The following is a 72,089-nucleotide window of genomic DNA, read 5'->3' on the forward strand; positions in this document are numbered from 1 at the left end:
CTGGCAGTAATAGGAGTGATCAACACAGGGGCATATCTGCTCATGCAGGTATGCCCTTGCATGTAATATTCAGCACCCTGCCTTAGGGCTGTCCGGCACCGTAACCTTTCTCAGCCATTTTTTTCTTCTTCATTTTTCCCTGTTGTGCCACTGTTATTGTGCCCCTGTTATTGTGCCCATCTGTGTCTTGCTCTAACTCCACCACGGTTTTTATTTTCTCGTGCCTCCCTGTTCCTTTCTCCGCTACTACCCCTGCGGCTCCTCCCCCCCCACAGATTTCCCCCGCTCCTTCCTCCCAGCCTCTCCTCCCTCCCACTTCCCCTACTTAATGGCAGCCGCTGCGGGGGACCGCAAGTATGACCTCTGACCCCTCGGTCTAGGTCCACTCTCTCCCCGCAGCTCCGCTGTGCCGTCTCTTTCCACTAGACCCCGACCCCCTACTTGGGTATACTATATAGGAAGTCAAGGTGACACTTATTGGCTTACAGGGCTTACATTTATCATCTCAAATGCTATTTTGTGGTAGTGTGGATGAGTGGTTTAGGCTTATCAGAGGGTAGTCTTAAGCATGTATTGAACACACACAGTCAATAAATGAAAAAAACACTCAACCTTAAATTCAAGACCAATTTTAGAAATATAACAGGTGTTTTTTTATTCATTTAACACCAAAAACTTCATAATTGGGTAAGTTGTTTTGAGTTTATCAATGTTTGCAGAAAATCAAAATCCCCCTTATGGGTTTTTACGCTGTAGTTCAATCGTATGGAGAAAGAAGCATATTCCGCATACAGGTACTTGCAAATAAATCTCGGGGTTGTAGGTAAGTGAGTTTCTGATGCACTTTGAATTGATGTGCCTTGGGTCCCTGCCAATCAGTTTCCCAGGGCCTGTGTTCTTTCCCACAACTGTACCTTTGTACCCCCAGTTGGCACCTCTCTGGCCACATGTAAGTCTCTTGTAAAAGGGTACCTTTGGTACCAAGGGCACTGTGACTTGGGAAGGCCTCTTAGGGCTGCAGCACATATTGTGCCACCCTTAGAGGTCCTGTACCTTAAACACACCCACAGTGACAATGTAGGCTGCGTGTTTTGGTGCAGAGAAAATTGAAGAGTCAACATGGCACACATACCTGTGTGCCATGCCTACAACCTGCTGTATGACCAACAATCACTACAATCACCCTCTCCCTGTGAACTGCTTAGCCGCTGTCTCCCAGGCTATCATCCCTTCTTGGACTGCAATAATCAACGCCTCCCTCTTGCAGGGATCGATACCTGACTCTCTCAAAGCCGGCCAGGTTGTCCCTACGCTAGATCCTGCTTCTCCTGACAACTACAGACCTATCTCTAACATCCCACTCCTAGCTAAAGTGCTGGAAAAATATGTACAACTGCAGTTGAGCCATCACATCACCAACTTCCACCTACAAGACGACTTGCAATCCGGATTCAGACCTGGGCACAGCACGGAAACCACACTCCTCCACATCGTGGATGATGCCCTTCAAGCCCTTGACCAAGGCAAAACCTGTCTCCTGATCCTCCTGGACCTATCCTCGGCCTTTGACACAGTTAACCACGAAATTCTCCTTAATCGCCTCAATCTTAGGATGGGCCTTGATGGCACTGTTCTTGCTTGGTTTAGGTCCTTCCTCCAGAATCGCTCACAGAGAGTACTGATCAATGGTAACCTGCCTGCTGCCTCTACAATCACGGTCGGAGTCCCTCAAGGTTCAACCTTATCCCCTACCCTCTTCAATATTTACCTTGAACCGCTGTCAGAGGTGCTGCTCACCTCCAATATCTCCTATTATATGTATGCCGATGACACACAGCTCTACATCGGAATCTCTTCTCCAGAGGACATTCACTCCCTGAATGAAGACTTGAAGTTGACTGTTCACTGGCTCACATCCAACCAGCTTAAACTCAACGCTAAATAAATTGAATTCCTCCTAATTGCACCACCTAACGCTAATACAGACATTCAAGAATGGATCAAGGCTATCACAGTGCTAAAATGCTCTCCTAACATTGTGAACTCTGCTAAATCCCTTGGAATTACCTTGGACAGCAACCTGAACATGCGTGGCCATATCAACGCAATGGCCAAAACTGCCAGATTTCACTTGAACTACCTCAGAAACCTCAAACCATTCCTCGACACCCCAGATCTAAAATTGGCAATTCAGGCTCTAGTCATCTCTAGGCTAGAATATGGTTGCTCCACCTTCGCAGGCCTGCCCAAGAGCTCTCTGGCACCCTTGAAAGCCTGCCTCAACGCCGCCGCCAGACTTCTAACCGGTTCCAAGAAGTACGACCATACCTCACCCCACCTCAAAGCTCTGAACTAGCTTCCTCTTGATGCCAGAATCCAATTCAAGCTGGCTTGCATCACCCACAAGGCCCTTTACTCCAAGTCCCCTGCTTTTCTCACCCAGAAACTCTGGATATCTGGAGGAGCCAGAATCTCCCGGTTCGCCAGAGACCTTTTGCTCCAACCTGCACGTTTCAGGAAAAAAAGAATTTATAATCGGGCCTTCTCTGGTGCTGCCCCAAGAATGTGGGACTCACTCCCACCCACCATCAGAAGAATACCATCTCTAGCTTACTTCAAAAAAGAGGCCAAAACTTTCCTAATGGGCAAATTCCTCTCCTAACGCTCATATTACAATCACCTCCGCAACCTGGCTTCGCCTATTGTTACGGCATTAGCCCGGGGCCTTCTCTCCTTATGTTACCCACCCAGCACTTCCTAACAAACCCCCCCGGGTATTGAGACTGCTTCTCTATCTTAATATATCGATTTGATCCTGCCCAAAATGTATCCAGATAATATGATTGTTTGTTCTACCATATGCTGTATCCACATGTCCCTATCACTTTGACTTTTTTCCCCTCAATGTCCTTGTATCCTACCTGCTACTACTGTAAAGCACTCTGATACCCTCACGGGTCTGGTTCGCGCTCTATAAAGCACTAAAATAAAATAAAATAAAATAAAATAAACTGGTGTCTGAGTTCAGGGGCCTGAGACTATGGAATGCTACTGCAAAATTCATTACTGACTCGAATATTTCAGGAAGACTAGAGCTTGCTTTTTAACTATAGGAAATTCATGTGCTTGCAGCTGCTAAGCATGTGTTGATGATTCCAACAATGACAAACAGACATACACCTTGACTTCTGGTAACAGAACATTGGCCTTCCTGCTTCTCTGCTGCTTCCTGATCCCTTCTAAACAATAAAATGCCTCTTGCAGGCAGCCCAGGGGGAGGGTGTAACCTCTTGCAGTCACTTCCCCAAGTCACATGGCAGGCCACTAGCACAGGTCTGCCTTTTCACAAGCCAGTCCTTTGACCTTCAGGTGAGAATGATTGATTCCTGTTCCAGGGTGTTGAAGATAAAGAGACCATGTCTGATCAGGGATAAGGAAGGCCGGCAGGTGGCCTGGAATTAGGTTTTGCCACATTCTGTCTGCACACACATCACTCATTCACCCACGCGTCAAGGCCATGGGCTCGGCTCTATAAAAGAGAAGGAACGGCAAGCAGGTAAATATCTCTAGGCAGTCATGGCTTTCCTGTGGGTTCTTTCTTGCCTGGCCTTTATTGGCAGTGCATTTGCAGAAGGTGAGTGTGGTGGATCCAATACCATTTTTCTAATTTCGGGCTCGATGCTTGCATCAAACATTGAAGCTCAAAACTTAATGGGAAGTCTGCAGTGTGAGTGTGTCCAGTGCAGTAGGCTTACTTTGTCTTGTGTTAGAAGTGGGGTGACTCTTTCAACCGACCACTCTCTGTGTTAGACACAGCGCCCTTCCATCTTTCTCCTCACACATCTAAAGAGTAGTCATTCAGTCTGAACCATACCTCAGTTTTGAGGTGCTTTACCTCAATGTGACCCCCCCCGCAAAAAAGGTCATTACAATAATCTGATCCCCTCATAATCTACATCATGAGTGCAGTCCTCACTTTACGAATACAACCGTTTTATATTGTGCTTTTATGAGTTTTTATCTCGAATAAAGCAAATTTGACTGACTGACACCCTATCCCTTCATCAGGGGTGTCAAAAGCCTATTCACAAAAGCATTTTGGAATACATAAAGTAGCACTCCGATAGAATACTTTTACATACTCTACAGGAATTGGGCCCAAAACTTCTAACATGGTAATAATCGGGGAGCATTCCTGTACAATTCGTACAAATAGAAAGGACAGCACCCTCTTGGTACTTTCACTAATAGGGAGTTGGGTGACTCAGGACAGATTCAGAAGGAGGGGAGTACAAGAGGGCTCCGGTGGTACTACTTCGCGTACTCATACATGCCTTTGTGACGCACCCATGGTATGCTTCTCGTTGCAGAATGTGGGATCCCCGCCGTGCCGCCTGTGGTGAAAGACTATGACCGCATCATCAACGGACAGGATGCAGTGCCGCATTCCTGGCCTTGGCAGGTGTCTCTCCAGGTAACCGAAATGAAAGAAATTCCCTTGACCCAACAGTTCAAATATCCATATACAGTAGTTGACAATAAAATATTGAATACTATATTCAATGTATATATTACAAAAACGTTTTATTAAAAAAAATCATATTCTCATTTTATTCCAGAAAACCGCATATAGCATCACAATTATAACACAATAAAAAGTTTGTTTTTTTATAAAAACATACAGTACATGTCAACCGGGGGGAATTGATTAACAACAGTTTACAATTATGACCAGCATAATAGAGACAAACACATATGTAAGACACAGCCTTTTGTCATTTACAAATGCACATCACATTGGACTCAAAAACACAGCTAGTAATACATTGATCCAATCAGTATTTAACCCGTCTATGTTAGTCCTTGGATGGTGCCTTCAAAAGCGTCGACTCGTTTCGATGGCTTCAAGTTAATCATACAATCTTTATCAAGACACAGTCAGCCAGATTCATCATGGTCCCGATTTGCGAGTCCTTAATAGCGATTATTAAGGAATCGCTATTAAGGACTCTGAAATCGGGATTCATGTAGAAATTGCAAAATAAATTGCGATTCCTACAGCCTCCTTATTTGCGATTAGCAAATTGCTAATCGCAAATAAGGAATAACTCCCCATAAAGGCCCATAGGAATGAATGGGGAGTCATTCCTTATTTGCGATTAGCAATTTGCTAATCGCAAATAAGATTGCGAATTTAAGGGTGCCAGGGGTGTCCAAAGGACACCCTGTAGCACCCCTGAAATGGAAATGTAGCCTGATGTTGCGCATACACATGTCCAAAGGACATGTGTGTGTGTAACATACCACTTAGAAAAATGCACTAAAGTACATTTTTCTAAGTTTCCGCTATTTACCACGAAGTCAGACTTCGCGGTAAATAGCGGCCAGAATTTGCGAATTTGCAAATTTTAAAAGTTTCATGAATTGCATTTAAGGAATCTCAAATAAAGATTCCTTAAATGCGAAATCTGTAATAGCGAATTTTGCATTTGGGATGATGAATCCCAAATGCAAAAATTGCGCTTGCAAAGGGCCAGATTCTCAGAATCAGGCCCTTTGCGAGCGCAATTTCCCTTGATGAATCTGGCTGAATGATTCTGTGTCTCTCTTATGTCAATCCTATTTCCTCTCCCCTTATTTTCGTTTTTGATGATAGCCCCCGTGTCTAATATTGTGGGAGTTGTTTTTAGATACCACAGCACCGCAAGGCTTATATTCCTCTTCTTTCACGTGCAGCTATAGTTCAACGGTATTTCACCGAGGTTATGAGTTTCGGGTTCAATGGTGTATGTCCAGGTAACCCATGGCAACGGCTACTTTCTTGGGATGGGAGTAGGCGATATAGAACAAAAACATACCTGAGGAGGATCTGAGACTGTTTTTCTGCAGTGAGCAGAAACTTTAAATTAGCCTAAAACATACGTCGGCTGGTAAAAGTCGGTGGCTTCAAAGGGTTCCCTAACCCCTTGAATGGTGATGCCCGCTAAACGAGTCATTGTTATGTGTTATGAATACGTCCTACTTTGACTACATTATTACATCGTTGTCTACAACTCACCACATTGCTTTCTTTTGGGGGGGGGGGGGGGGGGGTTACATAGCTTGAACTAGACCCGAATCTATCAGAGGGCTTTACATGAGCGCCAGTTGCATTACAGACGGACACATTCATTTTTGCGCGGCATATGGAGATGAAGGCCCACATGCATCATTGTTGATATTTGCGATTCCTAAATTGCAAAAATTAAGGAATCGCAATTTAGAAATCGCAAATACCTATGCATTAAAAATTCGCATATATTTTTGCGATTTCTTATTTTTCCTTATTTGCGATTCCCAATTTTGCGAATCGCAAATAAGGAATCCCTTTACATTGATTCCTATGGGCCTAGACGCCCATAGGAATCAATGGGAAGGCATTCTCATTTTGCGATTCGCAACTAAGGAATCGCAAAATGAGAATGCAATTTCTAGGGTGCAGGGGAGGGTCCAAAGGACCCCCCCCGCACCCCTGAAATGTAACATACAGTCCATTTTTCACACATACATGCCCAAGGGCATGTGTGAGTGTAAAATGAAAGTGTCAAAAATGCACTTTTGTGCATTTTTGAAACTTTTCTAAAATTACCATGAAGGTTGACTTCATGCTAATTTAACACTTCTAATCTGCGAATTCGCACATTTTTTCAGATGATGCATTGCATTTAAGAAATCGCAATCGAAATTTGAGAAATCGCAAATAAATTGCGATTTCTTAAATTGCGAAAAAGACAAAAAGGTTAATGCATCCCAAAACAAAGAATTGCATTCGCAAACGGCAGAATTTTGCGATTCGCACCGTTTGCGAACGCAAATCAGTTTGATGCATGTGGGCTGAAGTGATTTGCCTAGAATCACCGGATGTTGAGCGTCCCTGCCGAGACTCGAACCCGGTTCCTAAGCTCCACGGTCGACCGCTCTAGCCGTTAGGCCACATCCTCTGAGGTTATTGCTGGGTCTGTAGCATAGCGACTTGAGGCCCACTGGAGCACACCACTGAGAGAGCTCCCCATGGGTGGGAAAGTGAGCTGAACAGTTTGCTATTTCTCTGCCAGTCGGATCGGCCTTCAGCCAGTCCTGACTGGAGCTATTCCGATGGCAGTCACCATCTGCTCATGGTCCTCGCCTCGCCACAGAAGCCCCCGCACCGGACACCCGGTTTGTTTTAATGGTGACACAAAGACCTCTATCGAGAGCGTTCCATTTGTAGACAGGCAGCAGCCGCCTGGCAGCTGTTAGACAGAGACACCAGAGCTGTCGCTGAAAGACAGGTCTGCCAACAAGCAGTGTGACAGAGCTGTTTACTCCGGATTGTTTTATAAATTGTATTGTATTGTATTGTAATTGCATTTATATAGCGCTTACTACCACTGACGAGACCTCAAAGCGCTTTTTATAAATGGCGCCTTGACCCGTGAGCTACTTTTCATCGGCCCTCTTTAGAAAATGGAGGATTTTGGAGGGAAAACCAATTGGCCCACTTCTTCTGCTCCACTACAGGCTGTCTGCACAATGCCTGCAACCCACTTCTCCCTACTTCGCACACTATGGCGCATATTATAAAGGAACAGGGTTAAAATTATCGCTGCTTTAGAGGCAGGAAACTGCCGCTAAAACGGCGATAATGGGCTTGATAATATGCCGTAGAGAATTCCAATAGAAGCCCAGGTTAGCACCAGAACATGGGTTTCTATGGGAATTCTCAAGGGCATATTATCAAGCCCATTATCGCCGCTTTAGCTGCAGTTTCCTGCCGATAAAGCGGCGATAATTTTAACGCCGTTACTTGATACTATGCCCCTATGTTCCCCGGCTTTCATAGTCACTCACTTCTCTATGCTTCACGACAATTTATTTATCTGTAATATTTAAAACTGGACCCTGCCATATTATATTCTGCAAGGAACTGAGGGGCATATTATCAAGACCGGCGATAATGGGCTTGATAACATGTCCTTGTGAATTCCATAGCAGCCCAGGTTCTGGTGTTAACCTGGGCTTCTATGGGAATTCACAAGGGCATATTAGCAAGCCCATTATCGCCGCTTTAGCGGCAGTTTCCTTTCGCTAAAGTGGCGATAATTTTATCGCCGGTCTTGATAATATGCCCCCGAGGGCCTGGTGACAGGTGCTCCTCAAAATTGCGATCCCTGCGCAAACACCTGTTTGAGTACGGATTACAATTATAAGTGATGCGATGTTTATCGCGCCGGGTAATTAGCGGGTGCAATACACTTTACAGCTTCTATTAAAGTTCTGCTGGAAATTTAACAGGGGGAAAAGGCTGGAACAGGTGGTAATAATCATCAGTTTGGAAAGAACGAAATAGAACTGCAAAAAAACATGAAAACGCACCAGTACACGTTAAGCTAAATTAAAAGAGTATTGACTTACCTAAATAGTTATAGCTGTGACCTTTATCGAGACATTGGAATATAAGCAAATGCGGCCATATTTGGGGTTTTGCCTTTCACACGGAGCCAGAAGGGCCATAACTATGATACGTTTAGGCATCCTACCTGTATCTACCTTTACCTCCAGATGGTCACTAGCAGATTCCCCGACATGTAACCTCTGCCAAGGAGGTGATCAGGACATTGTGCATATTTTATTTGTCTGTCCCCATCCAAATGTAGTTAAAGCACGGGCAAGATATCTTGACCCGATATATCGGAAATGTAAAATTACTACAGTAAATAATTTGTTATCATTAGGTAAACAACCACCTGATGAATGGGTCTGTTATAATCTCTACAAATTTCTAAAGTCTTTTTTAATACTATACTAATTTTTATGATTTTCTTCATGTAAATTGTTTTTAAGTTTGTGGTCCTCAGTTGAGTACCAAAGCAAATAAAAATCCTTTGAACCTTGAACCTTATAGCTGTGATTTAATTAATAAGGTGTGAGTCAGCACGCACGAGCGCCATCGTGTTATGGATGTTTCAGCAATATAACAAACTCTATTATAAGATGGCCATTGTGCATCCACACATCTGTAATTTGAACTTTTTGGAATTGGATTTGCCACTGCTTGAGATGCAATTCAATAAGCACTGGAAAAGTCAAAATCATGAGTGGCTTTGGAACCGAAAATGTCTAATGACAAATAATCACACATTTTTACATGCTCAGAATTCTGCTTCAAATATGATCTGCTGAAATAATAAAATGTAATTTTAAGTTCATGTTTTGTAAGACTACGGTGATGAAAATATTTGGGCTGTAATATGAACACGTTTTACTGTTAGAATTATGTCTTGTAAACTCTTGAAAAGAATTGGATACAAAATTAACCAGAAACCCGATGCTGTGCACAGGAAGTGTGCATATTTGCTAGGGCAACTTAGCATTTCTAAGTTGTAAAGTAAGTAAACACATTTTTTGTTAGCAAAAATGTGTGAAATCAAGCCTGTCTTTCCTCTGAGAGTAATAAACCACAGTGTTGTGTTATATATTTCCCTCGCCATTCAGGCATTGGGCAGCCTCTGAATGGAAGATTTGTAAGATAAGGAAATTGTTTTTTTTTCAACAAAATTAGATTCTTGGTGATTAAACTTGTTTCTAAGACAGGTTTGGTAAGACGTTTCATGATTGTTTTTGCTCCATTTTTCTTCAAGTTTATTACGCAAACAGAATTTTCTTTTTCAAAATGTAGGCAAATAGCAGAGGTTTGTTTATGGGGATTGTCTCCAAATTTAGGCGCTAACGTGTTTCGGCCCAATTACCATAGCAATTTCACCTTCCCATATTTTGGCATTGTGGGGCCTAATTGTGAGTTTGGTGGAAGCCGGCACCTGTCAAAAAGCAGTGTGTGCGCCTTGCGCCACATGTAAAGTGACTAGATGCCTTTACACTCTAAATCTGGTGGAAAGGAAATTGTTGCTTTTAGGTAAAAAGTCCAAGATCGCCCAAACGCGAAATCAGTCCCTTAGTCTTCGCGATCTGAAATTAGTTTTTTTCAGACGGTGTACACAATTATGATCCGTCCGTAGTTTCTGTTTGAAAAAGCAATTGCATACATGTTATAGCTACCATACACTGAGGTTATGGGTTGGTGTGTGCTCTAAGACCCATTTTTAGTTGGGAAACTATATCAATATGGAAATTGGCCCCTGCATATTATCAGATTAGATAATGTAGATTTGCTAAGGTAGAACATTAGTTCAATTTTCTAAATGATTCTTGCCACATAATTTAATAATTCATGATCCAAATGCCAGCAGCAGTGAATTCTTCTTATAATAGCTTAGACCACTGTGAAATATCTTTACTACAAATACATAAAAGCAATGGGCCCACTTTGAAACTCAAACCTAGCCCATTGCAGCGTGCATTAAAGTGATTTTGTATTTCCCTCATGTACTGCCTCTTATCCCTACACATAACAATGCATGGAAAATAATCTCGTTGTTTCTATTTTCCCAACCAGTATAACAACTTTCACTTCTGCGGAGGATCCCTCATCAATGAGAACTGGGTCATCACAGCTGCCCACTGTGACGTCATGTAAGGCTGCTGCACCATTTACTCTCTGCTAGACAATGCTTGCAAAAGGTGGACGGCACTTGCTGTCACCGATGCTTTGAGCTGGTTTTGCTTTATTTACTGCAAAATCAAATACTGTAGCGCGCCTGTTAACAAAATGTGACCTGTGACCTATACAGAACCACTTCCTGCCTATCATCAGGTCACTTCCCTTTACAGTTAAGCCAATCCACTCTGCTTTCTAATATGGACGTCCAGCACTTCTGATTTACAGTGCTCGCACTTTCTCACGTAAACACACATTGCACTTCTAGAGCTGACTCCATTTGGCGAATAAAGCATGCCTCTTATAACTAATTCACGATTATAATATATTCTGGAGCAAGCAAGACCGTGTCAAGGTGTAAACCAAAATCAGGAATCTATGGTAGGCAACACTTTTGTTGTGAGTACACAGTGCATAATGCCAGAACAGTAACCTAACTTGTCTAAGACGTGGCACCAATCTGTCCCCCTGAAGGGGCATGCAGTCAACCCAGAGGCACATGCTTTGCACACAATCCCTGTGAGCAGGCCACTTTGAACCCAAACCTTTCATACCTTTCAATAATTTTAAAGACCAACATGGATAATTCTGATGGACATTTTAATCCGGTATCTGCCTGCGAAATGATAGAATTCAGAGGCTATGAATTTATCCAACCCTCTGCCTCACCGCAGTCTCCAGCCTCTTCCCATATCCTGAGATACATACATTTTTCACATTTGCTAACTCCATTGCTTAGGTTATCTGTCCAATTTCAGTCGATTGGGAGTAATGCCCTTCAATAACTTGTGCAGTTGCCCACCATCAGCATGGTATTGTCCCACGATCACCACGATCAGTCTAAACCACCACATACATGCTGTAACTGACATGGTATTGCCATTTCTGCGGTTCACAGTCTGCTATTATTATTGCTTACTGACTCTCCGGGTTGTCCTTCTATACAATTTCAAGATTTCCATCACTGACCGGATTTGGCTCTGTCTGTGATGATCTGTTTGTGGTGATCCACCGTCTGGCCCACCTACAGGATGCGGTGTAACTTGGTTGGAGTGCGGCGGGACATTGAATTCAAATGCAACAAAAGATATGTGGGCCCATAGAATAATTAGGGGGTAATCTCATAGTGGAAGAGCTGTGTGTGTATGATATTGGCTTAAACCCCATGAAGATGTGGGGGCATATTACCAAGGGCAAGTATCGCCGCTTTTTCGGCGAATTGTGCAGAGAAAGCGGCGATACTGCTAGAGCCCTATTAACAAGGGCATTTTAAAGCCTGGCGCAAGCCCACTTCGCATGTCGGCGATTAACATCGCTAATGACATGCAAAGTGGGTGTTCCCACGTCCAACCACATGTAAAATGTGGTTGGAGGTGGGAACACCCTATTACCTAGGCAGGCATTGGGAGAGGGAGACCTGCGATAAACTCGTTTATCGCAGGTCTCCCAACGCCTGCTCTGACCAGGTGTTAGGGCATTGATAACATGGGGGAGTGGATCATAACGCTGAATCCACCCCCCCATATTATCAAGGCACACATTAGCGCATGAAAACAACGTTTGTTTTCATGCGCTAATGTGCCATATCGCCGACTATCGCCGGATTTCAATTCGCCAACGTGATGCGCATTGATAATTGCGCGCTAAAACGGCGATGAAATCCGGCGATAGCCGGCGATATGGGGATGTGCGTTGTGCGTTTACTAACGCACTTCTTGGTAATATGCCCCGTAATGCTTTACTGTTTGTGAACGCATCTCTTAGGTGGCTAGCATGCTCAGCAGTTGGATGGTGCTCCTGTCGTGATGGCATATAGGATCTGTGATTGGAAGGGTGTCTGCTGTGCTCTGTGTGCTTTTAATGTGGGTGTCTCCTAAGTGGATAACGCTGTTGGTCAGCCAACATTTTGTTGTTAAGAGGTGACTACAATATGTTCTGTCCAGTGTGTGTTGCTCTTGTTGAGTGGCATCTTAAAGTGGCTAGGGTAGTAGGTAGCAATGTTATTGACCACTCCCAGTTATATCTGCGCTAATGAGTTTCCAGTTTCCGGTTAGAGATGTTTACTATGTTTAGTTGTGTTTTGTGTGGTATTTGTGGCGCATAGGACACTTTACTCTGCACGCATTTACAACACGTGCCATTACCCCGTGTTTTTTACTCCGCAAAAACTTTTACAACGCAGAGCTTTACAACACAATCCATTACAACGCAATGTCCATTAAAACTCAATTTACTATTCTAACTCCACCGGGGTGCTGTAATGGGGAATGCATTGTAATGGTTTGCAGTGTGAAGCCCTGCGTTGTAAAGGTTTTTGCGGATTAAATAATGTGGGGTAATGACATGCGTTGAAGCGCATGCGTTGTAAACGATATTTCCCATGTGTGGCTGTGACAATAGGATGGATGAGCATTGTTCCGTGTAATAATTTTAGTTTCATGGTAATGTGTGCAGATTTGGTGTGACAACTTGCTGTTTAGATTACTGTGATGATCAACTACTTGGCACATCTGTGTTTTGAATGTTTTGAAGGGTTCTACCTAATGTGTACTGTTGCATTTGTGGGCATAGTGTGACTATGTGGTGACCAGCACTGGAGCTCTGTGACAGTGCATTATAAAGCATATCTGGGTTTAGCTGGATGTATGTGAAATTTTCTGTCCAATGTGCTCTCATGTATGGTGGGCTGTCCAGTGAGAAGAATGAAGACAAAGCAAAATTATGCACTGCTTAGATGAGATCACAAGTATTTAACTACAACACGCAATAAGTAAAGAATGATGTGAGAGTAAGAAGTCCTTTGAGGCTCACTGTGCCAGTTCAAAATCAGTACACGGAAATTACCCTGCCAAGAGAAATGCGAATGTAAATGTAGTAGTACTTGTATAGCGCCCGAATTGACCCCCGAAGGGGTATCTCAGGGGCTTGTACGCATACCGCTGTTGAACCCTTCCTGGCTTTTCCATGTGAAGTGCCCACTCCTGGGCACCCCCAAGGTGAAGCCAAGCATCCTAGCGTTGTTGGGGCTGTTGTGGAAATTAAGCAAGCAATTGCCCAGAGTTGCAGAGTGGGACCCATGATTAGAATAGGCACAGAGGCGAGAAATATCAGGTCCGAGGAAATTGAGCCCAAGACCTTGCCGAGGCGGGAATCAAACCCTGGTCCCAGGCCAGACCTCTGCATCAGGGTCTGCCGCTCTAACCATTGAGCCACACTTCCCCACACATTGTGTGACAGACTAATGAATTCTGGGAGTCTCCTCGCGTTACCACAGGGTCTCAGAGTTCTCATACAGATCATCTGATTTGGGTTTCCTCAAATGGAATTGTGTGACACTCGGCAGGGTGCTCCATTTTCACCTTGTCGGAGCCTATTGGACATCGCCACTTTCTCCTGCAGGTCTATCCACCTATCAGGATTGTGGTTACAGCCATCAAGCTAGCTCCGCCCCCCAGTGAGTGCTTGAGATCCCACAAGGACCTCAAGGAGCTTGGCCTCCTTAATCGGTGCTGATCTAACTGTTCCATGCAGCTAGGTGCAGCTATCTCAGAGACCGGCTCGTGTTCGAAGGGAGCTGTGGGATGGACCGACACCGTGGTCACATCAGTCATGGAGGATACTGGACTGCCGGGGCACAGCGGGTGAGGAGCGACTTAACTTGTGTGGCCTCGCACCTTACTGCGATATGCCCACTCGACAGGTATCCGGAGCGGTAGCCAGTGTGGTGCAGCACATGCTTAGAGATGTCTCTTGATGCTTGTTGCAACTCCTGCAGACAGCCTTGGCCAGTCACATCTGTACAGCCTAAGTGAGGTCCTCTGCCTGAGGTCTGGCCCTTTAAGGTTTTTAAAACTTGAGCTACCAGTCTGTTTAAAAGACAAGGCCTCCAAATGTATATAACCTGGAGGGTAGCCCTGCTGTCTAACAGTAATGCAAGTATAACATGTGAAACCTGGGAGCCTTGTGAGATCTGAGCCTTCTTGATCTCTGTGACCTGAGTCTTGTCTGTATTTTGTGATGTGTGAGCCTGTATGGTTTGTGTCTCCTGAGGAAAGAACAACTATTCTCTCTAGTGCAAGAGCCTAAGGGCCTGCATAGCATGCGTGAGATCACAACCTTTGAGCTTACGTTATCACCTGCGTAAAGTACTGAAAATGTGCTGAGCGGTGGGGGGGATGAACGCACTAAAAGGTTGCCGCCATTCCCCTTTCATCAGAAGCCCGTGTAGAAATTAGGGACAATTCTGTATATAATGGTGGAAATAAATTAGTGACCTTGCATAAGGACTTCAAGGATCTTGAGGTTGTTTTATGGCCTTTTCAGCAATACCATTAGAGTGCACAAAAAGAGCTAATTGTTGTGATCTTTCTTGTTACATGGACCTAGGTACATGCCCTACTCATGGTCAAGTGTCACTCACAGTGCCACACATTAGGAATTGAAATGTCACACATACGTTCGTGGAAACATGGAAAAGTCACACATTAGAGAAAGGTTAAAGCCCCGTTTTAGCCTAGTCTAAAAATCTGAAGCCCTCAGAATTTGAAGCCTTTTTTTCGACTAGCTGAAAGTAAAATTCAACAATTGTCCTTCATGCAAAACACCTTTGCATCCTAAACATTTCACTAGTGGCACCTTCTGTGTTATGTGTTTTCATTCTGGAAGCCTGTAAGTTCAGTGAAACGCCCAGAGACGTCACCTCAGTAGGTTATAATTGAAACACAACACACTATGACTATATGCACATCTTTTACTTTTTAGCTCATATTATTGTAGGGTTTATGGGGTTTTTCTGAACGAAAAATGCCCATGAGTGGCCTAGTTAAAGCTATGCAATCAACTCCAGCTATCCAAGCTCTAGATTGCCAAATATTTAAAGGTCATCGGATCAGGTTGGTCAAAAATGAAGATAATGGGAAAAAACAAAATTCCTAGATGTCACATTCCATTTAAGTCTATGGCTCCCTTAGTGCAAACCAGTGCAACAAATGCCTTCTAAAGAGATATAATTCCTTACCATTTCATTAGATTTAAGGGGCCAGATGTAGGTCACCAAATACCGGTCGGTAACGGCCGAAATCGGCCGTTACCGACCGGTATTTGGTGATTACCGGTCGGTAACGGCCAAAATCGGCCGTTACCGACCGGTATTTGGTGATTGAGATGTAGGGGGCCTATATTTTACAGAATCTGTAAATTTACCGATTCTGTAAAATACAGAATCGGTAATTTTACCGAATGGGTCAATCCATATGTAGGTGGCACTGGAAACAGTGCCACAGTCCCCTAAGAATTCGTTATTTACTATGTAATACAATTGCATGGTAAATAACGAATCTGTGTACATGCACATCTGTGCATGTACACCTGTGCCATGTGGCACACAGACATGCCCTGAGGGCATGTATGTGTGTCACATGGCACACAAGCCTGAATCAGGGGTGCAACAGGGTGTCAAAGTGACACCCTGTCCCCCTGGTAAATTCGGTAATTTTACCGAATCGGTATTTACCGATTCGGTATTTGACATTGGTTCCTATGGGCCTCATGGCCCATAGGAATCAATGGCAATTATCGAATCGGTAAATACAGATTCGGTACTTACCGAATGTTACAGATTCGGTAAATAATTCGGTAAATATACCTACATTGCATTTACCGATTTGTAAATACCGAATCGGTAAAATTCTGTATTTGCGAATCGGTAACTGCCATTTACCTACATCGGGCCCAAGATGCCTGGACATCAATGTCACTTGTGACCTAACAGTGGCAAACTGCTGGGTTTGGTATGGTGGAAACATCCTCACGTATTTTCAAAGGCAGCTTTCCTCGCGTCTCCTCCCTTGCTGTTGACGCCCACCCACCACCAGCGGACCATGCAAGTCATGTTAGGATGAGCAGAAGGCTCCAAGTTATGAACAAAAGAATGAGTCTTGAGAAGAAGGTGCTTCATTGGGGGTAGACGGAGTCAGAGCTTGAAACTCAGATCAGATAAGTCAATACACTCAGCGTAACCTCGCTTTCTGCTCTTTGACTTTCAGACCCGGAATGGATGTCGCTGTTCTTGGAGAGCAAGACCGCAACTCCAACGCTGAGAACGTCCAGGTCATCGCCATCAGTAAGGTAAGAAGGGAACGCCAGACCCGCCTCCTTACCACGTCCCACATACTCCCTGCCCTCTCTCCAGGGTATTCTCTGCTCCCCCTTTGATAATAGCACAGTTTGTGTCACTCTGGGCTCCTTAAAGGGGGCCTTTCTTTCTCTAGAAGACTTAAATCTGGTTCCTGGAGTGCTGCCATTGTTGGTATGCTCAACAGACAGTGAGCTGCACAGCCTGACCTCTGGAGTCTATGGAAGTGACAGCTCCCATCATGGTAGCTTGAGAAAAATACTAAAAACAAAACACTATAGGACAGATACACAGCGAACCTGTAAAACACACATTAAAAAAGCAACAACGTAAAGATGATGGAACAACAAATGCATGCTATTTCAGCCATTTTTGTTTGCAGATTTAGGTGTCCCTGATGGTAAATAACACGAAAGTAGGTGATATGTCACCAGTGTGCCAGAAGATACATTTATTAACATAATTAGTGAACACAGGCTACCATTGTGCATCTTGTGTGATTCTGAAGCTTTAGCACCAGTGCCCTCCATGCTCTGGTTATTTCAATAGTTCAGGGTTTGATACCTTGTATTAAAACTTCAAATAACTTTCAATGATGCTACAATGCAGACTTCTTCAGCAGGTAATGACGGACAGGATACAAAGGGGCATATTATCAAGGGGGTTTATCTCTGCTTTTTTGGCTTTAAAAGCCAAGAAAGCGGAGATAAAATTATCTCCCTATTACCTAGCTGTCGCTAACACCAGTTAGTGACAGCTAGTAGGAGATAGCGACCATCTTGGGCCCCGCTTTGCATGTCAGTGATATTTATCACTAATGACATGCAAAGTGGGCGTGCCAAGATGTTAGCGACTGGAAACATTCGCTAACATCGCTATCTCCTATTACCAACTTCTGGAGATATTCGCGCTAAGCGCGAATATCTCCAAAAGCTAACACCTGCCCCTGAGCAGTTCTTAGCCATGTTATCCAATGGGATGTGGATAACATGGCTAAGAGCATTAGCTCGGTAATGCATGAATATCGCTGACTTTTCAGCGATATTCATGCATTTCGGCCGATTTTTATCGCTTAGGAGATATACCTTGATAATAGCAAGGTTCCTAGGCGATAAAAATTGCCGCACCTCGGCGATAAAAATATCGCCGCTAAACCAACATAGCGATAATTATGGCTAGTTGTTGGTAATATGCCCCAAAGTTTCCTTTAAACTTATTCTCTTTCGCACAAAAAAAAACGTGTGTACATGGTGCACTTGCAGATCAAAAGCAAATCTGAGAAGCTGAATGGCATTTTACCTGGGAGTTAGGCCGGATCTAACTAATGGGAGAGGAATGAACACCTGCATGCTTGTCTAGTGGGTATAAGGCTGCTTTTTCTGGAGCAGGTCAGGCTAACATGTTAACATCCTTCAGCTAGACCTTAGAAACTAAGCTACTCTTGCACTATCCATCCTAGCTCCTGAAGCTTCAGCTTGTTTGTCGAGACTGCCCGCACAAATATCATGTCTACCTCTTGGTTGACCGTTTCCTTCTCTCCTACTTCTTCTCTCGTTCTTCCTTTTACTGTTATCCGGAGCTTCGACCCGTCACACCGGCACTAGAAAAACCCTCGCCTGAAGAATTTAGTGAATCAGCTTCTCCAAATATAACCTATTTCCCAGTAGCGACATGTGAATCCCAATGTGTCGAATCAGCACCAGGAAATCAGAACCCAATATCCTCATGCCTCTTGCTTCGTTAGATCCGACAACCAGCTGTCCGCCTCCATCACGTTCTGTCAATCACTGCGGGCATTGTAGCCCTTTATATACTCTCCTACGGAGCAATAGCATCCATAGTATCCCAGTCCATCTGTCCTGCACCCCAACCAAATCACGCTTTACCATTTTGATCAAATCCAGCCCCATGGACTGGATCACCTCGTTTTCTTTAAGGTGCAGCAACACCATACTTGGTCTTGGCCGCTTGTTCCTCAGTTTCCTCACAGTAGGCTTCAAGTGAGCCTCATTTCCCTAAAACCTACCAGCGCATCGCAACCTTCTTCAAAGTCAAACCGCATCTACTGGCCATCGTACTGCCTTGTTGCATGTTCTCCTGCCCATTTGACAGCGAAGTTGCCAAAAATCCAAACCTCTTTCTTCCTTCTACTCAGGGCTACAGAGCCTGGAGAGCAGGTAGTACCTGCCACTATATACTCACATGGGTGAACATAACCCCACATGCAGGTCCTTCATCTCCCCAATTTCTTTCAGCCCGTCTGCCCTGAACTCTAGCTTGAAACTTTGTGTGGCCACACCAATCCGAAAAAGATTTGCTGACATATTCATTCTTATCCCATACGCCCATCTTCAGCCATTTCCTCAAAACTTCCAAACCTAATTATTAGTCACCTTCTTGCTATCTTCATGCATATGATTAACCCCACTTCCACACCCCTTACTCTCACAAAGCTCATCAACATCCTAACTGGACACACCGATGATCCAATCCAATCCACACCTCACTCCACACCCGCCTCTGACAGTCTTAAACGATGACATCCATATCTGCATCCCATCACCTAGGACCACCATGTCCTATCATAGAAATGTCCATGAGCTTTCAGCCCTATCACCTCAGGCATCAAAAAGGCCCAGAAAAAACAAGACTTAAAAAATTGTACTAAACAATTAGACCTACAGCCAGAAGTGCATGCAAATCTTGCTTGGCCAATGAACATTTTCTGCACCAGGATACCCTATTAGGGTAACACTTGTGCTGCCCAAGAGGAAATAATCTTCAGCTGTTCCTTTCAAAATGTCCACAACAATTGGCCTCCAAATATCCATCCGTCCAGTTCTCTAGAATTCTCCTATCTCCCCTCAAGGCGCATACTTGCAGAAAACCTTTCCCATAAAAAGCATTCCCTACAAGTTTTTTAATGAAATGGTGACTAGTGCAAGACCCCTCTCTGTTTGCCTCCATGTCTCCATTATTCAAGCCCTTGCCCTGGTCTGCTCCTCCACTTAGCACACAATCACACACATTTTCTAAGACTGAGGATGGTCTTTCTTGTTGATGCAGCCAGGGACTTCTCGGCCAGCTGCATGGTCAATGCTTTCTGATCTTCCCCATGTCTTGCAGCCCTGGTGTCACCAGTAAGTCCCCCTCTGGAGCCAAACCACGGAACTTCGTCCACTGTGAATGAGATCATGATTTTCTAGAAATGTAGGGGCATATTTATCAAACGTTCATGCAATGCAGGACAGCAAGCAAATATGCTGCACTGTGCTGTGTGAATGAGAGAGGGCTGAAAAGCACCATATCTACTAAGATACAGCACTCTGCAGCTCTCTCCCTGCTCTGGCACACTGGAGGCTGCCTTTTGCCAACACAGACACCTTTTCACCATACTGCAAGGATGTCTGTTTTATGGACAGGATTGATTTTGCGCAGGAAGGGCTGCTCAAAACAATCCAAAGAGGCATTTTCTTCTTTCTAGCATGATTCAGAATTCATCAAACATATAAGAACACAAAAGATGTATCTCCATTGTGTCTCTTTGCTTTAGGCATACCAATTGCACACAATACCAGTTTTACAAACCTTAGTAAATCTGGACTTGCATGAAATCCATGGGTGGATACACAGGAACGCCCATGCTCCACCTCTAGAATGTTTACCACTAAGAATAATCTGCTCATCCTGCCTCAGCTCCAGTCTATCATCCCGCAAAGCTTTGAAAACATTTCTCTTCTGTTAAACATCCTTGGCCAAGACCTAGTACCGGAGCATGAGCGCCGGGACACCCATTGGGGTAGCTGTGCGCTATATAAAATACACAAATAAAATAATAAATAATAAATGTAACATAGTGCAATGCAGTGCAAGTGGTTGTGTTGGATTACATGTCTTTATGAAGCCACACAAGACTGGCCTTCCGTGGCTTTGCAAATTCCATATAAGCCTTTGTGGCGCCCTGCATTGCCTTGTGCAACTCATGGGACGCAAAGACTTAGTAAATCTAGGCCATAATGTTCCAATGCAAGCAGTCAGACCAATTCTTTCTCAGTTCTTTGTCGGCATAGTGTTAATCCCTTGCAACATAGGTTTTTATTGCCTAGCGCAAACATCACTTCCTGTCTCTCAGTTCCTCACTCCACAGACACACTGCCAAAACGGCTGGACAGAATTCCAAAAAGGCAATACTATGGCACCTTTCCTTACACACAACCACCCACTGTTCCTCACACCACAGACTTTTTCAGTTACACCCTAAAACAGTACACACCAGTCGCGTCATAGGAAATCTTCACCATTCACATCACCATATTGTCTTCATACTATAAAGTCACACCACTGTAAGGCTCCAGAAATCCCAGCCACATGTTCATGTCCTTCCTCTCTCAATATGTGTTATTAAACCTGTAGTAGGGCTAGGATACCCCTTCATTGTAAACACCAATTGCCTGCCAAAGGACATACCTTTTCACATCAAGTTTTAGGCAAAATATAGGTGTCCTACGACCTGCTGTATAAGTTGAGAAGTGTGGCTCACTGGTTAGAGGCGGCAGACCCTGAAGCAGAGATCAGGCCCGGGACCAGGGTTCAATTCCCGACGCGGCAGGGTCTAGGATCAATGTCCGCGGACTCGATAATTCTCGCTTCGGCGCCTTCTCTAATCATGGGCCCCACGCTGCAACTCTGGGCAATAGCTTGCTTAATCTCCACAATGGCCCCACCAGCGCTGGGATGCCTGGCTCCGCCCCTCACAGGGAGAGCCAGGAAGGGTTCCACAGCCTAAGCGCCGAGATACCCTCATGGGTGATTCAGCGCTATATAAATATATAACAATAAGTGGAGTCCACACTTCTTGCTCAGCACTGCCAGCAAGGATTGATGCTCCTTGTTTTACCAATATGACCGCTGACAAACGTGAAACCATAGTCACCGCGCCCACTTCAGTTACTAGAAATGCCTGGCATGAGCCGGGTCTTCAGTTCGGGCATTGTATAAATGTCAAGAGCTAGCCCCTCAAACATGCACAGACCTCTCATATTCTGTCTCATGGCGGCCATAAAAAAATACTCAAGGTACTGCAGCATTTGCTCAGACCTTGGCACCTGCCTCACCACCCATTCAGAAAATATGCCGATCTCCTAAAGAGTGCAGCATGCCACGCAGCACACCATTGGCATGGTTTTGTTTACTTTGAATCTGAGGGTCCACCAGTTGAAAGCCATCTAAATACAGTAGCCAGAAAAGCTGATTTGATGTCTGATCTCATTTCTGCTCCCTTCCCATATTTGCTCACCAGTAAGATTGCTCTGTCAAAAATGAGCACCTGCTGTTGAACATTCACTCTTCTCCACACAGTTATTCACTGATCCGCCTTCTGGCCACGAGAGAAGATGTATTATTCAAAATTCATTCTCACTTTCTTCAGAACTACCCTGAGAACTCATCAAATCCTTGTTGAGGGTTCTTTGAAAGGGATAGCCATGTGTCTGCATTATACCTCCTTCAAACATTTGTCATCTATAGTATCGGTTTTGTTCTTGCATGAGTTTAAATTCTCTCAATACATACTTGCCTGTAGCCCACAAGTAAGGACCCTGAAATCTTGCCTAAGCCCTTCCTATCTGGATACTTATACAGCCACCTCTCCATCCTTTCCACTTTAATTAGCAAAAATGCCCTTTCTCAACACTCCTCTACCTTCTCCTCTTCCCCCGTCCCTTGCACACTGAAGCCCAGCATGACAGGGTGATAAGCCCAGTACTTATGACAGTCACACCAGACTCTGCATTGGTAATGGTAACACCCGCTCTTCAGTGGCGGCTGCTACACAACAGAAGTGGTGAGCAGCAGAGGGGAGAACTTCCTTCTGTTCCCGGTAACTCCCAGCAGCACACAGGCTTCCAGACACCCGTAATTCAATCAAGAAGCTGCTCTCATACTGATAATCGTATTAACAGCATGAGAGTAGCGCCACAATCGGTCTGAGCGGCCTGGTTTGCCGCTCAGGCAGTTCCTGGGAGCCTGGGGCTGTTCTCCTCCTGGCTGTGTAACACAGCGTAGGCTGGAAAAATGCTTAGTGCTCATGTCGGTTTGGCTGTCCTAAGACGGCCGGCCACACTAAATGCACACTTAAGGTGCCCACAACTCCTCCCCTCTGCTCCGTCACAATAGCCCAGCCCTGCCCCTCCCTAGACTGCTCAGTACTGAAAAATAAAATCACAATAACATTGTGTTAAAATAATTGCATTTTTCCTTTTTGCACTGCTCAGAGCAGTGGGCAATGCTCCTCCGCCTTAACGGAGGAGCCGCCGCTACCGTTTTTATTCAAACTCCAACATGCATTAATTTAGCTCTGTCTCCCTTACCCTGCCACCCCTCCTGGGTAGGATGCTCATGAAAGGGCACATATGGTAAAAGTAAGCTAGTCACTGTAAATGCCATCGGCATGCGTCACATTGGTGCCATGAACTGCAATCACAGCTTGTTAATCCAAATCACCAAACAATTTCCTATGGTTCTCGCTATTTGGAGTTCTGAACTCTTCATCATACCAGAGCCACGTCCAGCCTCCAAAACGAATTCTGGCCATCCTTATCACATCCAGGTATTTAAAAAGTGACACACTGGATTTGTGTGACTTCTCACAGGTAATATTGTCTTAGAATGTGCATGCTGCTGTCCAAGTATCTATGTATCTATATTTGTCGGCATCCTGGCATGTCGGACCAGCTATCTCTACTTGGCGTCAGACCCCGTCTTAAATCTTGATTTTCTGCCATCATATCTATGTATACATTTCCCCATGTTTTTGTTTGGTCCTTTTTTGTAGATGTCCACTAAAGGATCCACAATCCTCAAGTATGGTAACCTGACCGCTCTGTCAGGGTCAGCTTCCGTCTCCTTACTGGTTTCAGCCGGTTTACACCGCAGTGCCTTTACAACGATGCCATTACAACGCAAGTCGTTACTACGACTTGCGCTGGATGGCGCTGTTGGACAAGGAATGTTGTAATTTTATATTCCAACACCTTCCCTACTGTTACGTGGACTGGTGTTGGAATATAAAATTATAATATTCCACAATCCGCGCCCTCCAACGCAAGTCGTTGTAATGACTTGCGTTGTAATGCCTGCGTTGTCAAGTACCGCAATCTAAAAGATCGCGTTCTATTGACATACATCCGTTTCAGCCTGCTTCATTTTAATTTTCTCAACAGTCGCATGAATTACAGCAAGGGTATCTTCATAATCTCTCTTGAATGAAGCGCCTCAGGGTGGCATCCTCTCCTCTGATGTACAGTGGGAACAATAATCCTGCTACACTGGCTGGCGTCATGACATCAGCACAAAACCTGCAGGGCTGCTGCATTATTGCCCTCCACACTCAACAGCCCCTCTTCCAATCACCCAATGCAGAGAGGACTCCTCCACCTGAGGCCCTTACTGTAAATAAACAGACTGTTGCAGGCTGACTTGAAGCTGTCTAAATGAAACAAGCATTGGAAATGCAATAGGTCTCGCAATAGAAGGAGCCAGATAATGAAGTTTCTGTGCCCCCCCTCCCCCCCACGTGCCCATGAGAATAGCTCTCTGCCCCCTCCCCGCTCCCACCGCGAATCTGACGGCTCTGCCCGGGATCGCTCTGCCAGCTCAGCTGGAAAGTAATGTAACCATAGCAGCGCTGGGAGGAGGGGAGGGCAGAAGGGGGGGAGGGGAGGAGCCGAGCTGAGCAAGAACCGAGGAGGAACTGACCAGGGTCGAAGAGGAGGGAGCGGGTGGAGCGGGTGGAGGGGGCCAGAGGAGGGAGGCGTGGAGGGGGGCAGGGGGGACTGTGAGGGGAGAACAGGAGAGGCCGGACAGAGGGGAGGAGGGGCTGAAAGAGAGCGGGAATGAACCATGGAGGGGGCACACAGGGTGAAGAGAGGGGCGCGAGGTTTGAACAGAGTATTGAAAACAGGACGAGGACTGTGCATTTACGGGGAGCAGTTAAAAGGCGGAGCAGAAACCAGGGTGAAGAGAGGGAGGGTAACAAAGGACGGAGAGAGAAGGATGAAGGGAAGCAGAGTGAAATAAATCAAATACAAAATAAATAAAATATGAGAAAAAGCAAAAAAGAGGTCGAGAACAAAAGGAGAATAATTTACAACAAGGGGTGGTGATGGACAGAGTCTCTGAATTAAGCAGAATACTCTCACCCAGTCAAGAGATCAGGGCTGGATCCAGCACCGTTTTTTAGCTCATTGCACCATCCCAGTTTCAGAACCTGGCTGTATGCAAATTAGTTTGTCCCTGGCCCAGTGCATCATGGGAACAGGGCAGACCAGACTACAAAAGCCAATTCTTACACTGGGAAGGAAACAAGCTTCCGGGGACCGGTTTCTGGCATTTCAGCCGTCTTCGGCCCGGCTTGCTTGAATCCTGATGGTGCAATGAGCAAGGGACTCACATCTGAGTATACCCTTCCACGCTTAGGGTGGACAAAATAATTTACAACAAGGGGTGGTGATGGACAGAGTCTCTGAATTAAGCAGAATACTCTCACCCAGTCAAGAGATCAGGGCTGGATCCAGCACCGTTTTTTAGCTCATTGCACCATCCCAGTTTCAGAACCTGGCTGTATGCAAATTAGGAGGGCAGAGAATAAACGAGACAGCAGAAGGACAGAACGAGGCAGGAAAGAGAGAGGGAATGGGAAGGATCGAGAAACACAAAGAAAAGAGAAGGGAGAGCAGAGGACTAGAGAAGGACTGAGAGAGGCGGAGAGCAGAAGGCCACAAAGAACAAAAGCGTGAAGAAAGACAGAAGAAATAGGGGCCGAATAAGAGAAAAGAGAAGAAACAAAGAGAGTGGAGAGGAAAACAGAAGGATGGCCAGTGATGGAGAGAAGAAAAGACAAAGCAGAGCAATGCAAGCAGAGAGAAGGACAGGGAGGGAGAGAAAACACTGGGCCGAGGAACACAAACGGAAGAGAAGCAAAGAGAAGAGAAGCAAAGAGAGAAGAAGAACTAGAGAGCGAGCAGAGGAACACCTAAAGAACGGCTCGAGATACATACGAAAGGGGGGGGTGACGGAAACGAGTCGAGTGGTGTAGAAAAGAAGGACGGAGAAAGGCAGGAAAGGAGGCAGAACGGCTCGAGATACATACGAAAGGGCGGGGTGACGGAAACGAGTCGAGTGGTGTAGAAAAGAAGGACGGAGAAAGGCAGGAAAGGAGGCAAAGGACAGTCAGAAACAACATGACGGTAGTCGGAGATAAGAGAAGAATAAGACAAGAAGGGGAAACAATAAAAGGTGGTGAAGAGACAGAGGAAAGAGACAGACAGCAAGAACAAAGAGACCCGTGGAGAGAGGCAGAGGACAGGAAAGAAACACGGCGGAGAGAAGAAGAGAGAAGAGAAGAAATAGGCAAAGCAGAAGAGTACAGAAGAATAGAAAGACATAGAGAAGAAAGGAGAACAACAAAAACAGACAAGAGCGGCAGGGAAACTGAAAGTACGGGCGGCCAACGGCCAGCCATGAATAATTAGGGGAGGAGAAGCCGCACAGCGCACGCTGGGCGAAGCCCTTTGATGTGCTGTGCGGCCGTGAAAAAATGCAATTAGGAGGGAGGGAGGGAGGCTGATGCGCGTGCTTGTTTAGTCACGTGATTCACGTGAACTTAATGAAAACCGGCAGCGCAAGAAGCCCTTGGTTTCACGAGGATTTCGAGCACTTGAATTCTCGCTCCGCTCAATGCGCTTGCGCGCATTGATAGGTCGCGAGACCTAAAAACAACACAGACTCCTCTTGGCAATGCAAAGACAGTTCTTTATTAACTGTCGCGACAGGGAGAAAGACCCTCCTTACTCACAGGCAGGCTGCTGGGCTCTCTCACGAATTGCTGATTCACGAGCAGCTCTTTTTATATAGATTTTTCACAAATACTTTAATACAAAAATTAAGCAATAATTGACTTGCAGGTAATAGATTGAAGATCGAAAAACACTCAAAGACCTCTGACCTAATCCTCTACACATTCTTTATTGCACTTCAAACAATACTTAAACACCGAGGGGCATATTTACAATAAGTGGCGTATCCCTGCATATCAGCAGGGATGCGCCACTTATTGTGTGCCATGCCTCCGCCACAATGGATGCGCCGCATTTACAATGCCGCGCACCATGAGGCAAAAACAGCACGGATGCGTCCTGCATCTGTGCTGTAAAAGTGGCGCTTTGCTGGAGTTGCATTGCAAGCGCGACGCAGCTCCAGCAATGCTCTAAGGTGCCCTATCCTTCAAATGCTGCGTCAATCGTTACGCCTGCTTCAAGCAGGTGCAGGGTTTTGACGCAGCATTGGCCCCAAAGTGACTGAGTGAAATCTTATAGATTTCACTCAGCCACTTTTAGGAGGCGTTCCTGCGGCGGAACGCCCCCACCTGCACCGGTACGCCTCCTTCTGGCGCAGGGCTTTACAACGTGACGCATCTCCCAGATGCGTCACGTTGTAAATACCCCGCACCAGGGCGCATCTTTTGCGCTGCCGCTGCTTCACAAAAGTGACGCAACGGCGGCGTAAAAGAGGCGCAACGGGCTTGTAAATCTTCCCCCAAGCATTCTTTTGCTTGTGCATGCGTGTTCATGGTAAATGTAATTTAAATGGAGGGTGCGCTTTCATTATTGTGTACCAATGTGTGTTCTAAGCTAATTTAATTTTCCTGCACCCATTGTCTAATCAGGTTACAATCTGTTTGGAAGCACAGAGTGCGTGCCAGTGATCTCGGGTGCTAAACCCATACATATTTTCATGCTTGCTAGACGCAAGTTGGCCTTCAACTGAAACCCTTCAAATTACTTATCCCATTGTGTACCCAAGTGAAATTTTCACCTTACTCAGGTCAGCACAAAAGCTGGGCCTAAACTGGGTTTTAACGAATTACAGTTGTGTTTTTTCTACTTGTGTTTGGTGTTGCGCTATTTTCTAAAGTTTTACATTTTATGCGTGTTTTTATATTTTCTGCATGTATTATATTTCATGCTGTGTTCATATTTGATATTTCCTACAACAAGTCAACACATTTCGGGGTATATTGTGAGCTAGAGAAAGTAAAAAAGAGTCTCTTAACTGAACCAATACATCACTGAGAGAACAACACTGGGATGTTGCTTTCAATTGCTGTATTTGGACAAGAACAAAGTCTCTAATTTTACAATTCTTTACATAAATCATGTATCTGAACACACACCATTCCTCAGACTGCACTAAATTATATCATATTTGCAAACAAGTCAATTGTCTCCTACCTTTTTTTAATGCAGGGTTTAAATGAACCAGGATGAGATTGGCCTATCTTAATAGAATCACCTGTATTGCCTTAAGTGATACCATTCTTCTAAGGGCTACAGTGATAAAACTAGATCAGGCAATTTAAACCTTCAACTGTATAAAACACCAATAGTCAGACTGTATACAAACTAGTGGCAAAATAGCCTTTGTGCTTCTTTCGGCATACATATACATTAATAATTGTATCTTGTGACTGTCACATAGGCTGACCCTTCTCATTAACACTCAGCTATTCCAAAGCATACTAAAGAGTGAAGTAAACGTGACACTCCACTGATCAGTGGTAAACGTAATGGGGCGACCCGGTGTCCCTCAGAATCTGATCACACACGATTCTCCCTTCTGGATGGTAATAATAGGACTGAGAACTCTTCAATGTCAGCAGCTTTACAAAAAAAAACAACAGCTCTTCCCTGGGTCCATAAAACAACCATTCATTGTGACAAGGCAAGAAGAATACATTACTGGTGATCATGTATGGATCATGGACTATTTAACACGTGAGCACCAGTGATCTATCGTTTGTGTCCCCTTCATGTTGCCTGGTACATGTTCTACATTCCTGGGATGTTCAGTGTTTGTCTGCAGAAGCATCAATCTGCCCCAAAAACGAAGCCTCGGCCACCCCTTGTCGCCTTTTTTGCGGCTGGGACACTAACAAGCTTAGGTCCAAGCGAACGTAAATTTATTTCGGTATATACCAATTAAACTGTTTTTGTAGGTAGTCAGGTCCTACTCCTTGGAGTGCTTTAAAAACAATGCACAGGAGCGGATACAATGTGCAGGTCTAGGCTCACAGGATGAATATGATAAATGTTTGCCATCTGTTCTTTTCTCCACAGACGATCATGAATCCGGAGTATACGCAAGTCATATCCACGGATATAGCTTTGTTGAAACTCGCCACTCCCGCCCAGCTGAACGCGCACGTGTCTCCTGTATGCTTGCCCGCTTCTGGAGATGTTTTTCCAGCAGACATGAAGTGCGTCACATCTGGCTGGGGACGACCAAACCTCAATTGTGAGTTTGTGATTGCCTTACAAAATTCTGAAAAATTTCTTGGCTGAATGGTAAATTACGATGAATCCCAGTTCAGCTCTTAGCCTTGCTATGTTTGCGCACTAAGACAAAGCTAATGCAATGTTCATAATTTCTGTTCAACTTTATGGCATTTCCTCAACCATCTTTAATCCCTCTGATGTGGGTGCCCAATGCCAGGGGGGTTAAAACCTTATCAACACATGACAAAACTAAAGGATTTATAGCACATGACCCAAATAAGGAATCAAATTCCTTTAGAACTTGTATATTATTAATCCCGTCTAACATCTATTTCAACCTGCAATTGCCACTTCAAGGAAGGGCTGTGCTCTTCTTCATCATATGTATTTGTTCTCAAATACTTCATCAAGTTAAATCTTCAACTTCCTGTACTTCTTTCTTTTACCAAATACCATATCAGCAGTATGTTGTTCGCATAATGCTAATAAAACAGATCTGTCTTTGTCTCCAAAAGAATGGCAGCACCGTTGACATAGATAGTGTATGATCTTCAAAACACTTTTTGGTGGAAAAGTTCCTAAGAAAGGTAAAGATATTGAGGCCACTCACTTGGCACCAATACCACTATAATACCAAGGTAATTGTCTGAACATATCGTAAGCCAGTTCTTAGAGTATAACATTGATACCGTCTTGCCGTGGCCTTCCTGCTTGTGGGATCTATTACTCTCTCAGAAGGTAAAGAGCTTGGGTCTTTGGTTGGACAAAGAGGTCAAACTCGCCCGTCAGATCGCATCTGTAGTCACTTCTTGTTACCATCAGATGAGGATGATGAAGAAGGTCCTCCCTTTGTTTCCTGCCCACCTTAGAGACTGTTTTGTGAATTCATTAATTATTTCCAGATATTTAGTGCACTCACCAGATAGGTGACTAATTATTTACTGTAGGCACTAATTTTTTATATAAGTACTGAATTAAAATAGGTACTAATTGAGTTTCTTTTTGTGTTGAAATTTTTTTATTAAAAAGTTTTAGATGAAAATACAAATACATATACATATGCAAGTAGAGAATAGAATAAGGTATTGATAAATGAAACATAATACAAATGAGAAAATGTTATTGTTGCAGATAAGATATAATAAATGTGAGGAAGCAAAAATAGCAAATATTCCATAATCTATAAAGCAAAGATAATAGAGAGGAAAAAAGAGAGCGAATGAAAAAGAAAAGAAAGAAGAACCCCAGAGTAACAAGAGTAAGGAGGAAAGGAGATGGAACCAAGATATATGAGAAGAGTTGAAGAGCAGAAAAAACAAGAGAAGTGAACCATACGTAGAATAAAATTAAGAAGGGATAACAGACGTTGGAGAGGAAGGAATGGAGCCAGAGTCACTATCCACCGTGGTTTCCAGGAATGGGGACCATGTCTGAAGAAAAACGGAAGCCTGATCCTGCAAATTATTAATTACACGTTCATAAGAGGCTGTTTGTACCATAACTAATTGAGTTTCAAGATATTAGTGCACAAATCTTCGAGACTGATCGTCCCAGTCCCACACAGTTCAATTCTTAGGGCACTGTCAGGCACAGTGCGTCAGATTGTGCAGCACACCCAGAACGACATAAAAGAAGCAACAAAAAATCGAGAGAAACGTCTAATAATCAGAGTGCACGGGGATATCAAACTACTAAGGTTATAATACTGACATATTATGAGAACAGTGTTGTGAGGATTCACACTGCAATACACTCCTGTATAAGTGCAAACCAATGATGTGCCTAAATACAACATTACACTTGGGTATATATGAAAATGAAGCACATCATACATAATTGTAACGTACCTACAATACAGTAAAATCAATCGGGTGCCAAAGGCCACAGGTGATACACTGCAGACCAGAGACCAGTGGCCACATACATACAAAATAATATTTTGTATATAAACAACAAATGGACATATGCTTAACATGCACAGCATCCTCAATTTTTCAGTGGGACTGAAGGATTCTGCAGAGGAACATTCCACAAGTCTTTGCTCAAAATATTTTTGTTAAAATACAATGTAAAATAGTACAAATGCGTATCCACTGGACTTTTGGGACTATACCCATCTCGTCTTTCAAATTCCACAAATATATCCCTCTCATACCTGGTTGTTTTCAAAGTTTCCCTCCCTTTTGATCCTATACATTGTAAAAACATCATAGGAGGCCGGCCTCCTTCGGAATGTCCTTTACCCTGACATCTGTGCAGTAAATGCATCAACATATGGCTATTCAACCAATAATCTCCTGACTTCTGCTGCCCACTTGGCACAACACATATAGCTACTGAATAACTTCTACTGGGACAGCTCTGCTACATGAAGCAGGGGTGCAGATCACCGCACCAAGACATTCTGCTAAGTGAGCCAGTCCCACAAGGGATGACTTGAAACTGTTCAATAAATCATCAAACTAGGATCCTGGTATCAGCCTAGATCATTATCTTCCATATTAATTAGCATAATGCATCCCAACCAACATGCAACATTAGGCATCTCTGTGCTGAAAAAATCCTAAGTTAGACCACCATTATGAGTAGGCGAATTAAGGTGCCGGGGTACCGAGGCTGGAAGTAACAATTCAAGCTGGCATCCCCACACTATTCCAAATGGTTGTCCAATGAATGGAAGAATGACATGAGGACCCATAATTGCCAATCCAAATCTGCACGTGGAGTCCCGATTTTGGAATAAATCGCCTCCCATTTTCTACTAGCTCTGAGCACCTAGGGCCGTATTTCACGTGTGGTGCAATGAAAGTAAATGCGCTGCATTATGGGGAATGCATTGTACCCAGAATAGACGCAAACTCATGCTACCCTGGGGTAGCGCATTCACGTGAAATACAGAGAGGCCGCTTTACAGCTGCACCGTGTTTCACAGTGCAGGTGGCAACCCGCCAGCACTTTTAAAGGGGATTAGAGGCCCCCTTGCAGGCAAGTGCAGTCAGACACTGTACCCGCCCTCAAGGGGATGTATGGGGGTCCATTGGACCCCCATAACCCCCTGCGGTGGGCTGCTCTCAGGAACCGCACTGACAGCACTGCCAGTGCGCCTCCTGAGGGCTTCTTCGCCTCTGCACCCATTTCGGTAATACGTCGCGGGCATAGAGACAAAGGGCTTTCCTCATTTGCATGGGGCACGCCCCCATGCAAATGAAGGAACGCCTCCTTGAAGATAGCGCTGGCGCTTTGTGTGCACCAGCGCTATTGGTATTAGAGAAAGGGCTGCATGAGCATCTGCACCCCCTTCTGTAATACTAACTTGCCCCCGGGGAGCACAAGTGGGCGCAAATGCCCGTTGCGCCCCCTGGGCACTTTATGAGGGGAGCTTTCTGTGATCCATGTGCTGTATGAGAATTTGGGGTGGCCAGAACCTGGGGTCTAATCCACATGGTATTTCACTGGCAACACCTTGAAACACCACTTCAATTATTTAAAAACTAACTGGCTGAAGGCATGCACAGTCCACAATTAAAGCTAAATCCAAATCATGCAAAACGGCGACACAGCATAAAATGTTGTCAAGTACAATTGAGATCATGAAGCCTGATGGGCAATAAAAATGCATAATCATGATTAAGTAACAAATGATAGACATAAATGAGAAACCATACAGTGGTGCACACACAAAGCCCCTAATACTTGCCAAAGGAAATACAAATAATGGAATATGTATAGACTCAGCTTTATTAGAAAGAGGTCCAAATCAGATCTAGTAAGACTACCTACATCCTGCTCAAACGAAGAGTCTTCAGAAGTACTCTAGAGTCAAATAGTAAATCCTGACATGGAAGATGCTTATTTTCCAACGCTAAGTCCCCCATGAACATAAAACCCCTATAAGTGACGGAGAGCCAACTTATCCAAACGTCTCTTCCATTATTTAAAAATGATTGATCGATAGTGTACAAAGTCCACAAGTGAGGCTGAAAGCAAATCATTCAAAACTGTGACATAGTATAAAATGACATATAATGGAACAGAGAGCCCAGCTTCATGGTAAATTAGGATTAACCTAATGTGCTGTATTCACCATTTTTGGTAAAAACTTCCTGTCACGAGTTTAGAAGAAGATTAAGCATAACATAGAGGGTCATTCCCCCACCTTCCCCCTCTTAAATTTCGGTAGGTTTGACCTACCAGACGTTATCTGGGGAAAACTACAAATGTATTTGATTATCAATTTCAATTCAAAATATCTTTATTCGAATATAGAATATCCATAAAAGCACAATAAAAAGAAGAAAGACAATCCATACATAAAGACATATTAAGGCAAAGACGTACAGTTCATTTATAACAATGACTAAAATGGACCACAATTTATGTATCATATATTCAAAATCGATAGGGTGCGTTTAACCACATTACAATGATATGCAGTTCTGACGACCTTCTTTGAGTCCACATAGTTCTGCGTGACCGTACAGCTGACTTCAGGAATGAACCAAAGCGGAAAATTAATTCATCTTCCTCTAGTTTAAACACTTCCGTGTAGGCTGCCCTGAAATCGAAAATGGCGCGTTTTTTAAAAAAAGGTATCAAAAAGCCTTTTGTAAATTTAGAATAAAAACTACAAAAGAATAAAAAATGCAGCACTGCCTGATTACTATGTGCGTTGCATGGGCAGGGCAGTGCATCAAGGGGGAACATCCTTTACAACGCAACTTTTACAACGACTTGCGCTGGGGGCGCTCTAGGATAGGGAATAGTTTCCAACACCTTCCCTACTATCCACGGGGACTGGAGTTGGAATAGTAAATTATACTATTCACTATCCAGCACCCCCCAACGCAAGTCGTTGAATGACTTGCGTTGTAAAACTTGCGTCGTAAAGGCATGCGTTGTAATAGCATGCGTTGTAACGTCATACATCCTGCATCAAGATCAGCAATGTAGCCCAAAGGGAAACATAATAAATATTTCATAGTGCCTGCCCATAAGGGAAATAGCAGCCCTCTCTCCTAGTGTCCTATGGGTTTTAAAAGGTATCTGGGAAGCAAGTGAGAGCAATCCTCTATGGGCATATACCTTGCAACTGAGGTTTTCTTGATCTCTCTCTGATGCCTTTCGTCACTATACTTTTTATACAGTGCCTCTTGTATCACCTTTTTACTAATTAACTCGGATTGGATTGGGTTTGAAAAGATGCACGGGGGTTCACACTCTTAAGGCTCTTTTTTACAGCAGTGAGCCATGGTATGTCCCCACCCCTCTCACATCTAGGGCAAGCAGTTATTATGTCTCTGGTAAGGGTTGCCGCGCTGTTCTTCCAAATTGCAACCCAGAACAGTGTATTTGATTATCACACAACTCACATTTAGCCCTTAACTTGTAATGAGGGCCATAGATGAGTGGACCGTGGCAGTGAGCAAAACACAGCACATACACTACTGCATAAGATGCCTTTATGTAATCCACAGAGCAAAAAAACGGATTTCACTCTAAAACATAAAATACTAGAACATCTACGAAAGATGCTAACATTTTATGATTGACCACATGCTGCTCTCGAGAGATATACCAATCAATGCATGTTCCAACTCAAGGTTAAATCTTCCATAAATATCAAACTCCTGCTAGATGCAGCTTTTTTTTTTTTTTTTACTAAGGCCCTGATTATGAGTCGGTCGGTATATTCCAACATGTGCGTAAAGCCCTGTTTATGCACAGGTCGCAGTTATGAGTTGTTATGTATTTAACGCGTCCGATAATTGTCAGATGTATTAAATACCTCAATCTTTGTTAAATTTGGCCAGGTCAAACCTGCCAAAAATATACAGGCGAAAAGCAAACAGTATTTACCGTATCATGGAGAGTTTGGTGTGCTAAACACCAAAATCCGCATTTTCTTACCCACTAACTGGTAATAGGTGTTATATATCGCACCCAATATATAATGTACCCTATGGTATTGTTATTTATCACGTGTGAATAAATAACACCTAAACTCATAATCAGGGCCTTAGGATAAATAGTACTAATGACAACACCACTTGGCATCCCAGTCTTGTTAAACGACTAAAGATCTCATTGCAGTTTAAATGAATCTTCGATAAAGTTAGTCACGGTAGAAGTTGGGGCTACAGCCTCTTCCTGATTATGCTGGAGCAGGTTTCTGCTGGTGCCCTACTGAATTTTAAAACTATGGGGCATATTATCAAGAACAGGCGATAAAATTATCGCCGCTTTATCGGCAGGAAACTGCCGATAAAGCGGCGATAATGGGCTTGATAATATGTCCTTGTGAATTCCCATAGCAGCCCAGATTCTGGTGTTAACCTGGGCTGCTATGGGAATTCACAAGGGCATATTATCAAGCCCATTATCGCCGCTTTAGCGGCAGTTTCCTGCCGATAAAGTGGCGATAATTTTATCGCCTGTTCTTGGTAATAGGCCCCTATTTTCCTAAATCTGAATGAAGGAAACCCATTTTCTAGGACTGAACGAGTCACACAGCATGGGGGGCGTCTGACTGCTGGCCACCAATAATGTGATTAGTTGCGTCCTGTGATGGCTATGTCATAAGAGCCTTCAGTCACTGTAGATGGACTAAACATCATCGCTTTAGGTACTTAAGCACTTTAAACATATCTTTAGTACCCAGGACTCTATTAATCAGTTATAATATTCAGATTTGATTAGAATGATGGCCCTTTTGAGTACCTTCTCCAGAGCAATCAATTCTTGTCCAAATTATGGATATTTGCGTTAGTTCCTAGCTGCCTTCATATGCTGCTTCCTGTGTACTTCTCAGAATACCCTGAACAGGGCAGTACCAGAACTCAGCAGATCTGTGATGCTGTGAATGGAACCACCCTAGAACTCACCAGAACTGCTAAACGTTCAACAGAGCAGTTTCAGGATCTAGCTATTTCACTACACTTGCACACACTTGCATGGGGCAGTAGAAACACTTGCGAAAACGAATGTTACACTTAAAATGTGTCCGCATTCTACTGGGAACATTTTTAAGAATTCAAAGCTTAAAAGTGTGTGCATATCCAAACTGGATCCTGGACCCCAATGCAAAACAGGAGGTTTCATTTTACAAACACGATGTGAACAACAAACAACCCAAGATGGCTCACTCAGTGATTGACCTAATGATGAGATTAGGACACATTAACTGCTAATTTAACAACATGAGATTTTTTTCCTGAGCTACAAGGTTGTGCCATGATTGTTTTTAGCTCTCTCCAACAGACTGCTAAAAATGCATGTAGGCTAGAACTAAAAACAATTAGGACATGTTCCACAAAGGGCCTCCCCACTCGTGGCGGAGGCCCCGCAGTTGTCGAGGAGTCGCCACACTTGTAGCAGAATCTCTGCAATGAGAATTCTCATTGTGGAGATTCCACCCGAGTGCGGAGACTTCTCCACAACTGCGGGGCCTCCGCCACGAGTGCAGAAGCCCTTTGTGAGTCAGGCCCTTAATGTTTCTTGTCGAAAGACCCATTATGGACCACACCAAAACTTACAGTGGGCTCTCGGCCAAACCATCACTTGTTGAATATCTTGTCACCTTCATTTCCTTCCTTTCCATTTGAGCGCTTTCCTTCCTTTTCTTGTGTTTGTCCCTTTCCTGGATCATAGCTTCTTTACCATCCCCATCCTTTTGATTGGATGACTTGTAGCCTTCCACTGTTCGCATTCAGGGAACTACTTTTACTTTTTCTTTCAGCATTCTATGAGAGTGCTTGTGTGTGTTTTTGTGCTCTCTCCCTATTTGCTGCTTTCCCCCTTAAATACTTGCCCCCACCACGCATTCCATGTTGCTCTCTCCCTCACCCAGCCACAGCACATCCATTGTAACCCCCGTCCCTCAATTATTTTTATAATTCTTCTCTTCCTCTCCCCACCTCATCACCTTTGTTGCCCGCCCTCTACCTCCCTTTAGTTGCCCCACAATGTGAATTCTTCCCCCAAGTACGTAGCTGGAGCCCCCCTGCCACCCCATTGTATTCTTTAAAACAAAATGTTTCTTTTAAAAGTTTTGTAGGGGCCATTATAGGCAATTTGCTGTCAGGCTACTTATTTGTTTTATTTATGGCGTTCGACATCTTGGAAGGGTAAATAAAAAAATTAACAAAATGGCGGCTGGGTCATGTCATATGCACACACATGCATTGTGATGCATGTGTACATTCGTCATGTTGCTGGCCACTATAGATTCATGATGTATAAGTGTGTGTGCGCACACATACTAGTCAGCACATGCTTTTTCTTTTTTTTCTGATGCTATACTGCATTGGCAAAAAAGCATTTATTTTTGCCAATGATGTTCAGCATTGACAAAAAGCATTCGCCAAGTCACTAGGACGAAAAGGCGAGACATATTGGCTTTGCCAATGCTTGTGTTACCGTGGAGTCATCAGGATCAGTATGGTTGTCTCCGTGTTTGTTGAATTTACAGTATAAGAATGAAAGAATGGTGTATATTCAGTTAGGACAGTGTGAAGCTGCGAAGTGTTTTCACAAGGGCCATACTGGCCATACCAGGCATCGAGCATTTTTCCAGGAGGCTGGAAGGGTGGGAGGCTGTTTTTTTTTTTTAAAGTGCCAGCTGCAGAGTTCCTTGTATATCTAGTAGTTTTCAGGCAACAATAAAAGTGTCAATATAACTCTGGTGATTGATCTACCTGCTGGAGAGAGATCTGAGTTTTATTTAGTGGCAGTTTTGACTCATCTAAGGAAGCGCAGAGGGTTACTATCCCTGCTGCAAAGAATGTATACCCTGCAGATCACAGAATGTGCATAGCTTAGTGGGTTACTGCTTTTGTTAAAAAGACCCTTTTGTTAGTGTGCAGTTCATAAGTTACTATTATAATCTAGCACGGTGAGCTATGAAGTGCTATCTAAGAGCTGCATGAAAACTACATGGTACAGGTTAGAAAGTTATGATGTTTTCTGAGTCTTCCATTATCCTCATGTTGCTGAAAAGGGTTTGTTTGGATAGAAATAAATTCTTATTGGTAAAGCCAACCCTAACCACTGTGTTACGTTATGAATCCTGGGTTTGTTCTTCTCCAGAACAAGCACTGTTAAAAAATGCCTACCAGTATGGATGGCATGAATCCTAAACCTTGTAGTCAACTTTGTCTTATGTAAAAAAACAATTATACACTGATTTATACACTTATGATTCATTGTCCCTGTACTTGTGTGTGATGTTAAGTGCTCCGACACCCTACCTTGGTATGAGAGGCGCTATAAAACAAATGGAAGTACATGTGAGAGAGAAGCTATGGAGCGATAAGAGCCACTGTTGGAGGGTGATAGTGAGGGAATCATTGAAGGACCCCAACAAAGATTGTTGAATCCTGGTGCACTTTAACGTCATTTACTATGGTTTAAAAGCTAATAAAAATGAATATACAATAAAAAATGTGTTGTAGAATGCACCATGTTCGCCCAAATTGTCTTGGGGGAGAACTCTCCGAAACCCTCCCTGTAGTGATCAGGCTCGCTCGCTGCACTCACTATGCAACGTATAGGGGCTGGTCTGACAAACTTTGCCAAGGCTGCTTTGGGTTTCCAGTTTGGCCCTAGTTTCTGCCCCAAACCTCATCAGGTTTTTACTAACTTCATAAGCTTAATAAGTCCACAAAAGTTAGAAATGTAATAAACATAAATGCTGGACAATTCTACTGCAAAAATGCTTTTCTCGGAAAGGAAAGTTCTTTCGTAGGAATTTTCATCATTTGGCAAAGATTTTCGAACCTGAAAAACTTTACAAATAGCACATAGTGCAAAGTTTGTCAACTTTTGAAAACTTTATGGGCAAAATATGAAACTTCTTATTTCACATATCCCTACCTTTATTGAGAGTACTACAATTCCTCAGCTGGGTTGCTAAACGTTTAATGTGATGGTATGCACAGATCTGAGCAAGGTTCTGAACTTCTTTTTCAATGGGTCGGTATATACTTTTGTGGTCATATCATGAACCATCTGCTTTCCCCTTGCTAAATAGGAAGAGTTGTATTGTGTTCTTGTATTGTGGCTGTTCATGTCTGGTTAGTACTATCTGCCGATGTGTACTCTCTGCCACTGTGTGGCGGCATTTATTGACATATTCATGATAAGCATTAAAACATAACAGTTACATACACAAGGAAACATAATTGCCCAATTAAAACATAGCAGAACACCGTACTACAAAACAGTCAAAATAGAGCGCAAACACATAAACACAGTACATCACATCACAGCACAAATGATAACAGAACACATGGCCAAAACAACAAAATGCAACACAAGTATGCACAAATATTCTTGTCACATTACCACTTCCAGAAACCTGCTTTCATAATACAGTGATAAAAAGTGTTTACACAAATCACTGGTGCAATTTCATGTCCATGGTGGTAAGTTAAGGCAATCAAAAATGCTTTGTGATCCTCTACAGACTTTGGAACAAGGAGATTTGGTGTTTCCATGCAGTCTAAGTACTTACCCAAAGGCAGTGTTTAATTTGTAAGCCATCGGCCTGTGCTATTAAATGTCGGCATGCCAAATGTGTAGTCTTGAATCTTTAATCTACTACCAGACACACCCAGCCCCTTCATCTCGTTCTCCTGCAGTTTCCTGCTCTCTCCTTTATGACGTTTTATCACTTCCTCCGCTTTCCCCTGTGTTTGTTTTTCCCTCTTTTGCTCACGGTCAATGTCTGTTGAGGAAAAATAAGTGCTGGTCCCAAAAACAAGTGCTGGTGGCCCCCACCAGCAACCACCGGCTCAAATTAAACATTGCCAAATAGGGCATTGTTCACCGAGATACAAACAGGAGAGAGCTGACCTGCTGAAAGATGTTTTATTACTCAGTAAGATCAGTTACCCTCAGTACAAAACATAGAAAAGTGCAAACTGGGACAGAAATGCATAGACATACCTGGAATCTTACCTGGTGGCCCTGCCTACAGGTGTAAAGAGGGAGAGGTGCAGATCCATTATGGAAATGCCTGGAAGGATTCTGAGTCCCTCCTTGGGCTTCTTCTTCTCTCTGCATGCAGTTTTGTTGTGCAGTTCCTTCTGGATCTGGTTCCACGTAATCAGCACAGGCGGGGTGTGGGGCAGTCTGTGCTTTCCTGCTCCTCATGCATGCTGAGGTCTGGGGTTGTATCATGAATGGCTGCACTGGCTCAGTGCTGAGCTAAACGCCTGCTTTTATGCACTTTTAGTGTATACATTGAGGGGCATATTATCAAGGACAGGCGATACATTATTGCCGCTTTTATCGGCAGGAAACTGCCGATAAAGCGACGATAATGGCCTTGATAATATGCTCTATGAATTCCAATCGAAGCCCATGTTAGATGTGAACACAGGTTTTAATCATAAAGAAAACAGTCAGTGGGTTCAAGAATCTATAGCTGAGATCTGCATGTGTAATTGGTATGTGTCTCCTTCCCACCTATGCACTGTCCACCTTCTGTCCTTATGAGCCACATTATAAGACTAGACTTGGAGAAAAGTTTGACATCTAATCTGTTCTAACTGGCACATATCTTATACTTGTCTTTCACTTTGCACCATTAACTGCTGCATACACCACTAGCAACAGGTTAGAGTTAATATTCAACACAACAAATGCAGAAGGGTCAACAAGGAGTTGACGAATGCCGCTGAACCAGAGAGCTGCAACAAAGGGGCAGAAACGTGTTGACCACATAGCCATCTTATTTCTTTTTTCCCTGTACATGGGAGACAACAATAAAGAATCTTTAGCCTCCTGGATACACAATTTTAAACCTAGTATGTGACGACAGTCAATACTACGGAGACAAATAAACACACCTCAAAAACTGCTCTCAGTGAGCCCACCAGCAACACGGTGATGGAGGGAACCTTATGATGAAGCGTTCCCTCTAGTGTGAGTGAGATGTCGGCGTCCTTTTTTAAGAGTATAAAGCGAATGGAATACATATTAGTCCAAAGAAGCTCACACTCATTTTTTACAAATTAAACCCTGTATGGATCAAATATTTTATATGTAGTTATCTGTATTGTAACATTTATGTAGCACTTACTACCTCTGTGCGGTATGCTCAAGTGCTAGCCTACACGGGTAGCATGGTACTCTGTGTAGAGTGTGTGGTTGGAAGGGTGTTGTCTTTGATTTGAACCTATATTGGAAATGTTTCCATGTCATGCATGGATAATGACCACACGGTGTGGTTATTGTGTTATGCGGCACCAAGCTTATCAGTGTGATGGATGAAGATTGTGAGAGATAGGCACACAGTTTATGGTTTCAGTAAGCTGGCCGCTTTGAGTAGCTCTGGTCGGCTCTGCAGGTCCCTTTATGGTATTTGTTATGCTCACAGTCCACTATGCTGGTTACCACTCTGGGTTGTTCATTCTGAGATTTTAGTTTAAAGTTTATCTATAGGTAAAAGGGCACAAAAATATTTTCAGGATACTTTCCTTTGTTTAGCCAAGCCTCTGACCTCGCCCTCACACCGAATGATCATGCTCAAGATGCCCCTATATCTCAAGATCACAGTTTCCATGCCTTTTGTTCACACACTTAGAGCACTGGTATGATCAGACTCAGGGTAGGATGCTTGCCCCGGGCTCAGCAATAATTGACTTTGTGTCACTTGTTTTATTTGTCTCTTTAGCAAATGCAGGAGCAATCATCCTCCAGCAGGTGGCGCTCCCCATTGTGAGTGAAAAGGACTGCAAGAACCAGTGGGGCAGCATGGTGACTGACTCCATGATCTGCGCTGGAGCCGCTGGCGCCTCATCCTGCCACGTAAGTACTGTAGCGTTTGACACTGAAAATAAGGCTGGTATGGAAATGTAGTAAATATCTACTTGGCCATGGGATGGGATGCTTCCAAACTCTACTTGTTATTTAACAAAATCTAACCAACGATTAGCGATATTTATCACTAACGAGGCTTAGCAACTAATTTTTTAACGCTAAGCATCGCCGGAAATTATCGCAGAGATAACTTGCTATTAGCAAGGTTTATCTCAGAAGTGATAAAAATCCTCGCGCTAACTGCCAAATGAGAGATTATCACTGGTAAACCAACGATAATCTCTCGAAGTTTGGCGTTAGCTTGATGATAGGGGCTCACAAACTTAGCCATGATATCCACCTTCCATAGGATAATATGGCTAAGTCAGGAAAATAGCAGGTGTAAAAAAAGCAGTGCTAACCGCGGTTAGCGCTGCTTTTGTTATCACTAACAGGGTTAGCAAAATCCTTGATATTAGGAGAAATGTCGCTTAACAACATTTCTCCTATTATTTTTCTCTGGAACCCCCAGGGGAAGCGTAGAGAAAAAGGGTGCTAACATGCGAATTTGCGTGTTAGCACCCTGTTGCTGATAGGGAGATAATTTTATCTCCGCTTTCTTGGCTTTTAAAGCCAAAAAAGTAGAGATAATCCCCTTGACAATATGCCCCCTAGTTCTCCCTTTGGCTGCCAGAAATGATGACTGTATCCTCATGATACAAAAGCTCTGGTAATAGCTTCTCTGATGGGTGTTGACTCATGCAAGGTTCTGATTTTGCCACCATTTTGAAAATCTATACAGGTCTCGATTAGGAGTTGAGCGGAGCTGAATTTCAGTTTGAAATTACGTTCCGCTCACTCGTGAGCGAGCTGTTGTTCTTGCCCCCAGATTTACCAGGTGCAAGAACAGCGGACCGACTTTATTGGATGGAAAATGTGACCAGTAAAATTACTTTCGGCCCCGGCTGCATTGTAGTGGAAAAAGTTTGTAATTTACTCTGCAGGAGTAAAACTTTTTAATGGGGAAAAAAGGGGGTGCAGTGGAAGTGATTTTGCAGATGGTCAGCAGATGTTTGCATGAACAAATGTGTGTGCATATGTGATCCTGAGAAAATGGATTTTAGTTGATAAACTCCTGTAAATTCCTGGAAGTCGTAAGCCTGCCTTACTGCAAGATTATGTACCTGTGGGTGCATTTAGGTAGCCTACTTCTTTAAAAAAAATAATGTCATGCATCCAACACGTTTTACTAAATTATGCCTTAGATAAATGTACTTAAAGTGGTGCAATAGTTTAGCAAAACTTTACTTCAAGTTGTAGTTTTTTTGTGTACATTTTATTTTGATCATAAACACCAATCTTGCTATCATGCTTCCGCTTTTATTTGCATTTATTTTAGGTTGTAATCTGGGAACATATGAAGTAGCTTAAAATTGTTATATTTTGAGAACAAGTGTAGATATTTTTTTCTGCTGGAGCCTGTCAGCTTTGCAACCTGAGCTCAGAGCTCACTGCATTTCCTAAGGGCGCTCATCCTAACGTTGAAGGCTTTTGTATCCATGAACCATCGATACAGGTTTGAAGAACTAATACATATGAATGCACATCTTTCCTTAGTAGCAGGCAATCCTCTTCCACAGACCACAGATCCATGCTGGTGTACTATAAATTGGTACAAAAGGGGGTGGTAATGGACGGAGCATCTGAACCAATCTAACACTCACCTTCAGTCAACAGATCTGGGTTGAATCCATCACCGTTCTTTAGCCCACTCTGCCACTCCAGTTCAGACATGGCCATATGCAAATCCGTCTGACCCTGTGCCTCATGGGAACAGTCCTGCCCGAGCTGCCAAGCCATGCCTTCCTATAAATTGGCAGCCAAAGGCTTTATGTCATGGGGGGGGGGGACCTTCTTGTCCATAGGTCAAAATAAACATGAAAATCTGTTGTCCTTGACCCCAACCAATCTTTCCTGAGTGTCAGGCTATAGAATCTCCACACCCCTGAGAGGGATAGTCCTTTTTCATCATCAGGTGGAGGCTGGGTTTAATAAATATCGGAAAACATTATTAACTTCCATTCATTATATTCCAATTGTAGGTTGCCACTATATAGGAAGGACCAACAGATCTCTCCTTTCCATCATTTTGAGCTTTTTCTCTATTTCTAGGCCCAGGCAGTTACCACGGCCTCACGTCAACATAGGCCTAATGTATTATTGTACATGAATCAGCAAGATGACTCAGTGTTTGTTGCTGACATCTGCAGTGATCTGAAGGTCACAATTTAAAACCACACATTCTGAGTTTAATAAGCTGATGCATTACATTAGGTAATTGTACCGCGAGCTATTCAAAACACTTAGAAGTGGGAGAACAGTAGTATTAAATGATATATAAAAATACTCTGTTATTATCACTGTATAAAAATTAGGTAACTAAGTTATTCTTTTTTGCACTTCACTCAATAAGGACAACAAGGGTGAGTGAGTATTCGAGGCTTACTCCAGGAGGTGCGCGAGAGGGTGTTTGAGCTTAGATACAGTATAACACTAGTGCATACCAAAATAAACGGCATCCCTGTCAGAGCTCTGTCTATATGAATAAAAGTTCATTTATCTACATATTGGAAATCAAGGGCCAGATGTAGGTAGCTAAATACTGGTCGCTAACAGCCAAAGATCTGTGAATTTCCCGTTACTGACCGGTATTTAGCCCTTTCTAATGTAGGAGGCTGGAAATAAGGATTCGGTAATTAACCGATTCCTTATTTTAAGGAATCGGTAAAATACTGATTCCTTATTTTAAAGAATCGGTAAATTACCGAATCCTTAAAACCTATGTAGGGTAGCCCTTAAGTGAGTGCATTTTTGCTTTAAGGATTCGTTATTTACCACCAACTACAAGTTGGTGGTAAATACCGAATACCTTTAAAAAAGCAATAATTAGCTTTTTTCAAGGTGCCATGTGGCAGACATACATGCCCTTAGGGCATGTATGTGCGCCACATGTGCACACATGCACGATTCAGGGGTGCAACAGGGTGTCAATGTAACACCCTGCCACCCTTAAATATGCTCCCGCTATTACCTATTCGGTAAATACCGAATCGGTAAAAGTAAATTGCTTCCCATTCATTCCTATGGGCCTCCAGGCCCATGGGAATGAATGGGAAGGTATTCCTTATTTCCGAATCGGTATTACCGAATCGGTAATAAGGAATATTACCGAATCGGTACATTTTACCGATTTTTTACCTACATCATATTTACCGATTCCTAAATACCGAATCGGTAAAATTCGGTAATTAGGAATCGGTAAAATGAGATTACCTACATCGGGCCCCAAGTTCTGTATCTGAGGTATAATCCCAGTCATGCTAATGCAAGAAGGCGATATAATACAAATAGCAAGTTGCCCTTTGGCTAATGTTATCGTACAGGTAAACATTTGGACATAATTCTCAGTCTTCGTGAACTCTCGGTCTTACTATGAACTATGTGTAATATGGTCAGTCTAGGAGGTAAAGCAGCCAAACAGGATGCTGGAACTTATCACTTTACCTCTGATAAGTCTGCCCCAGTCTGTAGTTGTTCTGCAGCCCTGTTCTTGACTAGACAACTCAGTTAGTTTGAACCAATGTGGCTTAAAACAAATCAGTTTAAAAAAACCTGAGTAAGCGAAAAGAATCTACAGCCAAAAATCTACAGGGGTATCACCAGCATCACTATAGTTGTTTTAGAATGCCAACTGGTCAATTCACAGTCTGCACCCAGGTAGTGGGGCAACCATGGACCCTGGAGTCATCGAGACCAGTCATACACCAAAGGTCTTACAAAGTCACAGTTCAATTAAGATGAACTGCTTGTGCTGGTGTTGGGTTAATGCCCAAAGTACATATCCTAAAATTACCAGATTTTGAGGTTCCTTGTATTAAAACCTGGGGAGTTGAGGTCAAGATTTTCAGTTGCTAGAGGCACCCATTGCGGCAGATGCGCCCACTGGACCCACCAGATCAGCCATTTAGGACTGTGGTACAGGGTTTTATGGTTTTGGCCCAACCATAACTACAAAACAATGGTTTTTGCATTGGGTAATTAGAGTCTATTACTATACTATACTATACTACAGCAAAGTGTGGAAGAATGCAGGTTCATAAAAATCGTTGCCCTGGAATGGTTTCTGGAGATCTTAGATCCTCTGATCATGAAAGATGTGTTTTGTGGATTCGGGCAAACTGGGCTTTAATGTCCTCTTGACTCATGGGTAGCTCGCTCACTGTAGATGATCTCCATGAACTCTTTGTACAAGTAGATCTTACTCATTGCCCCTTTGCTCGGGCATGCCTTCTCCACACATGGGCTAGTTCTCTTCCGGGGTAGGTGCAGCATCAGGCTTTCTCCAGTACCTGGGTCTCATCCCAGCCTTGATTGGGCACAGCAACAACTAGAGTCCTGTCTCAAGCTCACATTGTTGCTTTCTTACTTCCAGATGAGGCACAACTGCTGTCTGGCAATGGTCACTACTGATCCTGCTTGAGGCCTGTGATGGGAATACTGGTCCAACCAAAGGTCAAGCACCACTAGCTATTGCCAACTGCAGTCTTTTCATAGTACGGTATGACAAGACTGTAGTCTCTCTCAGAAAGGTGGAGCACATACATTTTGGGTGTACCCCTGATCCGCACAGCCTTATCCTTAGCAGGTGAACATTGTTAAAACATGAAGCACCTCCAGTGGACTCACAGACCAATGGGTTTACTTGTGGAAATCGAACGGCAGCATTAAAAAAGTGAAACAGAGCAAGGATGGGTTAACTTTCCCAGTTAAGTTATGGTGTTCCACCCTACAGTGCTTGCTAGAGATGACTGGCGCAGTAAAGTATAGGTGTCCTGCTTTGTATTCAGAAAGAAGCACTAACTATTATCTCAGTACAATGGAGTTTGAGCAGTTACAATTGTGGATTTCCTTGGACAATTTATTTTTGGGGAACATCCTTTACAACGCAACTTTTACAACGAAGTACCTTTACGACGCACCCATTACAACACAACTTTTACAACGACTTGCGCTGGGGGGCGCTCTAGGATAGGGAATAGTTTCCAACACCTTCCCTACTATCCACGGGGACTGGAGTTGGAATAGTAAATTAAACTATTCACTATCCAGCGCCCCCCAACGCAAGTCATTGTAACAACTTGCGTTGTAAAACTTGCGTCGTAAAGGCATGCGTTGTAATAGCATATGTTGTAACGTCATACATCCTTTATTTTTGCCACTTACATAGTAGCAGACGTTGTACAGAGCGAAATCATTTAAAACATTAGACTACCAGAACACATGGAAAGGATGTGATGTAAAGGACAAGCGCATACAATGTCCACTCAAATGCAGAATAATGTATTAGCCTATAATCTTTAACAAAACAATAATATGCCAGCAAGTATTCCACGATGTATGATATTTGCCTGCATGGTGTGCAAAACGACAATGAGGTTGGTTTCACAGAATACACTGGCAGTTCATACAAATGCAAAATATCATAAGATTACACATAAACTAATGTCTCAGGAGCACTTCAAGAGAAAGAGAACATACTAACAATTTTGTGCCAGTGGGGTCTTTTCAGAGCTAACATTTGTCAAGATTTGTTTCTGCTAATTAGCTGTTTTTATAGAGTCTTCATCAGGTCAAACATAGCTCAAAACAGTCTGATATACATTGGTTGTAAAAACATTACTGAGTGCCTTTGTCGGGGCAAGAATTGCCAAAAGAGGACATTAGATCTCAGGCTGAAACCTAGACATGTCATTGTTGAGGATCGATTATTGAATGACAAGAGCTAAGATAAGTAAGCGGCGGCTACATGAATATTTTCACCTTGTAGGTGATCAGGGATGTGTCCACATCTTGTGGACACTCAATGAGCTTCCTGAGGTTTAGAGAACTACTTTCATAATCAGAAGTATTAGTCCAGATGCTAAAGAAACAGTGATCAATGTTGGTGTTCTATAGAGGCTTGATGCATGAAGGGTGGATTTGAAATATCAGAAATTATTCAGACTTGAAGAAAAGCTGCCTCTTCTGAAACAATTGTTTAGATTTAGTTTTGTAGATGTATATGGCGTAGCTTAACACCCATAAGGGTATCCAGGCACTGTCCATGGGCACAGGGAGATTAAGTGATTTGCCCAGAATCACAGGATGTTGTGCCCACTCCCCAGCTCTTGAGTCATAGAGAGATGGTACAGTGTTCTCCACCACACCCCGGATCAAGCAGGTGAGTGAACGTCATCTGAAGAGTCAGACATGCTGAATATGAAAGTAGGAAGAAAAGTACCTGGCCGAACACCTGCAAAAATGTGTATATGGGGCTATATCCTGGCTGGCACACTTTATATATATTAGCATATAATATAACACTGGTTTATTACATACAACTGGACAAATGCCGGTTAAAGAGGAATCAACAACTATATGTATTGTCATTATGGGGGGTTGAGTAAAGTTAATCCCCTGTTTCAAACCAATCCAGGTCTGCGCCATTCCCTTTATAGTAAGGCCCATGCATGTGCATAGTTTGAGCCCCAGTAGGTGAGATGTTGTTCCTAGGTAGCTGGTGAGAGCAGTGGGAAGGGGCGTAGGGCTTGATGCCCCTGCACTGAACAAGCAAACTGTGGTGTTTGTGGTACAGCAGCTTAAGACCGCAACCACGGGTGAACTTGCAAACTAGGATGGTGATTGGACAGGAATGGAGGTATGGGGCAACTGGCGGCGACAGTGTTTCTTCTGAGATACAGTGTTCTGGGCTCCTGGCATGGCAGGTGACCGTGGCTACAAGAGGAGAAACAGGAAGGATAGTCAGAATGCAACGATCGCCTGAAAAATCAATGTTAAACAGCACAGTTCAAAACATTCTCCAGGGTATGGGAAACACCCATGGTGGGAGAGGTGTGGTGCAGCGGCCAGAGTAGCTGACCACTGAGCACGGGGATCATGTTACAATCTTTGGCACCAACGGCAGCTCAGCTCAGCATCATGTGACTCTGGGCAATTGCTCACTTAATATCACCAACGGGCCCCCAGCGCCTTGAAACCTTAAGGGGTGATATTTCGGCACTTTACAAGTATGGATTATTCTTATTATGTTGGTCTGCCCCACTGTGGTTGAGCAATACTGTTTCTCTGGGTCCATGCGTTTTTTATACATAATGAAGATTCTAGGGTGCAAGCTGGGTGGGCAGGGCAGCAGCTACTGGTTGCATAGGCTGGAAGCAAAATCAAGTAATTCTTGGCCTCCCAAACCAAAAAATAATTATTGCCTGAAATCCCATCACACTCCCAGGCCCAGGGACGTCTCATCCTCCTTAGACATCCTTCAGGACTCTTGGTAGAAGCTCATAACAGGCTTCCAAAATTACAGAAGTAGCAGCCTCACATTCTGACAGGATCCCTGAAAGTGCTCACAGCTCAGGCTCTATGGACCCTGGTGCCCAATGGTGGCTGCCAGGGTCATCAACTAATCTCAAGAGTCAGAGAGCAGATCGGTCAAATAAGCTTCCAAGCTTAGTAGGTAGAGTGTCCGCCATGATGGGTGACACTTTACTTCAATCCGGATTTCACACCTTGCCTTATTATGTCTATCCAGGTCTCTTAAAGTGGGGCCTTCCCATAATCTGGGTTACCCACCCAGTCCACTACCCTAGATGGGGGAAGGTGAATTCTTCCATGCAATGTAACTGGAATGTCACAGGAGGGTACAGCAATTCTCTCCACTATGTCAAATGGCAGCAAGGGAGGTTTCCTCTGTTTGCGCATATGTGTTCCACATGGAGCATGTAGAAAGGAACTACAGTAGAGCTAAGGGTCCCCTCTTCAGAAGACAGGATACTCTGAACAGATGTCTCAGACCATCACATATACACACAGAAATCTCCTTCATGGTCTTCACAGGTTAACTACCTCAAGTTTCCAAATCACATTGGCCCATGTTGGACAGTCCTGAATTCTCACCTCCCATCCCAGAGCGTAGTAGTATGAGAAGTATAGTGCCCTGCACAAGAGAGCTAATGAACTGAAGAGAAAGAAGTTGCTGATATTTTTATCTAATGGAGCTGGCGAACCAAAGGTGAGTGGAGCAACTTTCTCCACCAGCCATAAATAGAAGAGATGGGCTAGACCACCATGCAATTGTGATCTTGCTCTTTATCTCAAAAGGACTCAGTGGAGTAGATTAAAGAGGGTGACACTGGCCACAAGGTGCTGAGGGAAAGTTCTAGTAGGCTGGGAGGCAGAGCTCCTTGCCACTGTTGGAAGTGGCAAAGAATCCTCAGCACTCATAGCCCTGAAAGCAGCTCAGACAGAGCAGCCCACCATCATCTTATAGACAAAGTCTGCTCCAGACAAATATTGCTCCTGAGTACTTTGCCACACCATTAAATATGCAATAAGTTTGTTATTGTAACTGTAGCTAAAATGTATAGCTTTATAGCCAATATATTTCGGACATGAAGTGCAAACAACAATTGTGTTAAAGTTGAAGTGGAATAAGCAACCAAAACCATGGCTGAAAGGGCTTGATCCGTTATCAATATTTTCTCGCTCCATGCAATATAGATCTATTATTAAAATGTTTTCCAGGATTGATTTTAGCTCTTAGTCACATCCTTTTGGCAATCCCTCAAGTCACAGCTGCCTGGTCAGTATCCATTTATTATCCATGTATCATGACTACATAGCATGAAATACAGAAAAGAAGGGATTGGCAAAATGGCCCCAGCTTCAAGTCACCTACTATGTCTAAAAACTCGGAAATATAATAAAAAGTAATGTATTCTCCTTCACCCTCACCTCTACCTCTCTCTCTTTCTGCAGGGTGATTCAGGGGGACCACTGGTGTGCCAGGCTGGGGAGCCTTGGATGTTGGTGGGTATTGTTTCCTGGGGCTCGAGCTCCTGCAGCGTGAACTACCCTGCTGTGTATGCCCGTGTCACCTATGCCCGTAACTGGATAGACGAGACTGTTGCATCCAACTAAAGCAAAGGACCCCTGATGAATCCAGAAAGTCATGCGCCTAAGATCACTTCTTAACCTCTTACAATGAAATATTATGTTACACCAATGTATCAATAAAATCATAAAGACTTCTACATCAACTAATAATCATGTACATATCTGTGGTGCTTTTTCATTGAAATTTTGAATTGGTGTGAAATGGGCACTGTGAACAGCATACAACATACAATAGGAACATGTATATGGTGCTGTAAGACCAGTCACACTGTTCATGTTGTCTCTTACTTAAATGTAGTTTCTTTTCCAGAGGCAATACTGGCATGCAAGAGCTTTGAGCTGCACTCAAAGGAAACGGTAACTTAGTGTTCATAGCAATGAGAGCAAATATGCAGGGGTCTTCTAATGTCCTCCTTTACAGTTTGGCTTATATTATTATTATATGGGCAAAATAGAATCTATATTGGATGCCCTTAGTTTACCGTGGCATACCATGGAGGACGAGGACAGCTTCCCAGATAGTGAAAGTGTGTTGCCTGAATTCCTGTGGCAGGAGATTTAAGACCCAGACAATGACATGAGGAGGACTGAGACAGGGCTCTTTTTTAGAAATTGCATAGTGGCCATGTTAGCAATGGGCTGCTGATTAGTTACCTATGTGCACTGCCATTTGGTTGATATTTAGAACTGGGTTGGGTCTCTAGCTTCTGTGTTAAAAGTGAGGAAGTTTCTAGACCAGTTGTTAGAAATGGGAATTCTGGTTGGCTGAGGTATGCAACCCTGGCCAGGATGGAACCACCTCTCTGGTTAGGGTAAGCTCCATAAACACTGTAAAAGAACTTGCACACACCCTTTGCACAGTGCAATCATGCATATCTAAAAAGTAAATGTGTAAAGGATTTGTGCAACTCTCAGTAAGTCTTAAAATAAGGAGAGGGTCTCTATAAACCAAAGGGAATGGAGCGCCCAAATGCCATAAAGTAAAAAATAAGTTTTCCCTTTAGTGTGGTTTCATATACAGGCCAAGAACACCTCACATCTCTGTTCACAATCAACACATTGTTCATACCATTATCAAACTTTAAAGCACTTACAAAGAAGATCACAGTTATTTATAAGCATATCACAAAGATTTATTTATCATTAAAAACAATGTCCCTATTACAAAATTTCATACAAGAAACTAATACAAATAAAACACGACTTCATAGATTAAAAACCAGGAGAAAATATAGACAATTAGCTTTGTCTTGTACAAGTTAATTCGGATTATCTTGGTACAACAGAGGGCATGAATCTAACTTTCCTGTCACCACAATGTTGTTGAACCTTCCAAATTTAACAGATTATAAGGAAATACAAATATCTTTGGGACCATATACTCATAGCCACTAACACAAACATTTGGTTATTGTTCTTTGTGAGTGCTCCACCATTTATTGAAATTGCACACCATACAGTCATTCATCCTTCCACACCACTCAGCTCAAACATTATTATTGTGACTGACCCGTGCAATCGCACATATGTGAGAATCCTCCCCAATTTGATAATTATTAATATTCCATCATAACAATGGGCCTTCTTTTCAATTATACTCAAGCTATATGTTTTTTTTTCCAGAAGGATATACCTTTGTAAATGACTATATTTCCTTTTTACTGTAGTCCCCTTGATTGGAGGATGAAAGGACCGATATGCGGGCCAACCTAATAAATCAATAGAAAAAAGCACATGGTTGTCATGCTAAATTGCTAAATTGCATTGGTTTCAACTTAGACTACATTGTTAAACTATAAGGCAGACTTATTATTTCACCTTTGTTGTTGGTCCGTGGCGATTATAAAGTTACCATCGGATAAGCTATCACTTATTCTGAGTTTGGCCACCAATTCTATAGAACAAAGGGAAAGAAATTGTTCTTTCTATTGCTATAATGTTTTAATTTTTTTGTCCCTATTTTGAACAACAACTTTCAGTAACACAGCATGGCAGCCTGGCCATGATGGTTTCTATCTTAGCCCGAAGCGGTTGCACCTTCCCCCTGCCCACCAGGTGTCCGAAGTACTCCACAGATCACTGCCCTATCTGGCACTATCTTGCTTTGATATTCAGAGCCTGAAGAACTTCCTGGAGGTTAAAGAGGTGGTCCTTCCAGCTGCTACTGAAGACAGCTATGTCATCCATATAAGCAGTAGAGAAGGCCTCCATATCAGCAAGGACCTGGTTCACCAGCCTCTGGAGGGTGGCAGGGGCGTTCGTTAATCCAAAGGGCATCACTCTAAACTGGCAGTGACCTATGGAGTGGAGAAAGCAGACCTCTCCTTGGCTCCTTTTGTTAGGGTGATATGCCATTTCCCTGATGTAAGATCAACGGTACTGAGATACTGGGCAGCCCCTAATCGATCAATCAGCTCATCAGCCTGGGAGATGAAGTGAGCATCCATCTTAGTCACAAAATGTATCCCTCTGTAATCCACACAGAAGATCAGCTCAGGTGTGGTACCCAGTGGGGCAGCTTTTTGGTACCAGAACCACACTACTGGACCAGGGACTACTGGAGGGTTGTATCACCCCCAACTCCAGCATTTTGGAAACTTCATACCTTAATGCTGGACCTCACCTTATCCGACAATCTGTAACATTTATTGTTAAGTGGGACATTGTTCCCTGTGTCCACATCATGGATGCACAGATGGGTAGTCCCAGGGATAAGGGAGAACAGAGAAGAGTATTGACCCAACACTTGATGGCAGTCTCTTTGTGGTTCATGGGTTAGAGTGGAGGAAAGGATTACTCCATCCACAACCCATCATTTTCCTTGGAGTCTAAGCGGTCAGGGAGAGGTTCCCTCCCCTCAGTCACCAACAGCATGGTGATTGCAAAAATAACAGGTGATGGACAGAATGCAGAACAATGTCATACATTCACCCCAGTACAGAGATCCGGGCCTAAATCCATCATTTTTTTGCTCACTATGCCATTCCAGTTTGAACCCAGCCACATGCAAATCAGTCTTGACCGTGTGCCCCATGGGAACAATCAAGCCCGAATTGCCAATCCAGGGCCTCCCTGGACTGGAAACAGGCATCCAAGGACCGGTTTCGGGCTTTCAGCCCTCATCAGCCTGGATAGCTTTATTCCAGTGGCATGGAGAGCATGGGACTCACGTCTGAGCATACCCGTCCCACTCGAGGTGACAAATGCAAAAATGGCAGGTGATGGACAGAATGCAGAACAATGTCATACATTCACCCCAGTACAGAGATCTGGGCCTAAATCCATCGTTCTTTTGCTCACCATGCCATTCCAGTTTGAACCCAGTCATATGCAAATCAGTCTTGATCCTGTGCCCCATGGGAACAGTCCAGCCCGAGTTGCCAAGCCAGGTCCTGCCTGGACTGGAAACAAGCATCCAAGGACCGGTTTCGGGCTTTCAGCCCTCATCAGCCTGGATAGCTTGATTCCAGTGGCATGAAGAGCACGGGACTCACGTCTGAGCATACCCATCCCACTCGGGGTGACAAATGCAAAAATAACAGGTAATGGACAGAAACCAGAACAATGTCATACATTCACCCCAGTACAGAGATCTGGGCCTAAATCCATCGTCCCATCGTCCCGTGCTCACTAAGCCACTGGAGTCAAGCTATCCTGGCTCATGAAGGCTGATAGCCAGAAACCGGTCCTAGGATGGTTGCTTCCGGTCCAGGGAAGACATGGCTTGGCAGTTCGGTCTGGACTGTTCCCATGAGGCACAGGGTCAAGACTGATTTGCATATGGCCATGTCTGAACTGGGGTGGCTTGGTGAGCAAAATAACGATGGATTAAACCCAGATCTATGACTGGGGTGAATGTTTAGCCATTGTGCAACATTCCATCCATCATCTTGTGTGTTTTACCAACAGCATGGTGGGCTCAGGCCTCTCAAAGTGTGGTTTGAGGTGATTTACATCCAGCACTCTGTGGGGTTACCTAGGGGTTTTGAGGTCCACCAGGTACATGGCCTCACCCTTTCTTTCAATCACCTTGTATGGCCAATTCCAGCAGTCCAGTTCTACCAGCTCCATCACCCACACTTTCTGACCAGGTTGAAATTACACAGTAGTAGAATTTTTGTCATACTACTCCTTCATGGCTTCCTGACTGGCTTCAAGGTTACTGAAAGTTTGCTTCCCTAACTTAGCTATCTGGCTTCTGAAGGCCAGCATGTATCTCACTACATCCTGGGGTACCTTCCTGAGAGCTTGCTCCTACCCTTTTTTTAGGTCTCACCTACGCAGTGCGCATGCACTGCATAGGAGACCTTTAGCCGTCGAGCAGCTCTTTTTACAAAGCACATACTCGAGAATGTGCTTTCAAAATTAGCAGACTGCTCTCTCCAGCGCGCGCGCACCACTCGCGGGTGCACCCCTCCACCTCTCTCTCCCGCCGGGTCCAGCAGAAAAATACCACCAATACAAAAAATAATACAGCATCTCTTGTAAACTGTATAGCTAAAGAACAGTGTCTCAGAATTTGGCAAATACGTTTCTGGATCCATAAACGGAGGCATGCTGACTGCATTTAGGGTGGTGGTGTCAGGCCCCTAAAAGAGTGGTCTCAAAGTGGCCTCATCACATGGGCTCTTATGTTTACCACATGGCTGCTCTTATCTCAAGGCTCCCTACCCGACTCAAGGGTTCTTCCAGGTGCCACCTCTTCTTCTGGGAGCACTGCCCTCTTTTTTTGAGGGGGGGTGAGTGACCTGTGGGGTTCAGGACCTCCGCTCCCCCAGAGGGCCCCCGGCAGCCCCTTCAAGGACAGCCAGTCACCTCTCTCTACCCCTTACTGTCCATCTTTTACCTCACTCTGTTCCTCACTGTCCAACTCTGTTCCTCACTGTCCACCCCTCCGTTCCTCACTGTCCTTCTTCCCTCCTCTGTTCCTCACTGTCCTTCTTCTCCCTCCTCTGTCCCTCACTGTCCTTCTTCTCCCTCCTCTGTCCCTCACTGTCCTTCTCCCTCCTCTGTCCCTCACTGTCCTTGTTCTCCATCCTCTGTCCCTCACTGTCCTTCTTCTACTTCACTCTACTCCTCACTGTCCAACTTTGTTCCGCACTGTCCTCTTTCCCTCCTCTGTCCCTCACTGTCCTTCTCCTCTGTCCCACACTGTCCTTCACCTTACTCTATCCCTCACTGTCCTTCTTCTCCCTCCTCTACCCTTCACTATCCTTCTCCCTCCTCTGTCCTTCTTCTCTCTCCTCTACCCTTCACTGTCCTTCTCCCTCCTCTGTCCCTCACTGTCCTTCTTCTCCTCTGTTCCTCACCGACCTTCTCTCTCCTCTGTCCCTCACTGTCTCTCTTCTCCCTCCTCTGTCCCTCGCTGACCTTCTTCTCCCTCCTCTGTCCCTCACTGTCCTTCTTCTCCTCTGTTCCTTTTCATGTTCAATAATATATTCGAAATCAGAGGTTACACTTCAACATACTTCTGTAACTGAAAGTCCCAAATTCATTATCCACAAATATTTTCACTTCCTTGCCAATGCACTTAAACCTAGTCAGCAGTGCAAGTTTTAATTGCCTCCAACCAGTAAGCCATAACCTCATGAATGTGTGTTTGTATGTACAAGATTGGGGTATCAATCAACTATGCACCCTCCTGACTAGTATTCAGCTTTGCTGAGATTTAGCAACTATACAGGTAATAAAAATGGTTTATGCATTTATTTTACTAATGATTGTCACTTTTCACTTTATTGCCTGGAATATCACATTTAAATTCTCACATGCAACCCTATATACTTCAACTGCTAACTTCTAGTGGGCACTGCTTTGCAGCCTTTCAGCAAGGGCATTGTTAACAAGCATTGGCATAGCCAATGGGTCTCGCCATGTTTAGCCATGCAACAATTGATGTTGTTGCACCAAGGATACTGTGCTGCATAACTAAATACTTATAAGGTCCCAAAGACGAGGCCTATTGGCTATGCCAATGCTTGTTTTACCAGACTCAGAGGTCCTCTGATGGGGTGCCCATACAGCAGTTCAAACGGGCGGAAACCCATTCCCCTCTGTGGCACCTCTATGTAAGCGAACAACAGGCATGGTAAAAGAATATCCCACTTCTTCCTCAAGACCTCAGGCAGGCCTCTGATCATGCCTATCAGGGTCTTGTTGAACCTCTCAACAAGTTCATTGGTTTAGTAAATGGTGGAGAACCTCTCAGCTACCCCACACTCCTTCCAAAATTGACTAAACATAAGCAGACATGAAGTTTGTGCTTCTGTCAGACACAACTTCCTTAAGAAAAAACCCACATGCAAAAAAATCTCCATTAGGGCCTGTGCAACTGCGGGTGAATTATTAGTCTCCAGAGGGATTGCCTCTTGGTACCTAGTGGCTGATCCGCCAAAACTAAGATACACATGTTGCCTGATGCAGTCTGGGGATACACAGTCCCTACAATGCCGATGCCCACCGACTCAAAGGGGGTGCTAATTACAAGCAAGGGATTAAGGGGAGATTTTAAGCGTGTGCCTGGCTTCCTGCTGGCCTGGCAGGGCATACAAGTCATACAGAATGTACCTGAGGAATTCTTGATCCTAGGCCAATTGAAGTGGGGAGCAAGCCTTACACAGCATAGGTGACCTGTCAGGGGAATTTCATCAGCCAGGTCCAGTAGGAAGGCTCTATAGCATTCGGAGACCACAAGGGCCTTGATGTCCCGTGCCCAAGAGCCTTAGGCTCACTGTACAGGTGTCCTCCCACCAAATTTGGTGGATACCAGAGGCATGATCTGCTGCTTGGGCTTCAGCCTGTTGCCTCCTGCCCACAAGGCCTGGGCACTTTGTTTTAGCCCTATAGAACTCCTCCTTGGTGGGTCCTCCAGCATGCTCAGGTAGGCCACCAAGAAAAGCAATGTCCTCCTCCAAGTGGCCATTAACCTAGTCATGGCACAGATCCACTCAGGTAACCCTAACATATGCACATGAGTCTTGAGCGCCACTTCCTTCCATGTAGTTTGCTCCAAGTCATTACCTAACAAGCAATCCACAGGCTTGGCAGGGCTCATTGAAACTTTCATAAGACCGGAACCCCCTCCCCCATCAAATGGAACAAGCGCCACAGGATAATGCCCCTCTCAGTTGTCAGCTACTATAACCTGGTGGAATGCATTAGGAACTGGGTAAAACAGCGGACTCTTTACCAAGTCATACTGGCTCCTGTATCCCTCAGAGCCGCCACACCTTGCTCTTTGATGGTGACCATTGCCTATACTTAGTAGCATCCGAAGGCACATTGATCTTAGGAACCCTAGGGTAACCCCTGTAAACTCTCACCATTAACTAGGACAAACACCTCCCCCTAGTACAATGCTCTCGCCCCTAAAATATTTCCTCTAGTGGGAGGTGGTGCTCTTTTTGTACACTTGGGATCCCCGTTTTAGTGTCCATACTCGTTGCATTCATAGCACTTGATGGGCTTGGGCTGCTAAGCTTTGTCAGAGAAGGTTTTCTTCTGGTGGCAATGATTGAGAATGTGAACCAGACCCTTTCCCCTGTGAGTTGTTTTGGGAGAACTCAGTCTTTTTTTTATCTCCCCTCCTTCTTCTGGTGGGAACCCTAACCACCCTTTTGGGAATACCCCCCAGATACCTTTTTTGTCAATCTGGTGCTAACCCAAAGGTCCACCTCCTCAGCAAGCTTCCTGGAGTCAGTAAGCTTGCATTCAACCAGGTGTTTGTGCAGCTATGGAAAACAAGTATCTAGAATGTGCTCTTTTGAGAACAAGTTCTGCAACCCTTCATAATCATTAACATTGCTTCCCCTCACACAGCCCTTCAGTGCCTTACCAGCATGGTCTAAGAAATCATCCATGTTTGTATAGAGAGTGTGTCTCCCCTCTGACCAGTTTCCTTAACTTCTCAGGTTTCAGGACAAACTTACTGACTAAAATGGTCGTCCTGCCCGTGTAGTTTGACTGTTCCTCCATCTCTAGTGAAAGGAGTCTTTCCCTCCCCACTATGGCCATGTACCGCCGAAGACTACCCCCCTCAGAAATCCTCTGGGACTCTGTGCACTTTCAAAGACAATCATAGGATGCCAACCATTTATCTTTGTCATTCCCCACCACATTGCTTTGCACCACATCCTTTGGGATATGAAATGTGGAATCATGTGAAGACACTACGGGTATGCAGCCACCAATATTGTTGTTGCTGGACCCCACTTGAAGGACTCAAATATCCAGCTCTCTGAGGCTAAGCTCATGTGCCATCTTACTTTCCTCCATTGCTAGCTTATTCTCTTCTAGAGCTTGCTCCTCCACAAGCTTTGCAAGGGCAAGGGTCTGCTCCTTGTCTTTTTCCACCTTGGCAAGCTCTAGCTCTAGTTTTCTCTCCACCCTCCTATCCACCAGCTCCTCTGTGGACAGGCTCTTTGAGGACACACTGCTGCCTGGTCATGAGAGGTCTGCCAGTCCTGGGAGAAAATTGGTCTCCCCCTCTACAGGCTGCATGTCAGGATCCTCTGTCAGGTCTTGCTCTGATCTTTCCTCAGACACAAATCTCTCATGCTCACCCATTTCTCTTTCTGGGAGGGCTTCTGCCCATACTCTTAAAGCTTTTTGAAAGCTCTGCCTTCTTGGCTCTATCCTTATGGAACACCCCTATCTCCTGGCAAAACCCCCTTAAGCTGGGCCACTGTGTATTCCTCCAGGTAGGCCAGCTCGAATTCCATATTGCCAGGCAGGACCACAGACATGACTTGGGCAACAGGACTTTGGTAAAATCAAAAGATGTCAGAACAGGGAGAATTGAAAAAAGGTGTGAATTGGTCTGAGTATAGAGTTGTAGTGAACAATAAGTTACTTATATGGTATTGCACAAACACAAGTCCTAGCCTCATCGCTGATCACCAGTGTGAGAAATGGGATTCCTGGTTGGTTGAGGTATGCACTCAGGACAGGCAGCAGGCAGCAGCCACCCCTTTAGTCAGGGTAAGCTAGATACACACTAAAAGATAACCTGTGCTCACCTTCTATTAGCTTTGCACAGAGCAGTCAGGCTTATTTAAAGAGGCAATGTGTAAAGTATTTGTGCAACACACACACACACACACAAAACACAATGAATACAGCACAAAAAGACTCCACACAGGTGTAACAAAATAGAGAATTTTTATCTGAGCACTATAAGCCCAAAAAAACAAATATCCAATCAGTAGAAGTCGTGATACTAATTTTTAAAGATTAAAGGCAAAAACAGTGCTGATTTGTGACTAACAGTCAAAAGGTTACTTGAAGTTCGGTGCAAATCCAAAGTTGACACCGTCAGAGGAAGGAGGCGGATGGAGGGCAGACTGGCTAGAGGACACACGCAGGGCCCGCTGAGAAAGTACTGTGGATGGAGCAAAGCATTGATGCTGAGGGCACGATACATTGTCAATGCTGAGGGCATGATATATCGATCTTTTCCATGTAGTTGGGTCACTGAGTCATCGATGAGCTTCGCTGAGGGGAAGGCAATGCCCTATTATCAAGCTGTGCAGAGTGGCGTCGTAGGGCCACGCAGGCTGTAGAACCGCTGTCATTGAACAGCCTCTGAGTCAGCGTTGACAGGCAATAGGTTGGTTCCCATCGGCGTAAAGGTGATGATGCATCAGATTTCTAGCAAAACAGTTGCAGAACCAACTTCTGGGGTCCAGGACTTGGAGAGGGCACCTCAGGGAAGGGTAGGACTCTCAGAAGGCAAAGTGCAGCAGAACCAGCAGAATTGCAGGAAGACTTTTTCCCCTGAGACTTCAGAAAACAGGAGGTAAGTCAGCAAGCCCAAGGAGAAGGCAGATTCCAACTCTCCTTCAGCAGAGTCATGGAGCAACAGGCAGCAGGGCAGCTTGCAGAAAAGCAGTCCTTCCTGAAAAGCAGTCCAGTTGAATCCTTTAAGCAGCACAGCAGACCTTCTGACAGAGGTTCAGTTCAAGATCCAGAAGTGTCTGATTTTAGCGACAAGAGACCCGGTACTTATGCCCAAAAAGGGCCTTTGATGTAGGGGTGACTTCAAAGCAGCTCTCTGAAGTGCACAAGGATCCATTTTAGCCCAGTCTTTGTCTGCCAGGGTCTCTGTGTGTGCTGTGTGTGTTTACAGGACACGACCTATTGAAGTGTTAGTGTCAGCCCTCCCCTTCCTCCCTGCCCAGGAAGAACCAGCAGAATGCAGATGAGCGTTCAGGACGCAGATGAGCATCACGTTTCTGTGTTTGTGGCTGTCTTGAGGGAATGCACAAAGTGCAGCTGTCACCCACCCCAGGCGTGTATTGGAGACAGGCTGTCAGGCACATAGAGCAGTGAGTGCAGAGAAATGTCCACTTTCTAGAAGTTGCATTTCTAAAACTGTGATGTTAAATCCAACTTCACCAGTAAGGAGGGTTTGTCATTACCATTCCAAAGAAATGAAACATGAAAAAGCTACTCCTCTCTGATCAGGAATTACAGCTTAAAAGTGTATTAAGAAATTCCCAATTCTGGTCTATGAGAGGGGTAGGTGTCACAGTAGTGAAAAACAAAACAGGATGTGTGTCACTACCAGGACTTGCAAAACATAAAAGTAAATGTCCTACCTTTTACTCAGATACACCCTGCCCTTAGGGTTACTTAGGGCCTACCTTAGGGGTGACTTATATGTAGTAAAAGGGAAGTTTAATGCTTGACATGTAGTTTTAAATGCAAAGTCAAAGTAGCAGTAAACTGCAGACACAGCCACTGCTACGGCAGGCCTGAGACAGGTTTGAAAGGCTACTTACGTGGGTGACAGAGTCAGTGCTGCAGGACCACTATTAATATTTGACCTACAGGCCCTGGGTATCCATTAGCCCACTTTACAAGGGACTTATTAGTAAATCAAATGTGACAATCAGGGATACACCAATGTCCAGTTGCAGCCAGCATGGCTAGCGTGTAGAGGAGCGGAGGGTCGAGCAGGAGGGGGTAGCGCGGGGAGGTGTCACGTGGGGGCTTAATTTAATAATTTTTTTAAAATTACACTTAACTTTCCACCGGCCGGGTCCCGCATCTTCTCTGCTCCTGCTCTTCTGCCTCTGGCAGGAACAGGAGGCACAAGCAGGCAGCCAGGCTCCCTCCCCTGAGCCGATCACAATGCTGCAAGCAGCTTTGTGATTGGTCGGGACGCCACCCAGCCAGGGGCTTATGGGGAGGCCATGTTCTCCATGCAGGCTGCATTGCAGCATGTAGAAGGGCAGAGTGCGCATGACTGGTTTGGGTAGCCCCAGGGGGCCGACCAAACAGTCTTTGCGTACTCTGGAGTGGGCAGCCACACCACTCCTCCCCTGTCCTGCTCGCAGAGCAGCCCCGCCCACCCGTCTGCCTGCAACCAAACATAACATGGTAATAACTGAAAGTTATTACCATTTTATGTTTCTGCTTCTCGCACGGCGAAAAAGCAGTGGGGCAACGCTCCTCCGCCCTAGTGGAGGAGACTCCCCTGCCAATGTCACCATGTTGTGGGTAGAAGCACATACACTTTAGCACCGGTTGGCAGCAGTAAAGTGTTCAGAGTCCTAAAGCCAACAAAAAAAATCAACAAAACGTGAAGGCAAAAGGAAAAAAGTCTGGGAGAGGACCACCATAAGGATGCTAGGTCTTCAACCAATGCAAAAAGAACCAGGCCGTTCCATTTTTCTGCCCCTAATGGTTGCTCCAGGAAGGTTCATGGCAGCCAGTTGCAGAACTTTCAAACCTCATTGTGCCCCTTTTGTGGATGCTGGAGGATGGAGACCGCCACAATGATGCCTGCTGTGAGAAGAATCACTTTATTCAATCGATGTGTTTGGAGTGCAGTCTGGGAAGGACACTTGAAAAAGAATCAACTCAAACGTTTTTTGTGATATTCCTTTACGAATTAAGGATACAACCAGATTGCTTTAAAAAGGTAAAATGCAGTTTGGAAATGTACTCAAATCAGATCAGCCAATACCTGCACTACAGCAACGAAATGCAGAGTTGGAATTGCAGTTTGAATATAACAATTATGGAGGTATTTGGCTTTTGCTGAAAAATGTGAGTGATACAAAACATTTTTGTGGCTTAAATGTAAATCTAATAATGGTCGAAAATAAACTTGCAGGTGTTGGAAATAAGCCTGTAGTATACTCACTAATCTGTGGTACACATGTTGACATGAAATACTGGACTGTGACCCATAATCAAACATTTTATCAATTGTGTTGCTCTGTACGTTATTAGCAGGAAAACAACCTGTCTCCAATAGTCACCCACATAAAGGACATTTTGATGCTGTAGCAACTCACATGCCTATCAACTGAGCTGGACATACTTTATCATGCCATGAAGTCAAATATTTGTGGAAGAAGCGCTATCAAAACAAGTTTAGTTGAGGTTCCTCTGAAAATGGACTAGTGTCCCATGAATCGAGATAAAACTGCAGTTTAATTTTGTTGAGCAGCTGAGTGCAGGTTCTTACATGGTAGTATGTTAAATCCTTCTGAAGGGGAGCAATCTTTAATTATTGCAAACTTCCGATTTCATAGACCCCAAATTAAGTCTCCGAGACAATTAGGACTCAAAAAAGATGCGGAATAAACATGGACAGAAAAACGTTTCAACTGCAACCTTCGAAATAAGGGGCATATTACCTAGCAATAGCGATATTTATCGCTAAGCAGGGTTAGCCGGAATAATGTTATCGCCGCACTACAACGATTTTTATCGCAGATAAACCTTGCTATTATCAAGGTTTATCTCAAAAGCGATAAAAATCGGCCGTAATGCATGAATTCATGCATTACCGAGCTAATGCTCTTAGCCATGTTATCCACCTCCCATTGGATAACATGGCTAAGAACTGCTCTGGGCAGGCATTAGCTTTTGGAGATATTCGTGCTTAGCGCAAATATTTCCAAAAGTACGCCTTTGTAGGTAATAGGAGATAGCGAAGTTAGCGATTGTTTCCAGTCGCTAACATCTTGGCACGCCCACTTTGCATGTCATTAGCGATAAATATCGCTGACATGCAAAGTGGGCCCCAAGATGATCGCTATCTCCTACTAGCTGTCGCTAACTGGTGTTAGCGACAGCTAGGTAATAGGGCGATAACATTTTCGCCGCTTTAGCGGGAAAAATACCTGCTAAAGCGGCGATAAGGCCCTTGGTAATATGCCCCACAGTTCCTTCTCCAAAACACTGTTTAATGGAAAGGAGTTAGAAAAAAATGGCCGAGACATCAACTAATTACAAGGGCAGGTTACACACATTTCTTTAATGCCAGAGACAGGCTCGGCATAAGGGTGACTTCATTCAATGAGTGGGCATAGGCACAGATGTGAACAGGGCAGTCTGGAATGATATGATAACCATGAAGCCACCTAAGCACTGAAGCTAATATTTATCGTTTTTTTTATGCAGCACAATGCAGCAAGCTACATTGCTACGCTGCGTGAAAGAGAAAGGGCAGGATTGCGCTGTATCTAACATCATACGGTACATTCCTGCCCTTTTCTAGCGCTGGCGCACTTTTGGCTGCCTAACGCCAGCGCAGGCACCCTTGTGTCATGATGCAAGGGGGCATGCACTGAAGACAGGATTGTTTTTGTGCAGGAAGGGACACCTTCCTACAAACAAACATAACTGAGAGGCATTTTCCTCTTTCTTTTTTAATGCTGCAGAAGGCAGCACACGTGGAAAGAGGAAAAAAACAAGGGAAATAAAGATATTTCTTCTTGTTATGCCTCACCTAGGGAGGTGTAGCATTTTGACACATTCCCAGGTCTACCACTAACGCTAAATCTGGGAAAGCACAACAATGCATGGGTGGGAAAGAGTACTACAAGGCAGTGATTAGCGCTGACTTGCGTTACTCTAGATTTATCAACCCATGCAGGACCACGCGTGGCTTGATAAATCTCACTTAGGTTTTGCGTCGCCCTTGCCCTTCCCTTGCGTTGCGCAAGGCCGATGCAAAACCTTGATAAATCTGGCCCTAAATAACCACCGTTCTACAAATCTGTCCAAATCAGGAATGTGCTATTCACCTCAAAATAAGAACTAGAAAGCATCCTTCCCACCGGCTTACCGAAGCTTCAGCTAAAACACTTTCAAATCCAAAGGTAGGCAATCAATAGCCATTACTCTACGTGGTGGGGGTGTTACATGGGTAGAACGTGAGTATGCCCACACATCCACCCATGTATTCTGAGGCATTCCCAGATTTACCAACACTGGTAGACCTGGGTATGCAGCAGAATTGTACACCACCACTGGCACAACGAGTAGACACAGCTTTATTTCTCCTCGTTGTTTCCTCTTTCTAAGTGTGCTATATTGTGTGGGCACACTTAGAAAGAGGAAAATGCATCTGTGGATTGTTTTTGTGTAGAAAGGTGTCCCTTCCTGCACAAAAACAATCCTGCCTGTAATGCAGGCACCCTGACACAATTTACTGCGTTGGCGCTAGGCAGCAGTTTTTGCGCCAGAGCAGGAATGTGCCATACATTGATTGATACGGCATACTCCTGCCCTTTCACGCAGCACAGCAAGCTGTCTTGCTGCATTGAGTTGCGTGAGACGTTGATAAATATGGCCCTCAATGCATGAATTTCTTGGCCAAATTCACCACTTGCTCCAATAAAGAACAGTTCAACATAGTTTCTGCTTTATCTGGAAATTCCTTAGACAACTATCTCTTTGAAGGAGCCTTATTTTAACCAGAAAGGCATGGCAGCACATTCAGGCGGCATTAATGTCAAGTGAGAGCTTCAGGAAAAAATATTCCACTCTGTCAATGATCACCCATTTTTTAGAGATTGTTTTTTTTTTTTTTTGCATGCTGTGTTGCAAACATTCCAGATAAATTAGGTTTGCAAGTGACCAGGGGCCAAATGTACCAAGCCTGTTTGTTTTTCAAAAGGCCTGATTCATAGAATTGGGGCATTTGCGAACAGAAAATTGAATTTTTGTATGTATTTACCCCAAACTGCGATTTGGTAACACATTACCAAATCGAAATTTGGGATTGCGAATGCATACCGATACGATAGTTGGAAGGGGCGTGTTTAGGGCATCTCTTCCAAATATTAAATTGGAATGATATGTGACCGTATTCTGGTCGTAAAATATTAATAATTTACAGACTACAGAATTCTAGTGGTAATGCATTCGCAAACGGGGACCCTTTCCCCTTTGTGAATGTAAAAAAGAAATTTTTGTTTAAGAGAAGGCAGTGACCCATAAGACCACTGCCTCCTCTTAAACAAAAAATAAGAAAGAAACTTTTCTTTGTAAACACGACCTTGCTTCCTTTAAGGGAAATGGGTTGCATTTAAAAAACAAGTCTGCTTTATTGAAAAGCAATCACAAACACGATGGTCTACTCACCCCAGCAGGCTACCATCCCTGTGATAGCTGTGATTCCTAGTGGGTTGCAAATTGTGACCTACCTCATTAATATTTATGAGCTAGGCCACTATTCTAAAAATAAAACTGTCTTACATTAGGAATTGCGATTTCCAAGTTCCGATTCGGTAAGAATTGCAATCAGGGCCGGACTGGGAACCAAAACCGGCCCTGGCAAAGTGCTCAGCCACCCCCTCCACGGGGTGGGGGGGTGCCGCCGAGCTCTTTGCTAGGGCAGGTTTTCGGACGATTTTGTTACAGGGACGATTTTGCAGCTATGCTGCAAAAACGGCCCTGTAACAAAATCGGCCCCCAGGGGCCCAAAACCGGCCCCCACCCGTGCTGCGCACCAGGGGATTGCCCGGTGCCCGCTACGGCCAGTCCGGGCCTGATTGCAATTTGGAAATCACAATTCCTAATGTTGATACATCTGGCCCCGGTTATTCTGCATTTACTCTGTTTAAAGACGGTAAACAGCCTTTACAACGCGGGCATTACCACGCGCTGCCATTACTACGCTGCTTTTACAACGCATGTCGTTTCAACGACTTGCGCTGGAGGGCGCTGTTGGACAAGAAATAGTTTAATTTTCTATTCCAACACCTTCCCTACTGTAACGTGGGCTGGAGTTGGAATAGAAAATTAAACTATTCCACTATCCAGCGCTTACAGCGCAAGTCGTTGTAACGACGTGCATTGTAAAAACAGCGTTATAATGGCACACGTGGTAATAGCCCACGTTGTACTGTCATACAACCTTAAAGACACTGCAAATACTATGAGAAATATTTCAAAAACAACACAGTGGCTGCTACAATTTAAAGCTGTGCTACACAAGGCACTACTTGTTCCTTGGCATTCTTGGTGGAATCAAGAAAACCTTAATTATATGTGGCGAAAAGTGGCATTGTGCTGGGGACTGCCCCAATGCTTAACTTCTCGGTTGCTCGTACGCTATTGTGAGCACAGGCAAATGCATGGTCACAGGGTCACATCGTCTCTACAGCAGAATACTCCATCAATATCCTCTCGGTGTGTCTTGCAAAGTCTCACCTACATTTGGGTGGGTGTCATCTATGGATCATACAGAGTAGGAAACCTAATATTAGTGGGTAGATCTGGGAATAAAAGGCTGCAAACACTTTCTTTCTGTTCTTTAAATTGTGAAGCAGGTGAGTTTTCTTGTCACTGACTCCTTTGATTTGTGATTCATGAATTTAAGGTGTGGTGAGATGTTTGTTGAATCATTTGTTTAGGGCAGAAGACCTTACTCCATTTGATGAAGGAAGAGTGTTGTAAGAGAGCCACTCTTAGCAGGGTATCTGTGGATGGTGTATTTCCATCTTGACCAACAAATAGAGCTCTATAGCATTCCAGACCCAGTCGAGGATGTGATTTTGAATCTGTGAAGGTTGTGCTCAATGATGTCATGGAGTATGATGAATCTATCCAATCTAGTACAAACTTCATACTAAAGGAAAGATACTTTGTTCTCAGATGAACCATTTATAACAGCAGCAAGCCATGAAATTCCCTAAGTAGAGCATTTAATATGTCATAGGGTAGTTCAGTGAGTTTCATTTTGGGGGATTAACAAGATGTGCTGAGCTGACTTGACCGTTGTTGGCTAGGCCGCTGACCAAAATCACACAATCATATATAATTCTCTAGGAATTCGGAGATGTACTGGATTTTGATTTGTAGATTGGGATGGCCCAAAGTCATGATCATGGCAATACTGACACAGCAAAAATATTGACCCATACATTACTTACTGGTAATCTCTCTTAAACGTTTGCTTTCTGTAATTACTTCAGCACAGCTTTCTTAGCACTGGCTGCTGCAAGGGTCTTAAAGGGCACTGAGCAATCCACACTTCCTGACCGTGCCAAGTTCAACCTCCAAAATCGCAGGTGAAGCATCCTCTGGGTAGGAGACCTATTTTGTAAGTATTATGACTGAGAAAGATGAATAGAAATAATGGTGATTAACAGTTGTAAGAAATGTGAGTTATTGGTTGAGGGGGTGTAAAATCTGCTCAAGCAACAAAAACCATCCTTGTCAGGGTGACTCACAAAAGTCACTAAATTAACCTGTGCTTAATCCTCTTACAGCATGGCACAAAATGTAGTCAGGCCTCATTTAGAGGCACTGTTTAAAGTATTATGCAGCACACAAACAACAATAAAGTGAAAACATAGGAAAATCCCAAACCAATTTAGAAAAATAGGATACATTTTTGCAAATAAAATGACACCAAAACTAATAATTTCCAATCAGTAGATCCAGAGTTATGAATTTTTACAGTTTTAAGAGAAAAGTAGGACCTAAAATATCTAAACGCCAATCCCAGGAATGTGGTCATGCGAGATCGGTGCAAAGTCAAAAGTTAAGACTGACGGCGATTTAACGCAGTTTAGCTACACGAGGTAGATTCGACTGGGTCACGGCTTACCTTTAGACATAGAAGTTTTTTCGGAAACGTTACGGGGAAGTTAATGTTCAATAGGGCAAGGCAGCCAGCGGAGTCTGAGGGAGATGCATTGTCATTGGGAAGCCGCTGGACAGAGTTGCAGTGATAATTTCGCCCTTTGAAATTTGTCATGTTTTTGGAAGTTGAAACTCTCCAGTGGGACTCAGCTGCAGGCTTTAGCCAACGAGGGTTCCACGAGGCCAGATGCCTTCAATGAGCAGTCCCGCTGATCACTATTTGCTGCTGCGGCGAATGTAGTGGGAGATACTGCGAAGTCAAGCTGGCAAGCGATGCACCACAGGCAGATGAGCTGGCAGGTAGTCCTGGTCTTCTGTCATCTCTCAGGCCACTTTTTTGTATAAAATATTCTAAGTCTCAACCTTTAGGGGTAGTTAGGAGCAGCACCTTCAACAGTATTTCCAAACGTCTTGGGCCATAGCGGCATCACTTGGGGGGTCAGGACTCACTCCAGAAGAGACCAGGTAAGGATTCAAGGTCTATGGAGCTTGTTATGTCCCTGTAGCTCACAATGGAGGAAATCCGACTAGCCCTTGATGTCACTCTGGTATGTCACTCTGGTAGTCTTGGGCTCAATCAGCAAGGCAGACCTGAAGCAGCAGGGCACTCCTCTATGGGGTACATGGCAGTCCTTCTAATGTTCTCTGCAGGCCCAGGAATATACTGAAGAGTTGGTATGAGTGTCCAATATGTATACCTTGTTACAGGAGGTGAAGTGGGGGAAACGTCTAGGCTACCCACACATCTAGTTTTGGGAAGTTCTTTCCTTCCCCTGCCAAGGCTTCAAAAAGTCTAGGGTGACAAAATGCTAATGTTAGGTTTCTTTGTGCGTGCTGGAGGCAGCCCCTATTGAAATGCCAGTGGGCAGGGAACAGCTCTGCCCCCACCCATCCTGCCAGGATGGCCTACCCTGCGGACACCAAAACCCTACTGTCTTACTGTCTGAGAGGAATACACAAGGCCTAATAGCAGGGGCATATGACCCAGGACGTTGGCAGCAGGCACCAGGCACCAAATGGTTAGGACAAGCAAATGAAATGTAATTTTCAGAATTGTGACTTAAAATCCAACTTTACCATTAAAGACAACTTTAAATTGCAATTCCTTTGAGACTGAACATGATATTTATGCCTGTTGCCGATCATATGTCAGCACTTATTAAATGTTTTAAAGTAACCCAATGTTATCCTTTGGGAGAGGTAGACCTTAAAGTAGCGAAAAACAAATGTAGGAGTTGTTCACTACCAGGACATGTAAAACTTAAAAACACATGTCCCACTTTTTAAATACAATGCACTCTACCATGTGGGCCATTTAGGGCCTACATTAGGGGTGATGCATGTGCATTAAAAAGGATGGTTTAGGCCTGGCAAACGTTTTTTTTGCCAAGTTGAATTGGCAGTTTCAAACTTCCACTATAGTCTGCCATGGCAGGCCTGAGACATATTTTAAAGTGCTACTTTAGTGAGTGGAACAATAAATTCTACAAGCCCACTAGTAACATTTAATTTACTGGCCCTGGATACATGTAGTACCAAGTACTAGGGACGTACAAGTACATTAAAGGTCCCAATTAGAAATAAGTTAATTTTACCATGTTTAAAGGGGAGAGCACAAGCACTTTAGCATTGGTTAGCAATGGCAAAGTGAACAGAGTCCTAATGGCAACAAAAATGAAATTCGGAAAACTGGAGTATTGAAGGCAAAAAGTTTGGGAAAAGGCCACACCAAGAATGTCAGGTCTAACATCAATAAGTTACTCAATTATTACCTTCTCCTCCACTTTCTTGTCCCATTCCCTGCTCAAAGATCCTACACACATGCTGCCTGCCTTCTTCATGATGACCAAACCTGTGAAAAGACACACTGCCAACCAGAAGTAAAACAACATCACACACTTTAATACATTCCACTAACCAGCAAGCACAAGCACAAACCACATTATGTTACAGTGCCACCAGGCAGGCTATCATAGGACACTAATAGTAAGAGGAACCTCAAAGGTGCAGACCACATTAAGCTCACAGAGGGAAACAAAGGTGGATGGGGCAGCCCAAGTAGTGATCCTGTAGATGTTAAAAATGGGCAAACTCCACACAGGAGGCCACCAACCCACACAGGAGGTCAGCACTCCTGACTCTTGTCGATAGGGGATAAATAGGTGCTAAATAGGTGCTAGACAGAGAATTCACTGTCCTGACCCATCAGCCTAGGGCTTCTGGTCTTATGGAAGCACTGGAGTCAGAAGAGAAATACCATCACCACCACCACATCCTCTCACGTGATGGGGGGCAAAACTCAGGGGAGGCAGGGGAGCCTGTCCAAGGAAGGGAACCAGAACATTAGCTATACTGCTCTGCTCGGAGCCGTTTATGGCCTATGCAGTAAACTGAGCTTAAAATAAGAAAAGGGCAGAAATTTCAGATAGTAAACACTTGGCAGGTAAGAGCTTGCAACATGTTGCCTGTCTAGGAGAGACATGGCGTCCTCCTCCTTGATTAAGAAATGAGTATATACTAGCGGTGGTGGACCATGCCGCTAGATGCCCAGAAGTTATTCCCCTTATGCCCACTATAGCTCCTGTGGTGGCAAGGGTCCTCTTAGGAATTTTGTTCCAGAGTGGCCTTCCCTAAGGAGGTCTTAACTGATAGAGGTAAAAATGTCATGTCCAGTTATATAACTGAAATGTGGAAAGAGTGTGGAGTGAATTACAAATTCACCACACCCTACCATCCTCAATTCAATGGGCTAGATGAAAGATTCAACAAGACCCTAAAGGGTATGATCATGGGCCTCCTAGAAAAGCTTATGTGAAAATGGGATGTCCTGCTACCCGGCCCTCTCTTTACCTACAGAGAAATCCCTCAAAAGGGGGTTGGTTATAGCCCTGTGGAACTTCTGTTTGGGCAACCAGTTAGGGGTCTCTTGTGTCTGGTGAAGGAGGGATGGGAGTTACCTCTCAAACCTCCCAAACAAGACATAGTGGACTATGTACTTGGTCTGCGCTCCCGCATGACTGAGTACATGAAGAAGGCCAGCAGAAACTAGGAGGCTAGCCAAGAACTTCAAGACGCTTGGCATGACCAAAAGGCTGCATTGGCTGTTTACCAGCCAGTTCAGAAGGTGTGGGTGTTAGAGCCTGGGGCCCCAGCAGCTCTTCGGGACAAATAGAGTGGACCCCACACCATACTTGAACAAAAGGGTGAGGTCACCTACTTGGTAGACCTTGGCACCCCCATAGGGTACTTCATGTGAACTGGCTCAAAATTTTTCTTGACTGGGCTGACATTGGCTTGTTCATGGCAACGGCTGAGGGACAGGAGGAAGAGGGTGGCCCTCTTC

The 72,089-nt window shown here is 44.2% G+C and overlaps 1 protein-coding gene across 1 annotated transcript; it reads left to right on the forward strand.

The window, feature by feature from the left end:
• The first annotated feature begins 3,487 nt into the window (after window positions 1–3,487).
• LOC144799869 (chymotrypsinogen B-like) lies at window positions 3,488–51,001 on the forward strand. The gene is made up of 7 exons (XM_078671461.1): window positions 3,488–3,634; window positions 4,371–4,474; window positions 10,472–10,548; window positions 16,618–16,699; window positions 28,880–29,057; window positions 41,715–41,848; window positions 50,714–51,001. The coding sequence occupies exons 1-7, from the start codon at window positions 3,577–3,579 to the stop codon at window positions 50,873–50,875; spliced, it is 795 nt and encodes a 264-aa protein (XP_078527587.1). The 5' UTR covers window positions 3,488–3,576; the 3' UTR covers window positions 50,876–51,001.
• The last annotated feature ends 21,088 nt before the right edge of the window (window positions 51,002–72,089 follow it).

Source organism: Lissotriton helveticus, chromosome 12, assembly GCF_964261635.1.
Source record: "Lissotriton helveticus chromosome 12, aLisHel1.1, whole genome shotgun sequence".
Lineage (NCBI taxonomy): Eukaryota > Metazoa > Chordata > Amphibia > Caudata > Salamandridae > Lissotriton > Lissotriton helveticus.

Bases quoted from the DNA above. Each gene is read 5' to 3' on its own strand.
- LOC144799869 (XM_078671461.1), top strand. From the start codon at position 3,577: ATGGCTTTCCTGTGGGTTCTTTCTTGCCTGGCCTTTATTGGCAGTGCA. The intron at 29,058-41,714 runs GTGAGTTTGTGA...TTGTCTCTTTAG, and splicing joins GGGACGACCAAACCTCAATT to CAAATGCAGGAGCAATCATC. The intron at 41,849-50,713 runs GTAAGTACTGTA...CTCTTTCTGCAG, and splicing joins CTGGCGCCTCATCCTGCCAC to GGTGATTCAGGGGGACCACT.